The 69,987-nt window shown below is 55.1% G+C and overlaps 2 protein-coding genes across 2 annotated transcripts in view; both read left to right on the forward strand.

Annotated features, from left to right (window-relative positions):
• Positions 1-27,450: 27,450 nt before the first annotated feature.
• PADI1 (peptidyl arginine deiminase 1) lies at positions 27,451-59,755 on the forward strand. The gene is made up of 16 exons (XM_040987977.1): positions 27,451-27,542; positions 42,156-42,336; positions 42,876-42,948; positions 43,947-44,008; positions 45,278-45,395; positions 45,513-45,638; positions 46,955-47,127; positions 47,244-47,347; positions 48,246-48,369; positions 48,779-48,886; positions 50,807-50,958; positions 54,872-55,016; positions 55,557-55,650; positions 56,547-56,626; positions 57,380-57,505; positions 59,522-59,755. The coding sequence occupies exons 1-16, from the start codon at positions 27,451-27,453 to the stop codon at positions 59,753-59,755; spliced, it is 1,992 nt and encodes a 663-aa protein (XP_040843911.1).
• Positions 59,756-62,930: 3,175 nt separating this feature from the next.
• Positions 62,931-69,987, forward strand: part of PADI3 (peptidyl arginine deiminase 3) — a 23,259-nt gene continuing 16,202 nt past the window's right edge. The window contains exon 1 of the mRNA XM_040987974.1: positions 62,931-63,022. Coding sequence (XP_040843908.1) covers positions 62,931-63,022 — 92 coding nt within the window. The remainder of the gene's footprint in view (positions 63,023-69,987) is intronic.

The raw sequence follows: 69,987 nt of genomic DNA on the forward strand, positions 1-69,987 counted from the left end.
CTGCCTGGCAGACAGTAGGCACCTCCATACTCCAAAGGGGCAGACATTTGGCCTGGTTAGGATGCCCATGTCCTGTCCTGCATTGGGGGGCCTGGACTTGATTTCTGGGTCCTGAGTCCAGCTCCCTGCTCGTGTGGACCCCACAAGGAGGCAGCAGGGAATGCCCAAGCTGTCAGGTCCCTGCCGTGTACCTGCGAAACCTGGATCGTATTCCAGATACCCGCCTTTGGCCTTGGCTGAGCCCCAGCCATCATGGGCATTTGGGCGATTAACAAGTGAACCAAAACCCTGGGTCTCTTTGTCTCTCAAATAACTTCCTCTAAAGTTGAGAAAAAAATGAATGAATAAAATGAGTGAACCAGCAATGACAAGTGGAGTAAATCATCTAGTTATAAGACTTAAATTGTCAAAATGAGTGAGAGAGCAAAGTTTGTGGTAAAGACACTCCTCAGAAAATTCCAGGAAGTATGAGACGTGGAAGGAGACATACCAGAAGAAACAGCAACTGAAAAGGAGCCAGGTGGCTTTGACAAAACACGGATAAAACAGACTTTAAAGAGAAGTGTTATGAGGAAACAAGAGAGTCACCGTGTAATGTTGACGGATTCAATTCGCTGGAATGCCTGAACAATTATGAACTTGCACGATCTAATAATTTACGTTCTGGACTTGTAAAGCTGGCCTTCCTGGGCTTTTTTTTTTTTTTTTTCCCTCTCCTTGTGTCTCTCAGCCTGGGTGCTGGAGAAGCAGCTACTCAGAAACACCCATGGGTGTCTCAGACAGAGAAGCCCCAGAAGGTAGCTGGCACCTGCCAGTCTGTGGATGAGGAGCGGGCAGCCGAGCAGGCCTGAAGCTTGTAAATGACACCTGCTCCGCGCTCAAGCCCCACGGTCAGCGGGAAGCTGGGACTTCTTCCACTGCATGTCCCAACTCCTCAGCAGTGGTGGTGCCCCAAGAGATCGGGGGAGAGGGGCCACCAGGCCTGCTGAGTGCAGGTGTCTCTGTGACCCTGTGTCATTAGGGGAGACATGAGGTGGTGGAGGGGTGGGGGTGGAAAGGCTTTGTATCCCTGCCCTGCAGGAACAGTGACTCCCCAGGGAAAGGTCGGCATTCCCCGTGGGCTGACGGCAGCCCCCGGTCCCCTGGTGCTGGTGGAGGCCACACGCAGAGCAGCACAAGGCCTTCCCTTCCAGCTTAGTGGGCAGGCTGCCTTCCCTCTCCTACCCTGCTATTAAGTCAGATTTAGGTAAGGCCCAGGGTTTCATACCATTACACAAATGCCTACATTTCAATAGAAAAATCGTTTGTCATATCAGGAAGTAGGAAAATCTCAACCTGAACGGACAAAAAACAATCAGCTGACACCAGCACTGAAATGACACAAATGTGAGCGTTAGCAGGCCAAGATTCCAAAGCTGCCGTCATACAACTGCCTGCACGAGCGACTGCAAAAACTCTTGCAGTAAATGGGAAAAGATGGAGAGACTCAGCGAACAGAAGAGAAAAAAAGGCGCCAAGCAGAATTTTGGAGCTGAAGGCAGAATAAATGCACCCGGCGGACGGCAGAGTGGGGAAAATGTGGCGTAAACAGTGAACTCAGGCAGAACCTTACGAATGGCCCGATCAGAACCACAGAGAGAATGTAGACTGCGAAAAGGGAACACAGCTTCAGAAACGGGGGGCTATCGACAGATCCTTATATTCACTGCAGTCCAAGGAAGGGAGAAGAAAGAGTGAGGTTGAAAGTACTCCAAGAAACTCGGGAAAAAGTTCCCAGATTTGGCAAAAGGCACGAGCTTGTGGATTTAAGAGCCATGTGGAATCCAAGCAGGATAAACTCAGAGATGTCCACTCCAAGACATGTCATAGTTAGTCTTCTGGAACATAAAGACAGGAAAAAAAGTTTCCTAAATAGTCAGAGGGAGATGACATCTCACTTCTTAGATGACATCTTATTTAGAAAGAGTGTGGGGCCCAGTGCGGCAACCTAGTGGCTAAATCCTCAACTTGCAACTGCCGGGATCCCATATGGATGACAATTCATGTCCCAGTTGCTCCAGTTCCTATCTAGCTCCCTGCTTGTGGCCTGGGAAAGCAGTTAAGGACAGCCCAAAGTCTTGGGACCCTGTGCCCGCATGGGAGACTCGGGGGAGGTTCCTGGCCCCGTCTTGGGATCGGCTCAGCTCCAGCCATTGTGATCACTTGGGAGTGAACCAGCAGATAAAAGATCCTTTTCTCTGTCTCTCCTTCTCTCTGTAAATTTCCAATAAAAATAAATAAATCTTAAAAAAAAGAAACTGAAGAATAGCAGATTTGTTACCTGACATCTGGAGACTGGAAGGATGTGGCGTACTTTCCAAGGGTACCAGGACAAGAACTGTTAAGTCAGAGGTCTATGCCTGGAAAACAAATCCCAGGAGCAAAGAGAAGTCAACACGTTGTCTAAGGAGAGGGGATAACGAGTTGGTCAGTAGTAGACATTTGCTAAATAGAAGTGACAGAAGAAGAAGTTTTGAAACACCCGGAGAGAAGGAATGAGGGAAGGGAGTTGGGAAGAAAGGAAGGCAGGGAGGGAGGGAGAATTATAACCAAGGACAACATTGCGGCAAATGCCTTTTTCCTCCTCTTCAGTTTTCCAAACTCTGCTTGGTGGCCGAAGCAAAAATGTTAACGTGATTCTATGTGAACGCGGATGAAACAGTTAAGACAATGACGTCACCAGTGAGGAGGACAGAGATGTAGATGTTTCTCTTCCTCATTTGAACTGGTAAAATCATGATGCCGCTCAGCTGTGATTGGCTCACACATTTCATAAAAAGAAAAGGGATGCATTCCAAAGCACTATGAAGAAAGCAAAATAAAATAAAATAAAATAAAATAAAATAAAATGTTCAAGTGCCCAGAGGCAGGCAGAAGAGGACTGGAGGAACAAAGCAAACTGGCAGGCCTGAGCCTTAACCCAGCAGCAGTCTGATTCAGTGCCCTGTGAGGATACCCAAAAACTTCATGGAAAACCAGAATGAAAGGTAACTTTATTTTGGTGCCAAAAAAAAAAAGTGATGTCCATGCATAAGAGGAAACTCATAAAGTTCATGAAAAATATTTACTGAGGGAAATTATACATGGATCTTGAAAGCTTTGTGCATTGAAATGAGTTATCTTTTTAAGAAAAATATTTGTTTATGGGTGCTTATAGCGCTGCTTCCTGTATAGGCTCTACTGCTGATCCAGCTTCCTGCTTATGGATTGGGAAAGCTATAGAGTATGGCCCAAGTCCTTGGGCTGCTGCACCCACGTGGGAGACCTGAAGGAAGCTCCTGGCTCCTGGCTTCAGATCAGCTCCGTTCTGGCCATTGTAGTCATTGCGCAGTGAACCAGTGGATGGAAGATCCTCTCTCTTTCTCTCTGTGTCTCCTTCTCTCTGTAACTCTGCCTTTATTTTGGTAATCTTTACATAGTTGATTAGGGCACAAATGGTCAAGGGCTACAGGAAAGTGGGTAAGACTATTGTTTCCATATTAATGTATTTTTTTTTTCTGTATCGGGGTAAGGGAAGAGATAAAGGGAAAAGCCCACCCAGCCTCCCACCCATCATCCCAGGTCCCCGACATGGGGCATGCTCCGAGGGCTCATGCAGTTTTGATAGTTCAACAGGTCTGAATTGCTGCCAATCTCGCAATGAAATCTTTTCAGAATCCACTGGCTGACAGTCTCTTGATGGTTGGGGTTCTGAGAGCAGCAGTTCAGTTGTAGAGATCCCCAGAGAAACTTCATCTGAGGTGATCCCAGACCTGATTCTTGTGTGTGCTTGCCAGTAGAGGATCTGGCACAGTCCGTCGCCCCAATCAGCTTATGCTCATGCTCATGCTGGTCATTGCAATTGCTGGGTCAGTTCTGTTTCCAGCCTGTCTTCCGTTGGAACCAATGGGTGTTGCAGTCCAGCCCAATCTTGCCCACTTCATACTTGACCCTCATGCAAACCAGTGGGAGCTGCAGCCTAATCAAGGTGACTCCCCATAACCCTCACCAGACCTGCCCCCTACCCTGGTTCCTGTGCATGCCAGTATGTACCGCAGACTTGTTCAGTCTGTCCCACATCCCGTTTAGCTCTCGTACATGTCAATGGGCATTGAATCCTAGTGCAACACAACCTGCCCTATTTTTTAAAAAAATTTATTTTTATTATGTTTTTATTGGAAAGGCAGATATACAGAGAGGAGAGACAGAGAGGAAGATCTTCCATTCAATGATTCACTCCCCAAGTGAGTGCAACGGCCGATACTATGCTGATCCGAAGCCAGGAGCCTCTTCCGGGTCTCCCACACGGGCGCAGGGACCCAAAGCCTTGGGCCATCCTCGACTGCTTTCCCGGGCCACAGGCAGGGAGCTGGAAGGGAAGCAGGGCTGCCGGGATAGAACCAGCGCCCATAAGGGATCCTGGGCGTGCAAGACAAGGACCTTAACCACTGCACCACTGCGCCAGGCCCCCAACCTGGCCTATTATCCAGTCCACACACATACTGGCGGGTGCTGTTCCGTCTAGCCACCCTTACCCAATCCTGGTTTTCATGCTCTCCAGTGGGAGTGGTAACCCAAGAGGGAGGTGCTCACTATTTTCCTCCTATGCCACTCCCAATCCTGGATTATGTACTCTCCAGGTGGTTCTGCAGTTTAACTTGACAGAATTAGCCCCCAGTGCCAGCCTCTGCCAGCTGATGTTGTGACTAAGCCCAACCAACCATCACCCACTCTAATTTATGCTTGTACCAGTAGGAACTATCAGCCCAGCCTGGCTTTTCCCTGATTAGCTCACGAGGCCCACAGGTGTTGTAGCCCTATGTGGTCTGGTCTGCCCGCATCCCAGCTCATGCTTTCCAGTGGGAGTGGCTGTCCAGCAGGGGATCCTTCCACATTCCCCCTACTGGCTTTGCCCCCTCCCTCCCAGGTTCTCACACTTGCTAGTTGTACACTGAGGCCCAGTCTGGAACGGCCCACCTCACCTTGGCATTTGCCAGTGGGTGTTAAAGCCTGGCATCACCCACCCCCAATTCCAGCTGATGCTGGCGAGAGTTATAGCCTTGCTCAGCCCAGCAGGCATCCAATCTTAGCTGTAATGTGCACTGGTATGTGTTGCAACCATACCTGGCCTGATCTACACTCTGTTCTGGTGCTCAGATTTGCCAGAGGTTGATGCGAACTGATTTGGCCTGGTCTGCTCCTGAGCTATGCCAAATGTATGCTATTGGGTACCTTTCCCTGACCTGGTCTGGGCTGCTCCCTATCATGGTTCTTGCACTCATCTACAGGGACTTTATCCTGCCAGAGGAGTTCCCCAGGCTCCTCCATCAGAGTCTCTCTCATTGCCAGATCTCACGTATACTGGTGGGTCCATGAGCCAGCCCTGCTTAGTCCACCTCCTGTCCTGGTAGGAACAGTGGCTTTTCCTGATTGGCCTTCAACCCATTCCGGTTCTTACTGTTGGATGTTTCAGCCCAGCCAAGGCTCATCCATACCTAAACATGGCTCAGTAGGGACAGAGACCTAGCTTACTCCATCCCACATCTACCCTGGTCCTGCAGAGCACCAGATGGTGCTGGAGCCTCGCCCGGTTAGATGTGTCCAGTCCCAGTTCACACTTGTGCCAAGAGAGATTGCAGCCATGTCGTACCAGCATGTAGGACTCACCAGTGGGAACCCCAACCCAGTTAGGGTGTCTTCTTAGCTCCCCAGTCAGGCCTGTTCCTAACCATAGATCATGGGCATGCCAGTGGTTGCTCTGACCCAGCTTGGCATAGCCCCTCACCTGTTTTGGCCTTTGCCTTTGATGCTGTGGCCTAGTATCCCTGGCTCATGCAGATCAGTCGGTGTAAGAGCCTAGTTCAGCATGACCTGTGCTCCATCCTGAGTTCTGTTCTTCCTTGTGAGCTAAGGTTTGCTTAGCCCTGCCCAGTCTGCCCTCTTCCAGTTGCAGCTCAGCCCATCCCACATCCTGTTTTAGGATGCACATTCGGGTGCTGTTGCCTTGACCTGCCCAGACTGTTGTCAGTTCCTTTGCTTGTAAATGATGGCAGGTTCCACAGTCACACCTAGCTCAGCCCATCACCACCCCAACTCGCAAACTAACCAGCAGGACTTGTATTTCCACATCGTTGGACCCACATTTCCCCCAGAGAATCTATCCCCAGATCTGGTTCTCTTACGTGTTGGTTAGTGTCTTGACTCTGCCAAGTGTGACCCATCCACTGTCCTGCCACTCAGTCAGGTACTGGTACCTAGCTCTGCCAGACAGGCCCTCAGCCATAGCTTTCGTGTGGACTGGTGTGTGGCAGTCAGTGATGCTCTACGCTAACAGCACAGGATTCCCATGTGGGTTGGTGTATCTGTCTGGCCCAAATAGAACTTATGAAATCTCCCCTCCAAAACCCTCAGATCTCAGTTCCCATGCTTGGAGGCAAGTTCCATGACCCCACCGCTAGGAATCACACCGAATTCATCCCTACACTCACACTAGCCTTATCCCTGGGTGTCCCTAGGCAGCAATTACATACCCTAAAGACCCTAGAGAGCACTGCTAGGTGGCCAGCAGCAAAGCCTGGTGCCAAACAGGCGCGTTGGTCACCAAAGCCTAGGACTCAGTCACCGTGTGGCGACGGTGCCCATGGGCCGAGTCCCGGGCATTGGGTCTGACCTGGCTAGGGTACTCTCTGCAAGCGGGTTGCAACCACTGAGGAGGGCAACTATTATCTGAGCTGCAAAGTTTAAACTCCCAACTCTGCCTTTCTAATAAGAATGAATAAATCTTTAGGAGATATTTACTTGGCAGGCAAAGAACAAGACAGAGTGATTAAGGGATATTCTCACCCCACTGGGTCACTCCCCAGAGGTCCGGAATGGTTGGAGCTATGCTGGAGCAAAGCCAGGAGCTGGGAATTCTATCCAAGCCTTCCACGTGGTGGCGGGAGTCCAGTTCTTTGAGCTGTCATAGTTGCCTCTCAGATCAACATTAGCAGGAAGCTGGAGTTGTAAGCTGGAGTCTGGAATCAAACCCAGGTTCCCTGATACAGGATGTGGGCATCTTTTTAAAATATATATATATTTATTTTTAGTGGAAAGTCAGATTTACAGAGAGAATGAGGAACAGGGAGTAAGATCTTCCATCCACTGGTTCACCCTTTAAGTGGCTGCAACGGCCAGAGCTGAGCTGATCTGAAGCCAGGAGCTTCTTTGGGGTCTTCTACATGGATTCAGGGTCCCAAGGCTTTGGGTAATCCTCTATTGCTTTCCCAGGCCACAGGCAGGGAGCTAGTTGGTATGAATGGGTGCCCACATGGTATCCCTGCGCTTGCAAGGTGAGGGCTTTAACTACTGAGCTATCATGCTGGGCCCCAGGATATGGGCATCTTAACCACTATGCTGAATACCTTCTTCTGAATTTTATTTTTGTTAAAGATTTATTTTTATTATTTTTTCATTGGAAAGGCGGATATACAGAGAGGAGAGTCAGAGAGGAAGATCTTCCATCCGATGATTCACTCCCCAAGTGAGCGCAACGGGTCGATGCTATGCTGATCCGAAGCCAGGAGCCTCTTCCGGGTCTCCCACGCGGGTGCAGGTTCCCAAAGCCTTGGGCTGTCCTCGACTGCTTTCCCAGGCCACAGGCAGGGAGCTGGAAGGGAAGCGGGGCTGCCGGGATTAGAACCGGCGCCCATATGGGATCCCGGGCGTGCAAGGTGAGGACCTTTAACCACTTGCGCCACCGCGCCGGGCCCTGAATTTTATTTTTGATTCTATTTCTCTGATCTTTTTTTTGATTCCCTTTTATATAAACCAACCCGAAGATATAAATTGGCTATATGGATAAAAAATGACTCACCCATGTTCTCTCTAGAAGAAACTCACTTCAAATATAGTGATGTAGGTAAGTTGAAAAAAAAAAAAAGGATAGAAAAAGACCCGCCACGTCAATCTTAATCAGAAAAAAAAATGGGAGTGGCTATATGATTATCAGATAATGTAGACTTCAGAGCAAAGAAATGACTAGGGCCACTGGGTAATTACATAATGATAAGAACAGCCTCACCAGGGAGACATGGAAATCCTAAATGTGGGAGCGAGTGTTGTGGCTTGGTAGGTTAAGCTGCAGCACGCATGGGATGCCTGTATTCCATATTGGAGTGCTGATTTGGGTACGAAATACTCTGTTTCCACTCCAGCTGCCTGCTGACATGCCTGGGAAGCAGTGGGTAATGGTTCAAGCAACTGCATTTCTGCCATCCTAGTCAGTGACACAGATGGATGTCTTGGTTCTTGCTGTATTTTTGGGGAGTGAACCAGTGGGTGGACGATCTCTCTCTCTATCTGCCTTCCAAGTAAATCAACCTTAAGCAAAAAACAAACAAACAAACAAACAAAAACCAAAAATAAAAACAAAAAAACCCACTAAATATTTATGCACAAAACAATATTACTACAAAGCGTATGAAGCAAAACCTGATAAAACCGAAACGAGAAATACAGACAAACCCACATTACAGTCAGAGACTTTAGCACTTGCTCAACCTCTGATAGGGCAAGCAGACACTGGCCAAGCTACGGAAACACCATCAACCGACAGCACCGAGTCATCCGTGGTAGACCCAGCCACAGCAGGACATGCATTTTTTTTTCCTAAAGCGCCTGAGGCTGCACATCAAGACAGACCAGATCCTGGATCATAAAACAAACCCCAAAGACTATAAAAGTTGACCTCATGCAGAGTGTACTCTGACTGCAATGGAATTAAAACAAAAATCCATCATGGAAAGAGAATGGGGATGTCTCCAAATGCTTGGAAACAAAGCACAACTTCTAAGTAACATATGGGACAAACATGAAGTCTCAAACGAAATTTTAAAGTAAAAGACATTGAGCTAAATAAGATTTAAAAAAAAGATTATTTGAAAGTCAGAGATTCAGACATAGATAGACAAACATACACAGACACCCACACGCAGAGAGAAGGAAAGAGCGTTCTTCACTCCCCAAGGAGTCAGGGCTGGGTCAGCCTACGGCCAGGAGCCAAGAGCCAGGAACTCCATCCACAGCTCCCACATGCATGCCAAGGGCCCAAACATTTGGGCCATCTTCAATTGCCTTCCCAGGCACGTGAGCAGAGAGCTGGATTGGAAGTGGAGCAGCTGGGACTTGAACGGGTGCTCCAACATGGGACACTAGTGTCTTGTCATGGGTGGTGGCTTAACTTGCAGCATCACAATGCTGGCCCTGGTAAGTGAAAACTTAGAGACAATACAACAGAACTTACGGGGCACAGGAAAGCAGCACTGAGAGGGAAATTTGTCACACAAAATGCTTCTGTTGGAGAAGAGGGAAGCTTTATGCTAATAATGTAAGTTTCCATCTTGGACAAAAGAAAAAGTAACCAAAAGGAAGGAAATAATAATAAAGGTAAGAACAGAAATCAAAGAGATTGAATGCAGAAAATCAATGGAACAAAAAGCCCTTGTGAAGATGAATAAGGTTGACAAACATCCAGCAAGACTGGCAGACAAGACATAAGTTACCATGCTGGGACCAAAGCGAAAATGTCGGCACTGACCCTGAAGGTCTCAGGAGAAGGAGGGAAATCTGCAAACGCCTGGTAACTTCGACGAAACAGACACGCAGCTGAAGTTCAGCTCTATGAAACAGTCCTTGGGAAGGCTCTAGCACCATTAAAGGAACTGACCTGGTTTAAAAACTCAAAGAAAGCTTTGGGTGGAGAATCTTACCATATGTGTATAAAACCAGTTCTGTATACTTTCTTTCAGAAAACAGAAGGGGTCATTTTTTCCCCCTTTAAAAAAAACTTAATTATTTATTTGGAAGGCAGGGTGACAGAGGAATCTTCTACTCTATAAATGTCCACAGTGGTTCCGGGGCTGGTCGAGGCTGAAGCTTCAGTGCTGTCTCCCGCGTGGGTGCAGGGGCCCAGGCACTTGGGCCGACTTGTACTACCTTCTCGGGTGCATTAGCAGGGAGCTGGATTGAGGAGAAAAGTAGCTGGGATTAGAATCAGCGCTCCTATGGGTTTTTAGCGATGTAAGTGGAGGTTTAGCTGTTTGTACCACAACACCAGCCCCAAGAGGTTACTTTCAATTCCTTTTATGAAAGCAGTGTGATTCCAGTGTGAAAATTTTTTCAGGAACTAAAATTGATTGATAACTGGACCAATGTACTAGTATAGTGGAAGATTTTTCCATATCTCAGTAACAGAGAAATAAAAACAGACAAAAGTGTGTCAGCTGTCGGCAGCAGACCTGATGGCCACACATGATACCCTGCAAGTCATCAGTAAATCGGTGACCCCGTGTCCTCCAGGGCTGAGTGGACGTCTTCCACAGGCATGTCAAACACATTGAAAGACTAACTTAGCTGAGAACTGGCAGGAGCAAGTCTCAACAAAATTGAAATAAATTGTCTCATCCAGACCACATCCTCTGACTCCAATGCAATTAACTCAACATTCAGCCAGGGCAAGAAGAAGAAGAAGAGGAAGAAGAAAAAAAAAACCCCTCCTCCATTTATTTGGAAATTTAAATAACAGTCTTTTAAATAACCCATTGATCAAAGGAGACCTTGTGATGAAAATTAGGAACTGAGCAACAGGTAAGAGACAACCTGGGCAGAAAGTGGTCAGCTGGGAATGTTCATGGTGGACAAGAAGACAGGAAACTGACACATCAAGCACTGCGCCTCAGAAGTCGGGAAAATGTCCAGGGACAAATAAAAGTCTAAGTGGGAGTTGGTAGGAAAGTGTTAAAATTTTTAAACCTGGAAACTGGTGTTTGGGAAAGATGGAATCAATGGACTTCTGACAAAAATCGTTGGCTAAAAGGGAGCAGGTATTGATAAAGAAAGCTTAGGAGAGAAGACTCCGGGAGACATGTCAGGGAATCCCCGTGGCATTTGGGGGAGCCCCAGGTGAGGGACCACCCACCCATGCACATCTTGGGGCGTCCTTTGTGCCTCTCGTGGCTTTGCCATGCCACCTGCAAACCCTCAGGGAACAGGACCCCCAAAAGGTTTGACCCCTTACCAGGAGGAGCAGGAGGAGCCTGCAGGGCAGAGCCCGTTCCAGGAGAGAGAGCTGTCAGTCCACAAGGCAGTTGCTCTTCAGGTCCCAGGGTGGCTGCACCCCCTTGCCTTCCAGCAGCCTCGGCTGGGGGCTCCCACCTGCCCACACTGTTGCCATCTGTCATGTTCGGCTGTCTTCTTGGTCGTGGCCATGCTGGTGGGGTTGAGGTGATCTCTCACTATGGCTTTGGCCTGCATATCCTTACTGGCTAGGGACGGACACGCCATGTGGGTCACTGGTGCATCTTCCTGGGAGAACTGTCGAGTTTCCTTGGCCACTGTGTACTTGGGCTGTGCTTTTACCATTGAGTGGTTGGATTTCTTGACGCACTCTGACCCTCAGACCCTCAGCAGACATCCATTCCTCAAGCCTTTTTCCTCCCTTCTTGGGGCCGCCCTCTCGATTTTCTTGGCTTTGTCTTTTGAAGCCCCCAAAATTCTGATTTTGACAAAGTCCAGTATATGTTATGCTTTTCTTCATTTGCTGTAGGTAAATTGAAATGGAAAGAAAACATGAGAGTACATTAAGAAGTTATTGATGAAATGCAATTAAGAACAAAATTTATTCTGGTGCAAAAAAACACACAAATAATACACATAAATGTGTAATTGTAAAAAAAAAAAGCATGCACGGATTTCAGAAACATTTTGGGGGCCACTATACACTTGTACACATTTCAACTTTAAAAAGATTTGTTGATTTAATTTGAAAGGCAGAGGGACACAGACACACATACACACAGAAAGAAACAGAAAGATCTCCCATCTGCTGGTTTACTTCTTAAATGCCAATAACAGCCAGCGCTGGGCCAGACCAGGGCTGCCAGGCACTCTGTCCAGGACGGCAGGGACCAACTGCTGCAGCCATTGCTGCTGCCGCCCGGGGTGTATGTTAGCAAGAACCTGGGATGGAGAATGACTCTGGGGCTCAAATCCTGGCACCTTCATATGGGATGTGGGCATCTCAACCAGTAGCTTGCCCACCACACACCGAGGCTTGCACTTTTGTTTTTCTACAAAGCTCTGAAATACCTTCAACATATGGCAACAACTGGGAAAACTTGGATCACACAGGCACGTTATTGGACAAACAGAGCACAGCATCTCCACACCAGCCAGGATGCTTTGCTCAACGTCGGACAAAGGACAGCCACACACACATCCCCTCCGCACAGCATTGACTGCTCTCTGTGGTGGACATGGTCCCACCAACGCCAGTGTTGCACTGTCTGTGACCTTGCTGGGGTGCCACTGGGAGACTGTGGCTCCCCAGGGCCAGAGTCCGGAGACCTGGAGGAGCCCAGGATTCCTCCAGTGTCAGGGGAGTCCTAACCCTCCGATCCTGCACCTTCAGTCTTTCCACGGAAGAGGACCCACAGCCTCTTCCCCTGGGAGTGTGGCAGATGCTGCCGCCCATTATTGATGCTGTGAGTAGGTACCCCCAGCCCCACGGAGCCAAGGCTCTGGGTGAGCCTTCTAAAGCTATCAGGCTGCTGGAGACCCACACAGGACCTAATGTCTGTGACCAGCTCCTGAAAGCCGAGACTCAGAGAGAGCCAGCAACCTGTATAAGGGCACAAAGCAGAACATGGCAGAGTTTAGCTGTGCCGTGAGGGTGTGGCCCCTGGGCTCCTCCTGCAGCTATCAAGTGGGCATCTTCCAGCCATACCCCGAGGCCAGCTGGGCCTCTGCCTGTCCCATTGCTTCTTCTCAAGGAACATTAGGGGCAAGGCCAGCTGGGAACTTGTAGGATCAGGTCAGGAGTGGAGGCCACAGATGTTCTGGAAGCTCCCCAGAGGAGGCTGGGCACAAAGAGGGTAATCAGACACAGACTATGCTGGCTGGATGCTGTGAGACCTTGGGCGTGTCCCAAGGTCTCTGAAAGTCTGTGTCCTCTCCTGGAAGGGTATGGTCCCACCTCGGTCGTGAGCACCAGACAAGGTACTATGACATCTAAGTGCTCAGCCCCGTTTAAAGCATGCTAGTGGCAGGTGACCAGTGTGGGGAGGGGAGATGGGATCCTTTGTGTCTCCCAAACCCCATCTTGGTCAGGCCAAGGGGCAGTGACTACAGGGATGCTCCAGGGTCAGATGTTGAGCCAGAGAACAGCCCTGCTGGTGCGCTATGTGACATTGAGCAAGTCTCTGCCTTTCTCTCATCTTCACTGTTCCCATCTGTAAAAGACAGAGATCAGCCAATACATCCCAAGCGTCCCTTTCGGCCTTGATCCTGGGTGTTTTCTAGTCCCCTTGCAGCCTTGACTTTCAGAAGGGAAGCTGTAGCCTGGCTCAGCCAGAAACTGTGCCCCAGGCTCCCTGGACCAGACCCATAAACCAGGCTCGTAAACCCTGGCGGGCCACGGGCCTCCCGCATATAAAAGCATTTTCCAAGAAGGATCCAGAAAGGCCAGCTCTGAGCAGCCCTGGGCTAGGGCATCTGCAGGGCACTGGGGCAGAGGGCAGCTGACTGCTTGAGTCTTCTTGAGCTAAGGGCATGTGGAACCAGCTTGCTTAGTCACCGGCAGCTCTGTTCTGCCGCCCCCCTTGCCCTGCAGGCAGAGCTGCATTGCTGCCCTGCCTTGGTGGGTGGCCTCAGCCCTGGTACTTCTCTTTCTGGGCCCCAGTTCCTCTGGCTGTCCAACAGGGAGGCTAACCCTCAGGTAGCCCTGCTCCGGGACTGTGATGAGGCTCGAAGGTGACAGCGTGAGGACTTCTTTGTCAGAAGTGGGTAGTATCCAGCTGACAAGTGACCCTCAGCTCCTGGGTGACCCCTCTTATGGTCATCCCCTCTCCTCCCCTCCTAGCTAACTCATCTCAGCTCTGGCCCAGAACCATCTGCAAGAGGGAGTCCTGCTCCTGTGGACGGGGGATGCCAGGGCACCTGCTTGCTGTGTTGCCTTTCCTGTCGGACAAGGAGAGGGGCCAGGTCCCGAAACTGGAAGGAGCCTTTCTGAGGACCGGAGTTGTACTTCAATCCTTGGACTAGGAGCCCTGAGGGCCCCAGGGACTTTGTCTCTATCATCGGAGCGGTTTATTTTCACATTCAGCCTTGGGGTCCCCCATCAGACTGCCCCATCATAAGACTGTCCCCGATCCTCCATCCGAGCTACACCCAGTAGGTCTGGGCAGTAGATGGCTACTGGACATGGGGCTGGCCCTTGGGGTCCAGTGCTGGGTGTCTGGGAAAAAGGCAACCATGTGGAGCCAAGAAAAGTGGAGCAGGAAGCAGGTACTAAGGCAGAGTAGTGGCTGAGAACAAGGAGCCTGCCCTGCCTGGCTGTGCCACCAACTCCCAGGACACAGGGGGTCAGTGGCAGGCCAATAATTCAGGCCTGGGCCAGGGCTGGTTGACTCAGATTCAATCTAATCCCAGCTGGAGGGAACTGAGGGCACTGAGGCTGAGGGCCCTGGGATGATTCTACTGGAAATGTGGGCCTTGCCTGCTCTCACTGGGTCTGAGCAAGACAGCACCTGCCAGGGCCTTCCTAGAAGACGTGTAAAGCTCAAGGCCAGGACGAGGACCCCCATATTCCTGTAGCCAGTCTGCAGGGTAGAGACCCGGGCCCGCGCTCCTGACTCCTGACCCGGTGTTCCTTCCACTGGGCCTGGCTGCCTCTGGAGGGACCCAGCTTTGCTCTCCCCCAGTCTTCAGCACAGAGCCCACCCTTGCCTCTGCTCACCCTGGTGTCAGTTCTCCCTTCCTCTCTGGCTTTACAAGCCCACCCATCTTAGCAAAGACAATCTTTATACATGAGACTTTGCAAACATTTACTCCCTGCTGCCCCTCACTCCAGGAAGGTCACAGGTGGATACATAGCCCAGCGCAGGGGCAGGGCTGGTGACCAGGAGCCAGCTGTGGGCACAGATCTCCCTGAGGGCTCCCACAGTGAATCACACCCTGCTGGGAATGGCTGAGCACATGCACATCCGGGGAGGGGTGGTAGCCGCTTCCTGTCTGAGTCCATCTTGTTTGATGCGGGAGCTGTGCCTGTCTGCACCAAGGTTTTTCTTTCCCAAGTTGCACAAATGTACGTCATGGGCTCACCTTGTCACGGCCATGCGTGTTTATACACTGTCATGGGCATGTTCTCTTCCCAGTGGCGGAGGACCCTCGTGCTGCTGCAGGAAGCTAGGTCACACATCTTGGGGGTGTTTTGTGGGTCAACACCCAGCTCTCAGCTGCAGAAACTCAGATGGACCGCACCCCACAGGCGCCTGTCCAGGCAGTGACCACAGTGGGTTGTCTTTGACCATGCATTCGAATCTGGAATTTGAAATCCCTTGTAGTGAATGCTGCTTCTAGAATCTTCTTTGACTCAAAGCCCTGCCAGCTATACATGTGCAAATGTGGAAATATGCTCTGGTTTGGGATTTGTTTTCACCCCAACAAGGAGAGAAAAAATTTTAAAATTGTTTATTGGATTGTCATATCCCCCAGCAAAAAAAAGTCTGTGTCATTCAATAAGTATACATGTGATCACAGTGGTGGAGTCCATGTGGCCATCACCAAATTCAAAATAGAGAAGGCTGGGTGAGGGGGGCATCCAACCTAGCTGTCAGGACGCCCCCACATCGAATGCATCCGTTTTGTACCCAGCTCTGGCTCCTGACTCCAGCTGCCTGCTAATGTGGACCCTGGGAGGCCATGGTGATGTCTCAGGTATTAGGTTCCTGCTGTCCAGTGGGAAAGCTGGGTTGAGTTCCTGGCTGCTGGCTTTGGTTCCACCCAGCCCCAGCCTTGGCCGGCATCTGGGGAGTGAATCAGCAGACAGATGATCTCTGTGTGTGACTCTGTCCATTTCCCCATCTTTCAAATCAACGTTAAAATTCAGAAACACGAAATGTTTGCAACACACTGAAGGCCCTGCATGCCTGCTGCCAATCGATACTCTCCCTGAAGGTAATTTCTTTTCTGACCTCTGACACCGCAGCTCAGGTTTGAACTTCATACGTACAGGATCACTAGTAATTAGTGTCGTAGGTCTGGGTCCTTTCAGTTATGTCTGGGAGATTTGTCCCTGCTGCTGCACAGAGCTGGAGTGAGTTCTTTCTCTTTGCCAGGTGATATTTCATTGCACAACTGTATTACATTGTATAACTGTATTGCGTGATATGACTGTGTTATGCTGTATATTATAGTGTATGCTGTATTGTATGATTGTATTACAATGCATGCTATATTATGTGGAATGACTGTATGAAATTACACAACTATATTATGTTACTGTGTTACATTGTATGGCTATATCACATTATGTGACTGCCTTATGTAGTACAACTGTATTATGTATGTACAACACAATATATATTATATATATGTACTATATGTATATATAGTACAACATAGCATGACTGTATTATATTTTATGGCTGTACTATGATCCACTTTGCTACTAAAGGACATTTGGGTTGTTTCCTTTGGAATTACATGGGTGTTTCTATAGATACGTTGTAGTGGGAATAGTCCATTGTTCTGGAATGTTCAGGAGCAGGACTGCAGCTGAGGCAGGATAGAAATGACGCCGGATGCCAAGCCCCACCCCTGACCCATGTCCATGTCCAACCTGACTATGCACCTATCTTCAACTTCTTACCAATCAGAAGCAAGGAGCTGCTGCCCTTCAGCCACAGAAGGCCCCTCATGTCTGGCTAGGGACCTTCTGACCTACATATCTGCCCAGAACAGCCCAGTAGGTTGCTATGAGACCTACCTGGGGTGGTGACAATGAGCAACACTGCCATTTTGAGTGTGTCATGTGAAAATAGGTTAGTGATACCCACACACAGACACTGAGCTGAGTGCGAACTGGTGCATTGTGTACAGGGGGCTGAACCTGAGCTCCAGGAGCTGAGTGCCGAGGACGAAGCACCATACTTCCCCATCTCAATACCCATCGGGGACAGGCGGGGGAGCCCCCTTCTGCCACACCATCTCCTTTGTGCCGAGCCCCAGCTCCCAGGAAGCCCTGTCTGGGCTGCACCTGGCCTCCTGTCCCCTTCTCTTTGTAAGTGAGCCAAAGAGCCTGGCTGGACGGCTCTTGGCCCTGGGTCCTGTTCCTGTTGGTTTTGCTCCGAGAGCTCCTGCTGTGCCATCTTCCCAGCGGTCCTACTGATCATGCCATCATGAGCACCAGCTGAGCTTTCTAGTCGCCCCACAGCCTTGTCAACGCTGGATGCCGTCAGACTTTGCTGCAGCCATTCTGGTGAGAATGGCATTCCTCCTGCAACCAAGGACGTTGAGCATCTTCCTCCTGGCTGATTGGGTATCTTCCTGTCTCTCTTTCTTTTAAATATAGTATCTGTTTATTTTTAAGCTCGTTAAGACAAAAAAACAAAAACAGGTGCAAGCATTTGCCACTTACTCTGCCACTTGGGGCTACTGAATTCTATGTCCAAGTCTTGGCTCTGCTCCTGCTGGTACCCTTGGGAAGCAACAGTGATGTTTTGAAAGAGCTCCAGCCACCTGTGTGGGAGACCCACACTGAATTAGTCCAGCCCTGGCTGTTGCAAGATGTGAGTCCTCTATCTCTGTCTCTTGCAAATGAAGTTTAAACATTTACATTTTTAAAAATAACTAAAACAAGGTTAGTAAGAATCCAACCTCATAGTGTTGTAAGAATTAAATGAGGTGATATGGTGTTGCGGCATTGCAGGTTAAGCCACAGCCTAAAGTCCTAGCATCCTGTATGGTTGATGGTTTGAGTCCTGGCTACTCTACTTCCAATCCAGCTCGCTGCTAATGCATCTGGGAAAGCAGTGGAAGATGGCACAGCTGCTTGAGCTCCTGTTCTCACATGGACAACCTGGAAGAAACTCCTGACTTCAGACATGCCCAGATCTGGCTGGTGTGGCCATTTGTGGTGGGAACTAGTGAATGGAAGCTGTCTCTCCCTCTCTCAGTAACTCTGCCTTTCAAATAAATGAATACATATTTTAAAAAATGTACCTGTTTTTTGTTCGTTGATATACCTCTAGTACCTTCAAGAGTGCCTGGCATAGAACAAATAGTAGTTTTAAACAATTTAATTAAAATTCAAACCGCTCCAACATCTGAAACATTTTGAGTGTGTTGGCATGGGCTTCAGGGTGCCACTGAGATACTTGGGAGGCCCTGAGTTGAGATATTAGCTCCACTTCCCATCCAGCTTCCTGCAAACGTGCCCTGGGAGGCAGCAGGTGCCTGGGGTGCCCGTGTCATTGCCACACAGGTGGAAGAGTCGGAGAGCTTGAACCTGGCCTGCCTCTTCCTAGCCCTGGCACTGGGGGAGTCCACCAGTACACAGGACATCTCTCGCTCTGTCTCTCTGCCCTTCAAATAAAGAAAGAAAATCTTTGCACATCACGGATACTGGAATGCATGCAATCCTGCCCTCACAAGAGAGCTGGCCTCTGTTGGAGGAGGCTTCCCCGCTCATCTCCCATGATTTAACTTCAGAGCCCAGCTAAGGGGACAAGCTGGCGCTGCCTCTGTTTGCCTTCTGGGCTGGGTCTTTAAGGCCCTCACAGGGAGTGCTGCTTTGTGGGTTGGCCCAGACTCCCTAACCTGTGCTTACCTGCTGAGTGCCCCCCACCCTTCCACTGGCTTTGGGGAATCTTAAGCCTGGCCTACCTGGTGGGTCTAATTTACCCAGGACATGCATGGCTGAGTTTTTGGCCCTGGGACCCAGTTCCTGGTGCTCAGCAGGGGGCGTTCAGGTGGCACCAGTGAGGATGAAGGTTTGGGGAGGAGGGAGTGAGGTTATCCAAGGGTAACTGACTGTGTCAGTCAATAGATGTCCCTTCCCACCCCCTCAGCAGTCAGTCCTGCAGGGCACTCCGGATGGGGGCCTGGAACCAGCAGGTTGGCGTTCTGGGGACATGCTGAGGCCAGATAGGATGGGTGGATGAGAAAGCTAGGCCAGGTAACTGAGGCCTTGGGGGAGCCGTGCCTGGATGATGGGTACTGTGTCAGGCTTGGGAATCTGTAGGGAGACACTTGACCCAGGGCCTGCCGCCCAGTGCTGTAGCTGCCCTGTGCCTCCTCTTCCAGGAGGGCTCTGGGCTGGGCCTGGAATCTGTATTATTTGGAGTCCATCTCTGTTTATCTGGGATGGGCTGTTATGTAATGGCTGCCTCTGCATCAGAGCCCCCAGCCTTGGGTCAGGAGGTCAGCCACATGGGGTGTGGGTATAGCCCCAGACAGATTCTATGCCTGCCTCTGAGCTCCTGCTGTCTGCTCTTTGGGCTCAGGAGACTGGACCCTGGACGCTGGGCGGACCCCAGGACCTGTGTCTGGATGCCTTGGCCCTCAAGTGCTATGGATGCTGTCTCCCAGCAGCTCTGGGAGCCCAGGATCAGCCCATACAGCATCTCAGCGCCAGGGAGGGAGCGAGGAGGACCCTGGGCTCATGTGAGCAAGGTGAAGTTCAGGACAGGCGAACCCCAGACCTCCAGAGGTCACCAGGCTAGCCCTCTCTCTACAGACAGAAGCTGTTGCCTGAGCCGCCTGAAGCCAGGGACGGAGCATGTCAGGGACTATGTGCGGAGGGCTGGGTGAGGCCACGCCTGGGGTCAGCCCTGGGACAGGAGCTGAGCACATGAGTGTGGCACCTGGGGAACACGGGGCTGGGGCTGGGTGACTGTGGAGGGTGACCCGTGTGACCTGGGGTGGATGCCTTGTGGCTTCTCTCTGAGCTGAGCTTTTATCCACTTGCTCCACTTGCGGGCGGCTGAAGACCACGGGAGCCAGGGCGGTGCCAGGAGCTGCCACTCAATGTGAGGCCATGTGGGTCCTCCCTTCCTCCAGGGGTGAGGGCTTTGGGGGCAGCCTGACGACTCGCTCTGGCAAGGTCATGGTTGGGCATGCAAACGGCTGTCTGCTTCTTGCCAGTCCTGTGTACAGTGGTCCAGGGTGGGCTGGGCTCCTAGCAGAAAGGGCAAGTCGCAGCAGTTCTAGAGCTACCTTTTAGGGAAAAAGAGAGCTGGAGGAGTAAGGCAGGCAAGGCGTGCTCAGCGGGAAGTGTCGACAGCTACTAGGGCCTTGGCCCATCTGATAAGACCTAAGCAGCCTGCTTGCTAAAGACTTCATTAGGCTTCTCTTTGTTTTCTTTGGAGCTGGGCAAGGAGCCAAGTGCACCGGCTTGCAGCCGACTGCTGTGTGACCCAGAAATAGTCACCACCCATCTCTGAGTCTCCTTCTCCCTTTCCACATCCTTTCTACCTGCAGCCTGGCAGCGATGCACCCGGTTTCACGGGCTGAGTCACCTGATGGCTCCCAGCCTCAATGTCTGCATCGCCAGAGCAGGGATAAGCACCTATGGCAGGTGATGGTAAGGGGGAGTGGTCCCGGCGCCCAGGCCAGGTGCAAAGTGCTGTTGGCCCTTCCCTTCCCTAGTCCTGCTTGAGTGCTGGGATTTGGGGGAAGGGGACATGGGGCACAGGAAATTCAGGGTACCCTGTGTTCTGCTCAGCCTTGCCTAGCGACTCTCTCCTGCCCTCCTCGCACAGTGCCTGCCGCCCCTCTGTCTTCCAGTCCACTCCATCTCTGGTTGTCTCCACTTGGCTGTTCCTGTCTCCTGCTTTCACCCTTTCTCCTGCTTTCTCTCTGTCCTCAGCTTGGAACTTCCTTTGTTTCTGTTCTATACGGTTATTCCATCTGTTTCCATCCCTCTTGTTCTGTATGGGTTTTGCTGTCTCTCCGGCCCCTTCTCTCCGTCTTTCCCCTCTGGTGACCACTTTGGTTTTCTGAGTCCCAGGAACAGGCTGGGGTGTGACAGATGGGAGAGCTGGGGGTGGGGTGCTGGAGCCTCTGTCTGGGAAATGTGGGGTGGCGTTGCTGTAGAGAGGGGGTGCTGCTATTGAGGAGTGGTACTGAGAACTCATCACAGTCCCCTGAGTCTCTGGGGTGTGCAATCCTGCAAGAGTGACAAGGGGCATGGGGTTGAAGCAGGTGGCTTCCTGTGGCTGAGTCTGTGAGTACTGCTTAGAGTTTGGGAGGGTTTCCTGGAGGAGGTGACCCCTGAGGGATTAGGAGCGGTGCTAATGCACGTTAACAGCCCTCCAAGGCCTGGGTGTTCAACAGACACCTGCAGAGTGGGGCTCTGCCTGGCTGCCTCCCTGGAGGTGTTGGGGGCGTGGTGCAAAGCTGCAGGCCCCGGACCACGTGTGTAGCAGGTGTTCATTACAAGTTTCACGTGCAGGTGAGTCCAAAGCTGCCCCCAAGGGGCCAAGGGGCTGCCTGTGCTCACTCAGCTGAGATCTGGGGACAGGACTGGCCCTCTGACCCCTGCTGTGTCCGCTGCACACTCTGGGGTGTAGGGAAGGAGAATGGGCTGTGCAGCCTTGGATCAGCTTCTCTCCCTCTCTGGGCTTCCTTAGCCACAGGCTCCTGTGGAAGGACTCCAGGGACTGCTGGGAGCAAGGGGTGAAGGGGGTTATGAACCCCGACTCTGCTCTGTCTCCTCCTCACTCACCTGTGCCTGAAGCCCCTGGACTTCCGCAGTCTTCTCTTCTGGACTTCTGGGAGCACGTGTGCCGGCTGGCTGGCATGGGAAGGAGCCACGGAGGCTTCTAAGTGGCATCTTCCCCAGGATGGTCCCTGCACCCATGTCCTGGAGGGCTATAGGGTCCTAAGGGGGCAGTAGTGATAGAGTTGGGTCATTGTACCCACGGATCTCAATGAGATTTGGATGTTTCTTTCTCTTTCTTTTTAAAGATTTATTTATTTTTTATTGGAAAGGCAGATATACATCAAGAAGGAGAGACAGAGAGGAAGATCTTCCATCCTATGATTCACTTCCTAAGTGGCTGCAATGGCTGAAACTGAGCCGATCTGAAGCCAGGAGCCAGACAACTTCCTGTGGGTCTCCCATGCAGGTGCAGGGTCCCAAGGCTTTGGACCATCCTCTACTGATTTCCCAAGCCACAAGCAGGGAGCTGGATGGGAAGCAGAGCAGCTGGAACATGAACTGGCATGTATATGGGATCCTGGCACATGCAAGGCGAACACTTTAGCCACTAGGCTATTGTATCAGGCCTCATCTCTCTTTTTTAACAAATAGGTATTTATTTGAAAAGCAGAGTTGCAGAAACAGAGATTTTTCCATTTGCTGGTTCATTGACCAAATGGATGCAATGGCCAGGGCTGGGCCATACTGCAGTCAGAAGCCTGGAGCTACTTCTAGGTCTCCTATGTGAGTGCAGAAGCCCAAGAACTTGAGTCATCCTCCTCTGCTTTCCTAGGTATATTAGCAGGGAGCTGGATCAGAAGTGGAGCAGCTGGGACTTGGCTAGATAAAGGGATTAGCAGGAGCCAGGGTGGCAGAGGTGGGGGCCAGAGGAACAGAAGGAGTCAGATATGGGCAAGATGAGGGTAGCTGCCTGATCCTGGGGTCAAATACCATGGAGGCTGTCTGGGTCTCTGGCATGAGTGACTCAGGGGTTGGTGGAGAGGGCACCAATGCTGGCAGAGTTAGGAATGTGGGCTGGTCAGGTGGTCTCAGGGGTCCTCCCAGCTTGACTTGAAAGTTCTGCCCTTAGGAGACCTAGGACTGTAGGCAGAGGTACAAAGCACAGGGCGGGGGTCCAGAGAGGCGTGCTCCGCTGGTCCCCTTCTGTCCACCGTGGCTGACTCAGTGAACTCAGACACAGTTGGGCCAGGGCTCAGGGTATTAGGGAAGGGACCCCCCAGACTGGAAGAGCCTGAAGCTGGCGTCAGGCAACATGGGAGCAGTTTAGGTCCTGCCTCATTTGGTCACATGCCCTGGTGGGGCCCAGTAGCTTGTCCTCAGGGTATCCAATGGCTTCTGCAACCACAGTGACCCTGCAGCCACTGTCCTCACCTGCCCACTGTAAGAGTGCATGCTGGGCACCCTAACTGCCAACCCCCCACCCCGGGGAGTCCATCTGGCTGGCACACTGGTTTAGCGTGACGTAAGGTGCTCTGTTGCTAGGATCCTGTCCCCTTCACTGCAGCTGCTATCCCATCTAATGGTCTTGGCCTGGCAGTTTCAGGGTTAATGCTGTCTGCCTGACCCCATAGACATCAGAGTTTGGAAACTTTGGTCAAGTTCAGGACCTCCTGAAGAGGGAGACGGAGGACCCCTAGGTTCATGGAATTGGTTAATTTATTAATCAGTTGGATTGTCAAGGTCTCCTGTTCAGATCTCTGCTACAGCATCATTCCTTCCCCTGGGCCCCCAGTCCTCCCTGCTCAGAACAGCCAGCCCCACAACACTGAAGGGCAGCCCAAGGTCTGCCAGATTCACGGCTGTATCTGGTGCATAGCAGGTGCTCAAAAAAAAAGTTGAAGTGAAGAGGAAGCCTGGCCCCGGACACTGCAGCCCCAGCATCAGATATCCTCCAGCTGTAGCTCCCTTGTCCTGTCCCAGGGACGCCCTAGGGTCTTCTGAGAGCCCTTGGTCACCAGGCCATGGGTGGCCCTGTCCTCTCAGGAGAGCCGGGGCAGGCCTTCCCAGCTGTGTGCAGTCCCAGCAGGGAGTACAATGATATCATACCATCTCCCATCCCCACCCCCCCACCCCCGATCCCACCACGGCAGCCTGGCATCCAAGTTCAAAGATACCACAGCCTGGGGGTGTAGGATCAGCCTGTCACGGGTCGTGGTTAGGACAGGGGCCTGGATGGGTCATGCTGTCCTCAAAGGAATGTTCTCAGTGCAAGGGGGAGAGCGAGCAGGGAGGTGGGGCATGGAAGAGCAAGGCAAGGGGAGGAAGCTCTTCATGTTCCTCAAAGAGAGGATGATGAGGGTGGCTTTCTTCTTTCCAAAACTGAAACTGTTGTTGGCGTGTGCCAACTATTCAAATAATCCCCACAGACATGAGGAAGAGGGCACAAAGCACGTGACCATCCACCTCCCAGGAATCAAATCCACCCCAGTCAGATTGCAGTCCCCATGGACAGCCAGGACCCACGGGCACGTCCCGTTGTTTCTCTGTGCCTCAGTTTCTTCACCTGTCAAGTAGAGAGGGACAGGCCCTTTTCCTCTGCGCTCCATCCTGCCTCCCCTCACCTCTCCTCCAGCTGGGAGAAGATTCCTTTGAAGACGCCGTGACCTGCCTGGGCCACCGCCTTGACCACAACTGGCACATTCTGCACACCCGTCCTGCGGTTTGTTTGAACTTGGGATTCCAGGCTCAACAGGTATCTGCCACCTAGGATTGCTACGAGGGTTAGATGAGTGATTAAGTGGAAGGGCTTACAACAGTGCCTGGTGCACAGGGAGGACTACATGCATCCTTGTAAGCTTCATTGTCACCATTGTCCCATCATCATCACCACTATCCTCACCTTCATAGACAGCTCTCTAGGGACCAAAGTATCTTTCTCTTTCCCATGCATCCACTCCTCGACTCATCCATCCATCTACCCATCCATGTACCCATCCATCCATCCTTCTACCCACCCACCCACCCATCCATCCATCCACCCATCCATCCGCCCACCCATCCATCCACCCACCCATCTATCCACCCAGCCATCCATCCATCCACCCATCCATCCATCTACCCATCCATCCATCCATCCATCCACCCATCCATCCATCCACCCATCCATCCATCCACCCACCCATCCATCCACCCACCCATCCATCCACCCAGCCACCCATCCATCTACCCACCCATCCATCCACCCAGCCATCCACCTCCACCCATCCATCCACCTATCTAATGCCCCTCATTCATCCATCCAACCACCCTCTCACTCATCTACCCATCCACCTTCCCGCTCATCCATCCACCTCCACTCATACATCATCCACTCATCCACCCCCCTACTCTCCACCCATCCACCCACTCAACGCCCACTTATCCACCCATCCACTCCCCTCACTCATCTGTCCATCCACTTATCTCTTCACATACTCATCTATGCGTCTGTTCATCCACCCATATGGCCACCAGTTGCATCCTCCTTAATGGAAACATCCTGATGTGCTCTCTGGGAGCCCATTTTTCCACATTAAACATTTCACTATATATGAAATAGGTATGTTTTTAATTAACAAATGTTATTTCTTTTAAAAAGGTACATGTAGGGCCTGGCACAGTAGCCTAGAGGCTAAAGTCCTCAACTTGCAAGTGCCAAGATCTCACATGAGTGCCGGTTCAAATCCTGGTAGCCCCATTTCCCATCCAGCTCCCTGCTTGTGGCCTGGGAAAACAGTTGAGGAAGGCCCAAAGCCTTGGGACCCTACACCTGCATGGGAGACCCGGAAGCAGCTTCTGGCTCCTGGCTTCAGATTGGCTCAGCTCTGGCCATTGTGGCCACTTAGGGAGTGAATCATAGGACGGAGGATCTTCCTCTCTGTATATTTGGCTTTTCAATAAAAAAGTAAAATATATCTTTTTTTAAAAAAAAGAAAGGCATGTGTCCTGGCTAATGAGGTAGGAGCGGCGATGGTGGAAGACCATCCCTGAAGTATGGTTTGTGGGTTCTGCACTGATGGAGTAAGCTTAGTCTTGGCCTTGCCATGCCAGCTATGATGAGCTTTGGAGCTTGGTGGAGTGGGCATGAGAAAGACCATTCTGGGAGCGGGCATCTGCTGTAGTGTTGAAGTTGCTTGAGGCATCTACATCCCCTGGTAGAGTGCCTGGTTCACATCACCGTTCCTCCACCTCCAAATCAGCTCTCTGCTAATGTGCACCCTGTGAGGCAACAAGCGATGCTGTACCTGCCTGGGTCCTGGCCACCAAGATGGGACACCTGGACAGAACTCCAGGTCCCAGGATCTGGCCTGACATTTGGGAAATGAACCAGTAGATGATTAATCTCTTGCTATCATTCTGTCTTTGAAATAAGGCGAGAATTGATTGATTGATTGATTGATCAATTGAAAAAGATTGTTCCAGAAAGATTCCCCAAATCAAAAGTAATCATTAGATGCTTATGTATTTTTTTGTACTTCCTGTTTTCCTGATGAGGCTGGAGGTCCCTGGGTTGGGGGCAGAGACTGTGTGCCTCCACCATCAGACTGGCTATGTTCTGCCATCACATTAGCTGTGTTCCACCATCAGACTGGTTGTGTTCCACCATCAGACTGGCTGTCCTGCACAAAATGTTCTTCTTCTTTCTCTGTCTTTGCTGCAACCCCCACCCCGGGTCATGGACAGGAGGCTTCAGTTTGTGTACTCTTTGTCCTACTCTGTGCAGGGGGTGGCCGGGCTGAGGAAGTGTGTCCTGTGAATCCAGAAGGGTCGCCTTTTTGTGACCCTTTTATGCAGGGAATCTGTCACTGCAAATTTGCTATCTCCACTCAGGTCTAGTGGACATCCTGTGTGTGCAAACTCCCACCTCCGCTGCTCACACTGGCCTTCTGCGCCCTCTGCTAAGCTCTCCATTCTTCTATAAACTTGGATGCTCCATCGTCCCTGCTTCCTCCTATGCCCACATATAATCCAGTGGCAAACATCATCTCCAGCTGCATTCAAAAGCGTACCCACTCTCACCACCCGTGCTGTCGCTGGGGTCCTCGCGCCATCGTCCTCGCACACCTCTGCTCGACTTAACCTTGCCCTGGATTATCAAGGTCGCCAGAGCCTGTTCCGTTTATGGCTAACTCTCCACCATCCAGGGAGTGCTGAACACAGGAGATGTTTCACCAACCCGCTCATGTGGGCGAGTGAAGTTCTGTGCATGTAGCACAGATTCAACTTGGAACCCTGAGCTGAAAGAAGAGGGGCTTCAGAACTGGGTTGCTATCCCACTACCCCAAGCCAGAGCTCTAAGCCTCCCTGACCAGCCTGGGATGGCTGTCACTGAACCGCATCATCCCATGCAGCTGCCATGTCACACCTGGGAAAGTTGAGTTCCCGGAGATTCAGTACCTGGGTGCAGACCCCAGGCTGTCCCCCCTCCCCGATGCTGTTCATGCCAGCAGATCTTTGAGTTCGTGGGATAAGATCTGCTCAGCCACGCCTGGCACACAGTCAGGCCTCAGAAAATGCTGACGCCACGACGGTGGGGAGGCAGGCACACACAGTCCGAGCGTGGAGGAAAAGCTTGAGGAGGGAGGTTCCTTCTCCACGTGGGGTTCCTCCCCCAGCTGAAGCCCCCACTTCCCACCTCCCAGGGCAGCCTCAGGCGCCTCCTCCTCCAGCCTCCTGAATTGACAGCCGCATGTGAGGAGGACCGGGCACGGAGCCAGGAGGTGGGGACCAGACTCAGGCTGGCTAATCAGGTCAGAGGGTGAAATTAAAAGGGAGGAAGAGAGCCCCAGCCCATCAGACCTCACGCTCCTTCCTGGCGGTGCCCAGGTGCCCAGGAGAGGAGCCGGGGAGTCGGCTCGTGTGGCCGCCAGGGTGCCTGAGCCCATCGGGAAGGCTGGGAGCCAGGGGCCAGGATGGCCCCGCAGAGAGCTGTGCGGCTGTCCCTGGACAAGCCCTCCTACGCTGTGTGTGTGGTAGGAGAGGAGACACGCGTGGATGTTCACAGGTGAGACCTGGGAAGTGCCTGCTGGGTCCCTGGGGCCCCAGGTGGGTGCCCGGGGGATGGCTCAGGCATGCTGGCAGATGCTCGCGGCAGGCTGTTTTGAGAGCAGAGGAGGTGGAGTTGGCTGTGAGGCCTGGAAAGCTGCCCAAGGCTTAGGTCAGGCTCAGCCCGGGACACCAGGACACCAGGGTCGGGCCGGCGTTCTCCGGCTTCTGGAAGAGGTCTGGCCTTTTGACTTTGCCTCCGAGCCCTAGGGCCAGGCTCCAGGGCCTGGGCACTGGGTTGGGGTGTCCAAGTGGCACCTGGGTGACACGTCACAACCAACTGTTGCCCAAGACAAGGTTGAGGATGGGGCCTCCCCTTGCTTCCCTCAGTTCCATGGCAACCTGTCTCTGGGCTGGAAGATGGTGTGTGGCAGCTCCATCCTTGGATGCCAGCCAGGGGCAGCCGAGGTGACGAGGTGACAGGAGGGTGTGGCCAGGGGACAGCTCAATGACTAACTGTGACAGGAGAACCTGGAGCAAGGCCTGGGACTTGTACTTGCCGGCAGAGTATGGTGGTGGAGGTGAGGAGGAGGAAGATGATGGTGACAGTCAGTGGCGAGGGTGACACCTGAGGGGGTGGCAGCAGCAACTTCTCCCATTTGCCTGGAACCTGCTCTGTTCGGGCTCTGCCTGGTAGGAAGCCCAGAATCCTGCTCAGCTGAAGTCATACCTCACCCCGCCCCAGGGCACTGGACCCCCTTGCAGGTGGCATTGTAGAGCCAGGGTCTCCCTTGGAGAGGAGCTGCGGCTATAGGATCTCAGCCCCTGGGGATTGCCCAGGCTGGTCTGTGCATGCCAGGCCCAACTACCCAACTGGCTTCCACTGAGTCTGCCCAGCAGTCCTCTGCAGCCCTCTCTCTGACAGAGGCCTGGGAGCCCAGGAGGACAGACCTTGACCCCCTGTTGCTACTGGGTTCCCCCTTTGGGTTCTCTCCGATGTGGGCAACTGAGAGGGAACTCACCCAGTTTCTCCTCCCTTTTTTTACTAGGATTGCTCCATTTAGCAAATTAAAAACAACAATATCTCTGTTTACACTTGAATTTCATATAAACAATAAATCACTGGTTGAATATGCTCCCAGGGCCATACCCCAAAACTCCTCTGTTTAGTGAATCTCAAATGAAGTCAGACTTGCCATATTTTACCCTGCAAGCCTGCTTTAACAGCAAGAGTAGCGAGAGGTTCCCTAGCAGGCCCTGCCTTCCCAATTCCAGGCCCAGTTGTCACCCAAGGGCATGGATTGATTCTAGAAGGTACGTCCAGGACCTCAGGCTCTACACTGCGCTGCTTACAAGGACAGATACCTTTGACAGGGAGCCAGGAGAGCTGGGTTCTGACTGTCTTTCTGCCGTTGACGTGCTGTGTGATGCGGGCCAAGTTCATGGCTGTCTCTGGGCTTCGTTCCCAGACAGGAGCCCCTGTGGAATGAATGAGGTCTTTCCCAGGGGCTGGAGTTATGACAGACTTGAGTCCTCATCATGGTTGCGTTGATGAGCTGTGAGACCTCGTGGGACAGGGTGCTGAGCCTGACAAAGGGGGAGAACAGTAGCACTGACCTTAACAGCTTGGGGACAGGACCAATGGGACACTGCAGATGGAGGGTCACTGGTACAGTGGCTGCCCCGGTTGCAGGAGCTGCTGGAGCTCACACGACTCGGGTTCTTTCCTTTCTCTTTCTGCTCCCGGAAGGGGGCGAGAGCTCTCAGGGCTGGCTGTCTGGGAAGTTCCCTTGGGAACGCTGTGTGTCTTAGCACCCTCCCGTGGCCCTGTCCAGTGAGGGGAGGGGGATGGTGAGTGGAAACAGTGATGGTTGTTGGGAGGTCACGCGCCAACTGAGGCTGCTTCCGGGTCCTGAGTGAGCATTCCAGAGGCCTCCACTAGTTACTGAGTCTCTAAGCCCACACTGAGATGCTTCAAATGCATCCCTAGGAAGCGCTTTCCGCCAGCCAGGTCTGCAACAGGTGCGCCTGGGTTTTTTTTTTTTAAGATTTATTTTATTCTACTTTCTTGTTGGAAAGTCAGATATACAGAGAGGAGGAGAGACAGAGAGAAAGATCTTCCATCTGTTGATTCACTTTCCAAATGGTTGCAATGACTGGAACTGAGCAGATCTGAAGCCAGGAATCAGAAGCCTCTTTTGGATCTCCCATGCAGCTGCAGGATCCCAAGGTTTTGGGTCATCCTTGACTGCTTTCCTAGGCCACAAGCAGGGAGCTGGATGGGAAGTAGGGCCACCAGGACAGGATCCGGCACCCATATGGGATCTTGGCACTTCCAAGTTGAGGACTTTAGCCTCTAGGCTACTGCGCTAGACCTACCTGGCAGGGTTTAAGAGAGGCCGGAAGCTCATTGCAGTGCTGAGCTGGGGGAAGAGCTGCACTTGACCCTAGGGCTCCTCTGCTGCTCCCACTGCCACCTGCCTGGCTCTGGCTGAGGCAGGCTTGGGTGTTCCTCCTTGGCCTTGCTGGTGGAAAGGGAAGTCCTGGTCACCTGGGCTGCTGGTCGTTGGAGCCCTCCAGGAGTTGGGCGTGGCGAGTGACATCATGGGAAGTGATGACTTGCCCCCAGGGCTGTGTGCACTGCCTATTTGGAGAAATATTTATGTTTGGGGTAATTGCGTGGCATGTGGGGCGCCAGCCAGAACCCCAATGAATCCCCTGACTCAGCAGCTGCTTTAGATCCCATCCCTACACCCCATGGGCTAGCTCACCACCCTGACACGCAGTCCAGTGGGACCCTCTCCACCCTCACTCCATGCCCCAGCAGGCTAGCTCACCATCCTCATGTCCACACCCTAGTGGGCTAGCTCACGACACTGGTCCTCCTATCCCAGGGGGCTAGCTCACCACCTTGACTCCTTGGATCTGGCCAGGCAGCCTTGGCCATCCCTGTCCTTGCCTGGAGGCTTCAGGTGGTTCCCACAGGGGAACCAATAGAAAAGTGGGTATCATAGGCAATCCACTGGGGGCCTAGCATGGCCAGGACGCATCTGTCTGGGGATGGTAAGTGCAGCCCTGCATGGAAGCCAGGGGGCACTAATTCTTCAGAATGGAGAAGGCAGGGGGTGGTTGGGGTGCTTCCCCCAGCCTTCCTCACCACTGCGAAAGCATCCAAGCTGAGTCGGAGACAGAAGTGGGAGTATGGGGAGAAGTGTCACCCTGAGGCCTCTCAGGAGACCTCCAACAGAGGCCCAGGCCAGTCACATTTCTTGAGGTTCCCCATACTTCAAATAAGAAAAATGCCAAAACCAAATTAGAAAGCCTCCGGCACAAGGACGGGTGTGGTGGTACTGTGGGTTACGTTGCTGCTTGGGAATCAGCATCTCATTTAGGAATGTGGGTTTATGTTCCAACTGCTCCACTTCCGATCCTGGTCCCTGCTACCTGGGAAAGTGCTTGGGCCCCTGTCATCCACGTGGGAGATCTGGATGGAATTCCTGGCTCCTGGTGGTGTTATGGGCCTTTGGGGAGTGAGCCAACAGATGGAAGATCTCTCTCTCTCTCTATCACTGCCTTCCAAGTCAATGAATGCATACATGTAATGTAAAAACAGGCTTCTGGTGTATACACACACACATACATACACACACACACACGTATACACAGGATGGGGGTGGGAGTGTCTTCCCAAAGTTCATGGACTGTGCATATCATTAAAACAACACACCCGGATATCAAGAACTTCTGTACTGAAATGAACCTTCCTCTTCATGCTATCTTTCTCCATGAACTCCACATATGCCGTCGTTAACTCCCCGGGTGGAAATGAACGCTTTCAGCTCGCGAGGAAGCCCGGGGAGCCTGGGTTGGGCGCCTCTCAGGGGTGATTACAGGGCGGAGGCCACACGAATCCGCAGCCACGGGCGGGCCGCAGGTGCCAGGCTGGCCGCCCACCCTGCTACATCATCTAAAAGGGAATGACATTTACAGCTGAAGTGTGAGGGTCCCTGGAGAGCATGAGGCTGGGGTAGGGGGTTCCCTAAGAGTCCCGCGGGGCATGGAGCAGCCTGGAAATTCCATGTTGGAACAGTGAGAAGTGGGCATTAGCTGAGACCCCGGGGGCCAGCCATCCCGTTGGCCTTAGACTCTTTCTGGATCCCAGTAGTGGACACTCCTTGGTCTCCATCCTTCGCCAGCCCCACCAGGCTACCCCGCCTGGTCCTCCCGCCTCCTTCCTGTCATTCCTGACTCCAGTCTTGAGTTCACCCTTCACGCCATACCTCTCCTCTTCCCTCCTCAGCTCCTGCCCTGCCACTCTCCACTTTTCTCCTCCTTGTCTGCCCACCTCTCTTTTCTCCATGGTGGACAAAGTGCTGGGAGGTCCAGAGGCAGGTCCTACTCTCTTGAGCTGGTGGGTCTAGATAGAAGATTCCAGAAGCAAGGAATCGTGGGGTGGCTGTTCGTGGTTGATGTTGATCTCTCCTGCGCCCTTCCTTTCCTACCCTGTCCTCTCTTTTCTCTTTTGCTGTCTGGAACAATGTCACTGTCCCCATCATCACCTTCTCCCTCTGTGGTTTCTGAGCACTGCCGGCTCTGTCAAGGTATGTGTATAGGAGGGGAGAGGCAGAGGGGCGAAAGGACGAAGCCAGGAGGGGTTGGCAAGTCCACAGGCAGCCGTGGCCGTTGGCCATCTGGGAAGGCATGAACGGGGAGTCCAGCTGCAAGTCTGGGGTTCCTCAGCCCTTGGGGCTGAAGCTGAGGGCACCAGGCCCTGCCTGGCCTTGTGAGACTCCCCTGTATGGAGGTGGGAGCTTGTCATAAGATTTCCCTGCGAAGATGTGGGCAGCAGGTGAGGTAACACCCCAGCATAGCTGTGGCCCTCATGGCAGCTGCTGAAAGGCATGGCCGAACGGGTGGACCTTGAGGGAATGGACACAAAGGCCTGTGGGGAAGAGGACTTGACCTGGCTGAGCTGACAGAGGAGTCAGATCAGGCATGCCACCACCCCTGACACCCACATCAGAGGAGGGGTGGGCCACATCCTCTGAGGGTCCCTGAGCTAGGCGGGGACCTGGCCTCCCAGGTGTCCCACCTGCTTCTGGGCCTCCAGTGCAGCCGGAGGCTGAGTCGCCTGCAATCAATGCTGTGGGGAACCCGGTCAAGAGTTCCCTTTCACACCTCCTTGCCACCCGGATGACTCCTCAGCTCCAGACCCCTGGGCCAGGGCACTGTGCTGGGAAAGGCAGACAGAGATCAGGTCAGCAAGTCGCAATGGGGAGATCTGGCTTGTGTGCCCAGCTCCTGGTTTCCGCCCCAGCCCAGTCACGGCCGTTGCGGGCGTCTGAGGGTGAAGCAGCAGTCTCTTTCTTATGAAATCAACAAAGTGAAACTCCATGGTAGGGTCCTGCGGACAGTGCACCTGCCATGGTCTGCTCCAGTTGAGGGTGGGGTCACAGGATTCCAAACATCAGTGAACAGGAAGGAAAACCATATCCTTCTCCTCATGACCCTGACATCCCCCTCCCCACCAAAGTCCCCAGGCACCTGATGGGGCTCCAAGCCACTGACGGCTGAGGGTGTGACCCCGGCTGGGCAGTCAGGCTGTGTGACCTTAGGCAGCAGCTCAGTCCCTCTGAGCCTGTCTTCTCCCAAGCTTGGTGGAACTGACACAGCTTGCCGCATGTACCCGTGAAGCCGGCACCTTTATTTTCCCCATTTTACAAATGCGAACTTTCACAATCCATGCTGCACTGGCAGCTCTGGGCAGAGGTGCGGTGACTCATGAAGCTGCCTCTCCCGTCCTGGCCATATCCCAAGGCACAGTGAGGTCCAGGCCTGTGACTGCCTCTGCAGGGCAGACCAGTGAGGAGCAACTGACCGTTTACCCTGCTCCAGCTGCCAGTCACACCGCCAGTCGTCCTGCAGGGACCCCCACTGGGAGAGGGTTTGACCCCACCACGGGGTCCTCCCCCTAGGCTCCCAGGCACAGCCCTCCCCGGGCAATGCCAGGGGGTGGGGCACCCACGAGTGATGGCTATCTCTGAGATGGAGGGGAAGGAGAGGACACAGCACGCTGTGTGAGAGCCTGGAATTCCAGGAGGACATGGGGTCACTGTCAGCCACAGCATCTTCCATCCCCTGTATCTCTGGCTGCAGCCAGCCCCAGGAGAGGAAGCAGGCAAAGTCAAAGCCAATATGGGGAAGTCTGGGGGGATGCTTGAGTTTTTCTCTTCCACTGCCAGGATCCCACACCTGCTCATGCCCTAGCCTGCCCCTCTCCCCTGGGGGGGTCTGCACCCCTTGGCAGCTATGGAACAAATGCTCTGTACTTGACTCTGGGGACTCTGGTGCACTGAGCAGGTGTACCCACGCCTACTGTGGGAAGCTGACTCCATAGTAGCCACAGGGCAGGCCCATTGCCAGTGACGGGGTGGAGGGTGGGGCTGGGGTCCTCCTATCTTCTATCCTAACTTCTCCAGGGTCTGCCCACTACTCCCTGTCTCCCAGGTGGCTAGAGGTGGTGACTGCCACATGTGAGGGCAGTGGCCGTGCTGGCTGCCTGGTCTTCTTAGATGTTCCCATCATTTCCATCAAATCAGACAGCTAGGTGCTACTGTGACCCCTACCTTGAATATGGGGAAAAGGCACAGAGAGATCAGGAGACTTTGCTGAAGCCACACATCCCACACATCCCACAGACACTGGACCTGGGGTTTGAACCCATCTTCACCCAGTTCTGAGAGCAAGCCTGTGGTCTGGACCTTCCTGGGTTATTGCATTGGTATGAGGGTGGGGTGGGGACAAGGCAGAGGACGAGCCTTGGAGCTGGACTCAGTAGGGTCAGATCCCATCTCTGTCACTGTCCCCTCCATATGGGTTTGAGTTCCTCCCTAGACTTGGGGAAGGGACTGTGTGCATGGGGCCAGACAATGGAGCAAAGGGCATGTTGTGTCCTGGGAGGTCCCTGCCCACTTTGAGCCCAGAGGGTTGGACTGGGGACACTTGGGTCCACTTTTCTGGGGCCCGGCAAGGTGCTGGTGCATTAGGGGAGCAGGAAAGTGTGTCATGGTAGAGCCCCAGGAGGCCCTAGTGGGAATCCTGTGTGCCCCGGGGGAGCCACTGACCCTTAGGATGGGAGCCCACGTTGGGAGGGCTCGAGGGATGGTTTGGCCTCCAGCCAGACCTGCAGCCCTGAGCCAGGATCATCCTTGAGCCAACAGCATAGAGGCAATGCCGGGTCCTGCTGGCTGGTCCTGGACACTGCTTCTGGTTTTGGCTCCCAAAACCCAGAGGCTGGCATCCCTGGGGCTCTAGGTAGGTGTGCAGGAAGCTGCCCACCGGTGCTTGGGCATGGCCATTCATCTGCTTTCCAAACTCCCACATTTTCTCTGTTACTCACCCCTCTTGTCCCTGCAAAGGACCCTGGGCTGCCCCCCAACACTGGCAAGGGCATCCCGATTCCCTGCTGAGCTACAGGGCAGGACTAACAGTTGACCTGGGAAGGATGCCTTGGACACTGCTGTGTGCCCCCTCTCACTCTAGAAAGCCTGAGAGGAGGCGTGGCCTTCACAACTCCAGTGGGTGGAGGCTTCTGGGAGGCTGATTGCAATCAAGCCCCAAAGAGAACACTTTCTATTGAATAGCTGTCACAGCAGAGGTATGAGAAGGTGGGTTCTGCATCCTGCGGCATGTTCAAGTTCAGGGTTCTGGTCCAGCAAGGGCATGGCCAGGATGACCTCCCAGGATGACCTACCCAGCCTCCTGGGGGCAGGGAGGAGCCATCATCCTCCCCACTGGCATCAACCTCACCCCTGCAGGGTTCTGCTGAACGGATGGGGAGGGAGAGGCATGGCTTCTCACCTGTTTACTCCATCCTGTCATGACTTCCGAGGTTCACCTGTGCGGAAGTAAATAAGCAGCTGGTGTGGCCAAATTTCAACACCTGCCTGTTTCCTTCACCCTTCCTTGCCGACTGCCTCTTCCCATCCCTGCCAGGGCACGCGCAGGGCACATGCACTTGTGCTAATGTTGGCCAGGCAGCTTGGGAGGGAAGACAAACCTGCTGCTTGCTCCTCCCCCCGCCAACTGTGTCCCCCCGAGCAAAGTTACTTCAGCTCTCAGAGGCTATTTCTCCATCTGTTAAATGGGCCAGGGACACCTGCCGAGAGGGCTGGAATGAAGGAGAGAGATCACCAGTGTTGGAAGCCCAGCACGGAGGAGGTATCTCAGTGTGTAGGCTCCTCCCTGTGCATGGCCATCGGGTGGCACACACCTTACCCCAGTGAGCAGGTATGGCTGGGGTCCCCAATCTGTACATCCCGTGTGCCCCGTTCCGTGAGATTCTCCACGGATCAGCTCTGCTGTCCTGGCTGCCTGTCTCTTGCTCAAGGCCGGGGATGGGGCACGGTGAGGGATCTGATGTGTCCCAGGAAGGTCTGTGTCGAGCTGAGGCTAGAGGAAGGATGGGGCCTGGCGGGAGCAGGCTGGGCTGTGGGGACTCAGCATGATCACACTGACAGCAGCAACAGCGTGAGGCTCTCACAAAGATTGTTTCCAAAGCGCCATCTCCCAGTATCTTGTGGTACCCTTGCCAGCTGGGTTTGAATTGCACCTATTTCACAGAAGGGGAAAATGGAGGCTGAGCACAGCTGAGGGGCGAGATCTGAGTTCACAGAACCATACTCTTCTCTTTACGGAACAGGAAAGGTGGTGTCCACGGTTATAAGGACACAGGTGGGTGGTGTCCGCAGTGGTGACGCTAATGGTCCCTGGTGTTTAAATCCATCATTAACTCACCGATGGTGAACTTGGAGCCTGGCCCAGACTACCCACCTGGCATGTTGTCAGGTCTAGGGGGCTGTCCCATGAGACATGAGATGTGGACTAGTTGGAGGGGCAGCCTGGACTCCCAGCCTACTTGCCACCATCCCTCCAGCCCCCCTGTAAGGCCACACCCTCAGACGGGGGACACAGAGGTGAGCGAGGGCAGAGCCTGCCACAGGGCAGGGCGAGGGCAGCATGCCAAGGGGATGAGACTCAGCCTGCCTGGGTCCAGCAAGCAGCAGCAGCAGCCCTTCCCTGCCCCCTTCCTGCTGTCATGTGCCGATGCCAAGTGGGCACACGACAGGTCCCCTTGAGGCTCCCAAGGGGTTGCCACCTTCCCCACAAGGTTCACCCTGGAGGCTGCTGTCAACTTACCTGGCTACTGACAGAGTGAAGGGAGGCAGGGAGAAGCTGAGGCCAGGATCCCAACACCCTCCAGAGGGGTGATTCAGGGAGGGGCAGCCTGGGCTGCTGGGCGGGGTTCTCTTTCAGGATCCTGCTGGAGCCAGGACTTGACCTAGGCACCCCGGGGTGAGACCCAGGCACCTGAATGTGGGCCTCAGGCATCCCAAGAGACACCCCAGCTGCTGTGCCCAATGCTTGCCCCAAATGAGATGTTTCAGCTGAATCTTCACTAAGTGCTGGACGCTGGGGGACCCCATGTCCCCGTGTGTAACTCATCATGCTCCTGAACTGTGTACCCCGATTAGCATGGATGATGACTGCCAGGCAGGTAGGCTCAGGAGGCTGGGGCAGAGGCTGGGGGAACACTGCTCAAGTCTCTTGTCTTCCCTCCCCTTGGCCTTACTGCTTTCCCACGGAGATGCCAGATAGAGTGGATGTGACCAGACCTGTGACCTGGAGAGGCTGACCACATAGGGCTGGGCAGATGGGGTCCAAATCCTGCTCGACCACCTCTCCCCTTGGCAGCCCTAAGAAAGTTGCTGCCTGGTTGTGGTGGCTGTGTCCTCACCCATGACCGCAGTGTCTGCAGTCCCCACTGGTCACAGAGTGGGACACTGGTATGCTCAGAGAATGAGACACAAACTGTCCCGGGGAGACGGCTGTGGCTGAGACCTTGCATGTCGGGGGCTCCCTGGGGTCCTGACGAAGGCGTTCCGGCTTCACAATGTTATTCACATCACCTTGTTTGTCAGAGGGTGATGGGAAAGACCCTTCTGAAAGGGAAATAGGAGGCTGGGCTTCAGCAGTGTTGTCCAGGCAGAGAGCCACAGCTGGGCATGCGTGAGAAAGAGTGACGGCAAGTGGGGAGGAGGCAGTCAGGGCAGAGGGGTGGCTCTCGCAGAACAGGCCAGCTCCAAGGGCGAGTTCTGAGAGTCCATAGGCTGCCAAGGTGCCTGCGGCTGTTGAGTTGGGGCCACATTGGGGCATAAGAGCTGAGGTTCTTGTCAAAACCCACGGAAAAGGAACAGGTGGGCTGGACCGGGCTGAGTCGCAGGGGCCATGAGAACTCATCAGTGGGCAGTCTTGGGTCGGTCACTTTCTGGAGCCGCTGAGAGTGCAGGAGTTGATGATGGGCCAATGTAGGTCTGGGGATGGAGGAGGGGAGGCGAGTTTGAGGACAGAGGCACCCCCAGCTGGCTGGGGAAGTCTGGGCAGGGCAATGGGAACAGAAGTGGGGCGGCAGGGCTGGGCTTGCAGGGGTGTGGGTTACAAGGCACGGTGGGCATACTTCATGGGCGGCTCACTGAGGAGTGAAGGGCTGAGGGCTCTATGCACACTGGACTGTCAGGTGGAGCTCACCAAGGGCATGGAGGGCAGGTGCGGGGAAGTGACCCCTTGAGACCCAGTGTGCCTGAGCCAGCAAGTGCTACTGTCAAGGTACCAGGCCAGGGCATCTGTGGTTCAGCTGCTGGATGTGTGTGTTGCAACTTCACTTCCTGCACATGTAGGGGTGTGTGTGTGTTTGTGTGTGTGTGTGTGTGTGTGTGTGTGTGTGTGTGTGTGTGTGTGTTGGGGGGAACCTCAAGATGGGTGCCGAGCTCTAGTAGTCCCCCTGTGAGATGGACCTGAGTTAGCATGCCATCCACCACCTGACTGGCACAGTTCCCTGCTCTGACTGGTGGGTCATAGTGATGGTCAGGGCCTCCCCGGACCAGGTCAGGCTCAGCATGAAGTAAAACTGGAAGAATCCACTTGTTATTTCCCCAGGACACAGTCACCTTGGGGAAAACCACAGGTCCTAGGAACAAAGGCCTGGTGCAGGGGCCTTCCTGAAGGAGGCCCAATTGTCCCTTTTTGTTTGTTTGTTTTAAGGAAATTTAAAACCCTGTGTTAAACCCAGTCATTGTCCAGCGTTACACTATATTTTCTTAGAATTGTAGTTACTCTCCTTGACTTTCAAGGGAGTTATGTCTCAATTAGCCTGTGGGAAGACAAAAGTGCATCCATTCACCGGCTGGCCTGCAGCTTCTCCTCCCTCCAGGCGTTCCACGACAGCGGGGCAAACCATCAGCCAAAGTCTATTTCATAATGACATGTTGCTGTCTCCTGCAACTTGTAGAACGCTGCTCTGAAAATGAACAATAGGGCTTCTGTATGAGTAGGCTTTCGTACGTATGTGTTTTTATTTGAAAGGCACAGTTACATGGAGAGAGAGAGAGCGAGCGAGTGAGCAAAAGAAAGATCTTCTTTCCACTTGGTTCATTCCCCAAATGACCACACAGTCGGAGCTTCTTTAGGGTCCCCCGCATGGGTGCAGGGGCCCAAGCACGCATTGGTGTGTTAGCAGGGAGCTGGATCTGAAGTGAAGCAGCCAAGTCTCACACTGGTGCCCACACAAAATGCCAGCACTGCAAGTGGCAGCTTTATATGCTCTGTCACCACACTGGCCCCTATCATGAAATTTCAATATTGTAAGAACCATAAATTGGGAGCCATCTGTATGTTATATAAACTGTATTGAACGAACGAAGTTGGGAACCAGTGTTGTGGTATAGTGAGTGGATCCAGACCCTCTTCAGAATGCCAGTCCAAGTGCCCACTGCTTCGCTTCGGGTTCAGCTTCCTACTGGTGCATCTTGAGTGGGTGATGGCTCAGTGGTCGGGCACCTGGAATCCACATGGGAGACCTTGGCGAAGTTGTGGGTTCCTGGCATTTGGCCTGGGATATTTGGAGTTTGTGGCTATTTGGAGTTTGGATGTAGATGGAAGATCAGTTTCTCTTTTAAGTAGATGAAAACAAACTTGTAAGCATTTATGCATTTTAAGCAGGCAGCAAATACTGAAAACTTGGCCCTTCCTGCTCATCTTCCCACCTTCTACCACATTCTATGCAGGCAGTTATGGCATGGAGAGCTTCTCTGAGTGCAGTGACCTTGGGCTGGTGACTTGAGAGGAGCAAAGACCCTGAATGAGGGCCCCGTCTATTGTTTTATGAACTGTCTACACTTAAGATTGAGTGACTGGGTTGGTAAACTGCATTATTTTAAGTAGAATGCTGCCTCCTCGGTTGTCATTTTGTACTTAGCGCAAACTATTGAGGGAGCAGCTGAGCCAACCAGCAGGTGGTTCACGTGCTCCATGTGAAGGCATGATGCCCACTGGGGGATTTAAACAGAGACATCAGCCAGCCTCTCACACACCAGGTTCAATGGCAGCTCCCTTCCTGGGGAGAGAGTCAGCAGAGATTGGGCTGGGAGAGGAGGCTGCCTTGAGCAATGCTGTAGGGCTGGAAGGGTTGTGAGGGTCCATGGGGGTCAACCTCTCTGAGGTCAGGAAGGTTGAGGTCAGCCAGGTGGTGCAGGGGAAGAGAGAGATGGGTTGACCGTGGCTTTGCTGTGGAAGGAGAATGAGCAGGGAGCTGAGTGTACAGGCAGGGAGAGAGAATACGAGGGCCAGCAGGACGCATGTACAGAGGTGTCACTGCGGCTCCCAGGGGAGCTGGCAAGGAGGCGAGGCAGGAGGTGACAGACATCAAGCCCAGCAATGACAGGTGACAAAGGATGGCAGGGGCCCACAGGGTCTGAAAATAGTGACAATGAGGGGGTTGCCTCTGCGGAGGATGGCACAGCGTGAAGATGCCAATTCACAAACAAGCACTTGTGAAGGCAGGAGGGAAGGGCCCGTGAGCAGCCAGGGTCCCCTGCTCCCCCTTGGGACTCAGTGGGGTGGGGGAATGGAGAAGTAACCACTGCTGTGCAGGTTGCAGGGGAGAGCCATGCGGAGCACACTTCTGTGGGCAGTGAAGGTCAAGGACTCCCTGGAGAGGAATGGAGGATGCTGAGCAGGTGGTGGTGCCTAGGGTGGACAGAGTTAGGAGGACTTGATATGGGGATGATGTCTGTGAAACCTGGGGTTCCTCATGGACAGGTGAGGAAGGGTGTGTCGGGGTGTTCAGCTGCCAAGAGGTCGATGGTGGTGGTGAGGATTCTGACAGCAGCTGCAGAGGTCTGGGGGCTCCTCTGCTTCCTGTGTGTCCGTGGGGATATGCGTTTGCTGGTAAGGGTGTGGTGGGTGTCCAAGAGCTCAAGCAGGACCTATGACTGTTGGAGCTGACCATCGTCACCATCGTCCATGGGGGCACTGGTTTGGGGTGGTGGGACACAGTGGCCAGGGCAGGGATTGAGGGAGGGTCTGGTGTCTCCAGTGGATTCACTGCATGGAGGCTCTTAGGGGACCAGGAAAGGACAAAGGCAGGGGGTATGTCAGAAGATCTGGGAAATCTTGGCGGTGCTGCAGACAGCTGGACATGGACTTGGCCTTGGGGTAGATGGTTCTGCCATGAAGCTTGATGATGGACAGCCCCGATGTACAAGGGATGAAAGAGCCCTGGCAGGTTGTGCCTTCACGTGCAGGGCCTGGCCCAGGGTGGCACACAGTTCAGGTTTATTCCGGGATGAAGTGTGAGATGCTGCCCCCATGGGCAGGGCGTCCTCTCTGAACCTGTGGCCCTGGAGGAGTAGTGTGGCATGGAGTGGCCAGAACTCCCAGCTTCCGAGCATCCAGGGCCTGTGGTGGGACATTGAATAATGTGGCCGTAAGGTGCCGCATCTCCACCAGGCAGCATCTGAGCCTGGGAATCCACTCACCCATGAACAGGTGTTTATTAAGCACCTATTTTGTGTCGGGCATTAGCCTGAGACCCGAGGATCCGGTAGCCCTCATGCACCGGCCTAGCAGGAGAGAAGGCCAACACACAGACTTGAGCAGCGGGGAGACGAGGTGGCCAAGGGGCTCACTGAGAAGAGGATATGTCAGTGGAGTCCTACAGCGGGTGAAGGGGCAGCCCAAAGGGGACAGTGGGTGCAAAGGCTGTGAGGTAGGACAGCCTCGCGTCTTCAGGGAACAGCACCGGAGGCCAGTGTAGTGGGCACAGCGTGTGTGCGGAGAGGGCATGGGGAGGTGGCCGGGCAGGCAGGAGAGGACTTGCAGCCGTTGTGAGAATTCTACCCGCTTTAACCTGGTTGGGTAAAGATTCCTAACATGATCCTACTCATGTGTGCAGAACAGAATGGAGTGGGTGTGGGTGGGTCTAGGCGAGCAGCACCAAGGCGTCCGGCCAGTAGGCTCATGGCAGCTTAAGCCACAGTGATAGCAACCAAAGAAGTGGGGATTGGTCAGACAATGGCCTCCCTGTGGGGCTGGAGGGCTTGGAAGTGGCCGACTTGGAGGAGACTTGAGGGTGCGTTGCCCAGGGTTTTCCCAACTGTGGCCCTGGCATGGGGGTGAGAGCTGGCAGGAGGTGCTGACAGGGCCAGCAGCCCTAGCCCACCACCCACTGTGGTCGTCCTCTGAGTACCACCCCCCACATCTGCCCCCATCTCTTCCTCTCTCCTCTCCCTGGCAGGGATGTACCTGAGGGTGCCAAGACCTTTGGGATCTCGGGGAGCTCAGGAGTGCAGGTCTTCGTGGTCTGTGACCCCAAGCGTGTGCCAGAGCCTGCAGGCAAGACCCACTGGCCGCTGGACAGCAACATGGATGTGATCTTATCCGTGGGCACAGCCAGCAAAGATTTAAATGACCTGCAGGTAAGAAGCCACTGCACCCGTGTGGGGCTGTCTCTCCCACCACCCCAGCTTCATCCAAGGTGGGAGCCTCCTGTACAGGGCAGGGGCTGGGGCTGTATGGCTGCAGGCAGAGCCCTGTGTTTGCGCCTGGTCTACTAGGCAGTCTGGGTAAAAAACCCAGTAAGGGTCCTGGATTGGAGAAAGAGCTCTGAGACCCTGACTGGGATGACAAGGGTGGGGACCATGTGTCCCATTCTGTAGATGGAGAGCTGATGGCAACTGTGACAGCTGGTTCTTTTCCCAACGTACCACCCTAATGTCAGTGGTTTATCCCGGGGCCAGCCTCCTCCACACCCCACCTTGTTCTCAGACCAAAACCTGGGAGGTAGGACAGCAGCCACAGCCTCCAGCTGGGAACCCACCCTGGTGCCCCTGTCTCAAGGGCCCCTGGAAGCCCTTGGGGCATCCACACCCCCTCTCCTCCCAGTGAGGCTATAGGCAGTGACCCCACATACTCCGCCACTGCCATGACTGACAGGGCAGCCTCTCTGTGTTCACAGGTGAAAGTCTCTTACTTCGGGCAGCAGGAGGCAGGTGCCCTGGCCCATGGGGTACTCTACCTTACTGGCGTGGGTAAGTACTGCCTCCTTGGGGGACCCTTCCACCTCTGGGCTGTGGAAGGTCCATGGCCAGTGTTCCCTTCCACCACGATGGGCACTTAAGCTAGAACATACATGATCAAGACCAGAAATGCTTAGGGAACCTGGGCAATACGTTCTTGTACAGATGGAGGCCAATGACAGACTAATATTTCAACTGTGAGCCTGCCCATGTCAGGAGCAAAGATGTCTTGTGGCCCAGAGCCGGGAGTGTGGCAGGTTGCATGGAGTTCACTCCTTGGAGAGTCATACATACTCATCAGAAGTCTTGGTGATGGGTGCACCTGCCCACCGCAAGGCATCATGCAGGTTACATGAGTTGTCTGGTGAGCTGAAGGTGGGGATAAGGTTTACGGAGAGGAGGTTGGGTTTTTGAGGTGATAAAGAAGGTAAGCGTTCCCAGCTTGTGTGCAGGCAGGCGCCTCAAAGCGCTGCCACTGGCAAGAATAGCTGTTGGCCTGTCTGCTACCCTGTGCCTGTCTGTAGGAACCTGGCTGCTCTACTTCAGGCCCAGCCAAACGTGGGGCATTTTCTGTGAGAGTATTCTGTAGGGCCATGAAGGATCTAGAAGGATCTAGAAACTTCACTGCCCACGACTGGACAGCTGGAGCCATGAGTCGCACATGTCCCTTCTGTGGACACCAGAACTGGGGTCCCTGTAGCCCAAGCCCAAGGCGCTGGCTCCAGGAACGACAGTGCCTAGAACCCAGGGCGAGTCCCCAGCTGCTTGATGGCTCAGTCACCAGCAGAGACTCCGGAAGGTCCAGCCCAGCAGAGCTAGCCACTCAGTACAGACACCAACAAGTGGCTTAAGAACCAGAGATGCAGGGCAGCTTGTCATCCACACCCAGGACTAGGGAAGAGGCCACCACGCCTCCCGTGGCTGGACATGGGCTCTTCCCAGGCTGGTTCCCCAGGCTTGGGTTGGCGGGCTGGGGGAGACCCTATCAGCCCCTCCCTGTCCCTTTCCAGATGTCTCCCTTGATGTGGACTCGGGCCGGACTGGCAGGATAAGGAGGAACCGCAGGGACAAGGTGAGAGCTTTGTGCTGACCCCAAGAAGCAGACTGAAGGACAAGTCTGCACTCACCCTCTGGGTCTCTCTGGGGTTAGGGTTTTTCTGGTTTTTGTTTTTTTTTTTTTTTTTTTTTTTACTCACTCCCTCTGCTGTTTGCTGGGCTGGTTTTAGACCCTGACACACAGTAGGGACTTTATAAAAAGCTGTCATGATGGTCAGTCCAAGCAGACCCTGAAGAGGAAGGAAGAAGAGGTGGGTTTACGGTCAAGGCAGGGCAGGATTGCTGTGGACTGTTGGGCAGGCTGCACAAGGACGCCTGGGCTCTGGTACAGGATGGCACCTACCCAAGGGCTGGGCTGAGCTCCATTTAGGCTGGCAGTGAGCTTAGAGAACTGGCGCTGAAGGCTGGCTGGGCAGGAGGCTCACCTGGCTGGGGTTCTCTTTCTTCCTGGGGGCCACGACACGAGCCCTGGCTCTTAGGTCTGGAGCAGAGAAAGTGGAGGTGGATGGGGCAGAGTGGCAGCTGCTGAGGTTGGTGGGGCCTGGCCGTCTTTCCCTCTGTGGCATGGATCTCGGCTTGTAGGGTCTGTGGAACAGAGAGACCCAGCCTCTCCCCTGCATTCAGGGCAGGAACGGAAAGTGAGCTCAGCTGAGTCTCCAAGGTCATTTCTGGGTGTGGAGACGTTGCCACTGCTCCTCCAGGGCCCCTGTGTGTGGTGCGTATGGTCGTACACGGTGCATTGTATGCAGTGTGTATAGTCCTGTTGGCATGCATCTTGCTCACTGCACGAGGCTGGGGTGACCCTGGCTCTAGAGTCCTGCCTGGAGCTCCAGGTCCCAAGTCTACCGTTCCTCTATAAATCTTTCAGCAAAGCCACAATTTCTGTCTCCAAGCCAATCAGGTGGGTCCGCTGACTCCCACATCTTTTTTTTTCTTTGTAAGATTTATTTATTTTTATTTGAAAGGTAGATTTACAGAAATAACGAGAGAGAGAGAGAGAGATCTCACCTGTTAGTTCACTCCCCAGATGCCTGCAATGGCTGGAGCTGAGCTGGTCCAAAGCCAGGATCCAGGAGCTTTTTCTGGGTTTCCCATATAGGTTCAGGAGCCCAAGGACTTGAGCCATTCTCTGCTGCTTTCCCAGGTCACAAGCAGGGAGTTGGATGGGAAGTGGAGCAGCCAGAGCACGAACCAGCACCTATATGACATTCAGTGCTTGCAGGTGGAGAATTAGCCTGTTGAGCCACCATGCAGGCCCCTCCTATGCCTTCTTATTTGACCATAGAGAAACTGGCGCTGGGGCCCTGAGGGCCATGGGGCTATCCTGCTGGTAAACTGCGACCGGGACACTAGCAGGTCCAAGGAGCCCGATCTCAATGACAGCCAGCTGACGTCAATGGCTGGTGAGTACAGAGGTGCAACAGAGGTGGCCAAGGGTGGGGGTTGGGGGGAGGAGGAAGGGCAGGAAGGAGGCCTGTTGGGGGACAGAGAGATTGTGTCAAGGGGGACCCTCTCCCCAGACCTCAAGGACATGTCCCCGATGGTGCTGAGCTGCGGTGGCCCCGATAACATCTTCGACAGCCACAAGCTGATCTTGAACGTGTCCTTGCCTGATGCCAAACGGCTCCGGGTCTTCTGTGCTCGGGGTAAGCGGCCTGGGATGGAGGATGGGCTCTGCCATGGTACTCCATTCATTTCCTCCCTCTCTGTCTTTCCTGCCCTCCCCTCACTGCTGCATCACACACCAGGGATCCCCAATAGCCACAGCCTCAGAGCACAGCCTGGTGCCCCAGAAGGAGGCACAACTAACCCCATTGTACAGGGAGAAAAATGGAGGCACAGATGCATGAATTCACAGTCACCAACCAACCGGAGCAGAGCAGGCATTTGAGCCCCAGGGCCTTGGGCACCAAAGCCCTTCTTTTCACTGCTCGGGATTGGTTTCCTTCTCTGCCTGCCAAGGACTGACCAGTGGGGCAGGAGGAGTGAAAAGCAGAGAGGCTGTAACCCAAGCTCTACCCATCCATCCTCACTGCCCTGCCAGAGTTCCTGTGCATCAAAGCCAGTGGCTTAAAAAATGCACTGATCCTCACTTATTTGATTTTAAAATAAAAATGTATTTTATTTATTTGAAAGAGTTGCATACACACACACATAAACACACGAGAGAGAAAGAGAGAAAGATCTGTCCGCTGGTTCACTCCCCAGATGGCTGCAATGGCTGAGGTTGGGCCAAGCCAAAGGCAGGATCCAGGAGCTTCTTCCAGGTCTCCCATGTGGGTGCAAGGTCCCAAGCACTTGAGCCATCCTCTACTGCCTTCCCAGGCGCATCAGCCAGGAGCTGGGTCGGAAGTGGAACAGCCAGGATTGGTGTGTGATGCCTGGGCAACACCAGCCCCATTTGATGCATTTTAAAGTGACCACTTCAGTAGCATTTGGCCAGTTGGCACTTCCTATCCCCTCCTCCGCCCTCAGCTGCTTCCTGTCCTGCTTGTCTCCTGTTCTGGATATTTCCGGTAACCTCAGTCAGACGTCACATGGCCTTTTGTGTCTGCCTCTGTTCACTCAGCATTGATGTCTCCGGGGCTCCTCCTGGCACAGTGGGAATGCATACACTGGGTAGAGAATTTTGTGTTTTGTGCCCTCAACTGGCGCCAGGCACTGCAGCCATTTCTGCCTTGTGTCAACGGTTTTTTCTCCACGTAGTTCAGAGTTCTCGCTGGCTTCCTGAGAAACGGGCTATGGCCCATTTCACAGATGAGGCACTGAGGCTCAGCGGGGTTGAGTTACAGAGTTACAGTCCCATGGCTTCTGTGGGGCGCAGTTGGAGAGCAGCCAGCAGCTGGAACTCCGAAGGCAGCTCTGCCCATGAGCTGCCACTCCTGGGCTCCTGTCCTGCTTTCCTGGAAACCCCACAGCTCTGCCCACCCTGGAACTGGCCCCTGACCTTGGCTCTCTGTAGGTGGGACGGCCCTCTCGGACTACAAGCAGGTGCTGGGGCCCTGGCACCTGTCCTATGAAGTGGAGCGGCAGCCTGGGGAGCAGGAAGTCCGGTTCCATGTGGAAGGGCTTGCCTTCCCTGATGCCGATTTCCCTGGCATGGTCTCCCTTAGCGTCAGCCTGCTGGATGCAAGGGTACGTGCAACCTTGGCTGGGGCTTGGGGTACCAGGTTGGAGGTAGCAGGGCTGGGCAGGCCAGGGCTCCCCGGAGGCCACTGAGTCCTCACTGCCCACCCCCCGCCCCTGCCCAGACCCTGCCCGAGGTGCCCCTCTTCACAGAGAGCGTGACCTTCCGCATGGCCCCTTGGATCATGACCCCCAACACCCAGCCCCCCCTGGAGCTGTATGTGTGCAGGTGAGGCTGCCCCCACCCCTTCCCCACACTCGTCCCTCCATCCCTGGACCTGGAGCGGTAGGGAAAGGATGCTGGCTGCTCCATAACTCAGACTGGCTAAGAGCTGGGCTGGGGACAGAAGCAGGTGGGCATGGCCACAGTCATTAGTTCCAGTCCCCACCTCCAGGCCACCGTGTAATCCCACAGCAGCAGCCCTGATGGGTTTCGCCTTGGCAGTAGGGCAGCCCCAGGGGACCTTGCCTCCCTCTCATGTGGACACTGAAGACACAGGGAACCAGCCTCCAGGGGCCACCCTGAGCCTGGCCCCAGCCCTGGACCTTCCGCATCTCTGAGAATCCTGGAGGAAGCTTGGTGACAAGGCCCCACCAGCAGTTAGAGCAGTGGCAGGGACCACAGCTGGTCTGCACTTAAGTCCAGGGCTGTGTGGCTGAACAGGTTTGCTCTGTCGACCTAGGTCCAGATGTATGCAGGTGCACCAAAGGAATTTGTTCTTCCTGTTTGCTCACTAGCAGCATGTGAAACCCTGGGCCTAGGCAAGCTGCAAGGTGCAGGAGCATCCGGGGCCACCGGCCTCCTTCCTATTACCTGCACCAGTAAGATTCAGCCCGGGTCGTGTCCAGGGCCACCCCTAGGATTGCCTGAGCCAGTTTAGGTGCCCTGCCTCTGGACCCCACAGCCTGTGTATAGCAGTCATGTCATGCCTGCTACATGATCTGAGGACATCTTCAGGGTGAACCCCAGGAGCCTGGAGCTTGTCAAGGGCAGGGACCGTATCTGTACCTCTGATTCCGGTGGGCCACACAGAGCTCAGTACAGGCGGACTCCAGACCCCGCCAGTTGTCCCTGCTTCAGCCACGGTCAGAGGCCACGGCCACGCTCCCGTCTCCCTGTCTTGCAGTGTAATGGACTCGCACGGCTCCAATGAGAAGTTCCTGGATGACATGGCCTCGCTGGCACGCCAAGCCGACTGCAAGCTGGTCATCTGCCCTCGCGCAGAAAACCGCAACGATCGCTGGATCCAGGTGACACGGGCACGGAGGCCAGCAGCCCGCACCTGCCACCTCCCCGCCATGGCCTTAGCTGGGCTTGGAGTAGGGGAGCCTGCACAGGGTCCTAACAGGCTTCGGGTTCCCTGGAGAAGCCTTGACACCCCTCCATGCCCCCTCTCTCATCCTCGGGGAGGATCTACTGAGTCAGCTCCTGCCCTCTAGTCCCAACCCCTGCAACTCCCTCCAAATGCCCTGGTCGCAAACCCAGACTTCTCCTGCCTGGGGCTGCTGGTGGCTTTGGCTTCTCTCTTCTGGCACACACCGCCCCCTGCCTGGGTGGGGTGAGGGGTCCTGCTGACTCAGCTCTGATAAAGCTGGGGGTCACCTGCTCCCACAAGCACCTGGGCAGGTTCCAGCAACCTTCTCTCCTTGCCCCTCCCAGGACGAGATGGAGTTTGGCTACACTGAGGCCCCCCACAAATCCTTCCCTGTGGTCTTCGACTCGCCCCGCGACAGAGGCCTGCGGGACTTTCCCTACAAGAGGATCCTGGTACATGACAAGGGGCAGTGTGGGGAGGCCAGTGGTCCCTCCTGCAGGAGCCCCCAGAGAGGCCTGCCCTGGGAGGAAGGGAGCGCTCAGACACAGGGAGTGGGTATTGGCCAACTGGACAGCCAGGGAGAGGTTGGGGCGGGGATGCAAATGATATGCAAACTGCACGCTAATAGTCGGCAGTCCTGGTTGTCTCCTTCCTGGGCCTCTAGAGCGGGCTATGTTGAGCTGCTGTTTTCCAAGTGAAATTTCATGCCTTGGGAGACCAAGCTGCCTTTAAGGGGAGTGCATCCCTAATGAGCCCTTAGGGCTCCCTTTTTTTTTTTAAGATTCATTTTTTATTTGAAAGGCTTACTTATGAAGAGAGAAGGAGAGATAGAGAGATCTTCCATCCATTGCTTCACTCCCCAAATGGCCACAATGGTCAGAGTTGAATCAGGTCAAGACCAGGAGCCACGAGCATCTTCCAGTTCTCTCACGTGGGTACAGTGTCCCAAGGCTTTGGGCCATCGTCTGCTGATTTCCCAGGCTCAAGCAGGGAGCTGGATCAGAGGTGAGGCAGCTGGGACTTAAACAGGTTCTTTATGGAAAACCAGGCACTACAGATAAAGGCTTAACCTACTGTGCCATGGTGCCAGCCCCAGGGTCCCTGTTTTTAAAAACCAGAGCCTCTCTCCTCCGGTGGCAGATGTCTTCTGAACACCTACTGTGTGTGAGGGACCGTGCTACCTCTTGTGCTCAGTTTGGCAACAGCTGTGCCTGCCATTGTGTCTAGAGTTCCTCGCACCAGCTCCCTTGGCATGCCACCGGCTACCTCAGTTAATCCACAGGCACTCCTTAAGAATGGAGAGGCTGAAGGTTAAGGAGGCGAAGTCACTTGACCAAGTTAGGGGTGACATCAAGATACAGCCGCAGAGGGGCCACCCCCACAGCCCCCAGCCCTTAAACAGCAGGCTGCACAGTCTATGTACCGCCCCCACCCACCCACCAGGGACAGTGCGGTCCAGGGGGCAGCTGTGACAGGGACGCCCACTGGAGACATTTCCCCGGCTTGGAGAGGTCAGGCGACAGTGACTCCTTCACAGTGAGTGCTTAGGCAGCGGGCAGCGGGCACCTGGCTCCAAGCCGCAGGCTCCACCTGTAGGTGCCATGGGTCTACCCGGATCTGACCTGCCACTTCTTTCGCTTCCTTTGCATTGAGTTTGCTGTTGTTTTCCAAGCTGGTGATGGAAGCTGACGTGATGTACAGGGTGCTTCAAAAAAAATTCATGGAAAACGGAATGAAAAGATAAGTTTGCTTTAGTGTAAAAAAAGATCTATGCATCCAAGGAGGCTGTCCAAAGGCTGATAGAAGAAGGGTGGGTGTTTTGCTGGCACCGCAGACACCTACATCTCACAGGAGTCTGATGCCCAGTGATGGCTGTGGGTATTGAGTCCTGCCCCCACGTGGGAGCCCAGCTGGCCTGAGCCCCTGGCACAGCACGAGCTGTTTCAGGCATCTGGGGAGCAGTGAACTCCCATGCAGGAGGTTGTCTCTTTGCCCATTAGTCTGTTTCTCAATCAAAACAAACACTCCTGGGTAAGGCCTGTGAGGTCTATGACAAGGTAGGTTTGCAGCAATTTCAACATCTTTTGTGCCAAAATCAACTTATCTTTTGGTGTCACCCCCCCCTTGAATTTTCTGATGTCCCTGGTTTATGCTGGGAGCTGTCTCACATGAAGATAGGGCGATTCAACATCAGGGGCCCTTGGACGTGGGAGTGTGGCCTCTGGCTGCAAAGCATTGCCATGCCACCACCTCAATAATCTCAGCGTGCAACTTCTGTACATGTGGAAACCTTGCAGACGGCCAAGCGTGGTCTCTTCCTGTCCTACCTGACCCCTCCTCCTGGGGGCTGGGTCTCGCTGGTCCTCCCCTAGGGTCCTGATTTTGGCTACGTGACCCGGGAGATCCTGCTTTCTGGCGCTTCCAGCCTCGACTCCTTTGGCAACCTGGACGTGAGCCCTCCTGTCACCGTGGGCAGTGTGGACTACCCCCTGGGCCGGATCCTCATCGGTGGCAGCTTTCCCAAGTGAGAGGCTGGGTGGGGCGAGGGTGGCACAGGGGCCCCAGGCGCCTGGTCGCCAACAGAGCAACCCCCTGCAACACCCTCAGGTCTGAGAACCCATCTTAGTTTCCTGCCAGGAATCACCAAGAGACCCTGGGCCTGGCATTCCGTAGAATCTTAGCTCAGGGTCCTGAGTAGGGGCAAAGCCAAGAGCCCCTGACTCTCCCCCGCAGAAGCCCTGGCAGCTCTGGGAAAGGGGCACACTATGTGGCACCCAGGCAGGGAAGTAGACTTGCTGAACTCTCCCATGAGGAAGCCCAGCCAGTTGTGACCTCGCGATGGCATGAAAGCGCCCAGAGGTCACTGGGTGCCCAAGTCAGGTGGCTCAGATGAGGCAGTGTTTGGCCAGGCTACCAGGGTGACAGAAACGACTTGGTGGGTCCCACCCTGGATGGCAGTGATGGGGCAGGAAGCAGGTATTCGGGGTTTAGTACTCCAACCGCTGACCGCCTCTGATGGAGTTGAACTTGTCCACACCCTCCTGGATAACCAAGGAATGGGGTGGGTACTTTGTTTCCTGCTTTGAGACTTACCCCAACCAGCGCCAGGTGCCATTCTCCTGATGGGGGTCGTGTGGAGCCTGGACATGACCCAATGGCCACCTCCTCCCACCCCCTCGGTTGGCCTGTGGTCTCAGGCTCAGAGAGGTCAGGCAGTGCTAAGAGGGTCACACAGCCTCAAGCCGGCAGGCTCAGGTCTATGGATTAGGTGAGGTGGGGTTGCCTGGTAACAACCCAGGCGGGGAGCAGGTGCACAGGCTGGTGCCTGGGGCTGAGGGTGTCCGGGGCGAGAGGAGCGGGCTTGACAGCCTGGTGACTCACACCTTGACACACACGGGGGCCGGATCCTGCGCACACCCCTGCATGGGGGCACCCAGGGAGCTCTCCTGCGACTTTTGGGAGGGGCTTGGAACCAGGCCGACCTGGGCTTAAGTCCTGGCCTTACTCTTTGTTAGCCAAGTGACGCTGGTGTTGCACATGTCACACACCAAGTGTGTGCCGAAGGGCCTGGCCCGTAGCAGGTTGGGTGACACAAAGATAGCAGGGATTTACTGGTGAACACACAGATGCACTTAAAGTGAATACTTTCTTTGATGCTGCTGTTCCATGCCTCAGTCTTCTTATCTACACAATGGGTCCATTTGCAATTCCCATCCTAGCTGTATGTGCAGCACCCATAGGGACAAAGAACCCACATCACCAGCATTTGAATGCCCAGCCGCTGCCCGCTGGACTGTGTATGTTGAGGTCCTCTGGGCAGTTGTGGCGCCCAGGCTGGCCATGCTGGCAGTAAAGGAGGGAGCCCAGGCCACAGGGGGCTGGCAAGCAGTTCCAGCCCCAGGTCATTGCTTAGAGGCACTTTCATGGGACTCAGCAGAAGCTTGGACCTGAGGCAGCAGAGCAGGGGCAGTGAAGAGCTGGGAAGGAGTTGGAGGGAGCAGGGCCATTCCCGGCAGCCTGGGAAGAGGTCTCCAGGGTGCTGAACTCAGGGGTCTCTGAGAGCTTTGCCCTTGCCCCTGGTCCAAGGCACCAGTAGGTAGACCGGGCAGCCAGGGGCGGGAGGGAGTGTGCAGCTAAGACCAGATAGGGTAGAAACTGACCTAGGACCACACAGTCAGGAGTCCTGGTCCTTTAATCCTCTGCCCGCAAACTAAACTTCAGCACGTGAACTGGCTTGGAACAAATACTGGATACTTTCCAGCAGAGGGCGGCAGCAGCAAACATGCGGGGACAAAGCCGGCCACTTCCCTGCTCTAAGCCTCATTTCCCTAATGTATAAAATAGGGCTGGTACTGGGCCTGGCCTCAAAGGTGACCCGGGCAAAGCGTGTTGGGCAAGTGCCTAGGAGGTGGTCAGGAAGCCTTGCCCACGCTCCATGCACTGGGCAGAATCTGACATACAAAACAAAGCCTTGACAGAGACAAGGGAGTTAAAGACGTGGCTCTTTCCGGGCAGGACGATGTTCTAGGGAGTGGAGTCTGCCTGTATCCCTGGCCTGCAGGTGATATCAGAGCAGCAGGAGGTGGGGAGGGGGCGAGGCTGGAGCTGGAGGGGCCAGGAGCGAGGTCAGTGCAGAGTGGACTTCACAGGACACTTGGCGTGGGGAACCTGAAACTCAGCACCTGTTCCTCTAGAAACGTTTTTTGCGCAACTCCTCCACCTAGCGGTGGCGTTGATAATGACTTCACCTTTAGGTTCTTGGGGCTAGAGTCGACCCGTCCATCTCTCTGCCCCCTCATGGACGGCTGAGGGACCCTTCTCCAGCCCCAGCATCACTTGTCTTGGGGCTCCTACTGCTTTTTTATAAACAACTTTCCAAGTCTTGTTCTCACACCTTCTCACCATTTTAGAAGAAATCCTGTGAAGTTCTCATGATTTAAAATAACAAATGCAAGGGAAAAAAAAAAGTCCCCCTAGCACCCCAACACAGGGTCCTCGTCCATCATTGCCTGGTGGGTCTCTGGCACACTCAAGTGCATGGGGGCCGGGGGCTGCGTGTTAAGGCAGTCAGAGGCTCTGATCCTGGGCAGCTCCTCCCCGGGAATGGCGGGGAGAAGGATCTGTCAGGTGTGTGGAGCTGTGGATGCGGCTGGGAACAGCCTAGGCAGAAATCCTTGCCTCCAGGAGCTCGCATTCCACAGGGTGGGAAGCAGGAATCTGGCGAGGATCAGCAAGGCCAGGTGGCCCCAGATGTCACCCCAGCAGCAAGGCTGGGGACGGTGTTAGAAGCTGGGAAGAGAGCGTGGGCAGGGCTGAGGAGTAGGGGGCTGAGCAGAGGGTTGGCAGGGGTTGCGGTGGGCATGCCGTTCAGGGCCGTGTGAGGCCTGGCAGGTACTGGGAGACGGCAGTGAGACTGAGGCTTCGGCCGGGTGTCCACGTGATCTGACCACATGGAGAAGAGCTTAAAATGTGTAATTAGAAAGGCAGAGAGGGGCTGGTGACCTCCCATCTCCCAGTTCACTCCCCAGGGGACCACGACCTCCAGGTTTAAGCCAGACTGAACAAGGATTTCAACCGGGTTTCCCAGGGGCGCAAGGACCTGGGCCGTCTTCTGTGGCTTTTCCAGGAGCATTAGCAGGGTGCAGAATCAGAAGCGGAATGGCCAGGACTCGAACCAACACTCCTGCATGGGGAGCTGATGTAGCAAGCAGCGCCTTAGCCTATGGCACCATGATCCAGCCCCAGCATCCTGACCTGTGTGTCACCCCCTTAGACCTAGCCTCCGCTGTCTGACCTGTGAAATGGGCACAATGGCTGCTTAAGGCACAGGTGGTGCCAGTCATGTCTTCTCCCAGAGACTCCAGTTCTGCCCTCTCCCCACTCCCTCTCCACAGTGGGAAGGGGGTCTGAGAGGCGCCCGTCCCCATGCAGCAGCTCCTGGGGGCGACAGGGACAGCATTCCCAGACCTCAGCATGAGAGGGACCGAGCTACTCCTCACAATGCAGATTCAGAATGTCTTGCCCTCCCTGTGTCCCATGGAACCCTGTCCTGGGACTCCTTCGGGCCCCATGGTGGGGGTCTGGGACAGGGGGCAGGCAGTCTGGACAGATAGCAGGTTCCTTGGGCAGTGCTAGGTCCGCTGGCACAGTGAGTAGGAGGCTGGAGCTGGCACAGGCCCGTCCTCCCCCGCATGCCCCCTGCAGTGTCCCCCATCACATTCCGCTGGTCCTGCCTGGAGCTTGGAGTCAAGAGTTTGTGCCCCATCATGCCTCAGCGACTTCAGCTGGCTCTGTGACTTTAGCTCAATCTCGCTGTTTGAGGGAGAGGGTGATGAGGTTATAGAGGGGAGGTTGGGTTGGAATTGTATACATGAAGTGCCCACTAGATGGCAGCACACAGCGGGTCCTGGGTGACTGCCCGCTCTGTCCATGGCCAGGTCCGGAGGGCGGCGGATGGCCAAGGTGGTGCGGGACTTCCTGAAAGCCCAGCAGGTGCAGCCGCCCGTGGAGCTCTACTCAAGCTGGCTGTCTGTGGGCCACGTGGACGAATTCCTGACCTTTGTGCCCACCTCCGACCCAAAGGTGCGTCACCACTTTCCTGGCCCTGCCTGGCTTGGTGCCTGCTCTATCTCATGGTCAGAGGGAGCTCTGAGTCTGGCCTGTTAATCAGGAGTGGCTTCTTGGAGGAAGGAGGTCATGTTTTTCTCACTCTTCCTGGAGTGTACTTGGATTCCCTGATTGAGACAGCCACTCAGCACCTGCTGTGTGCCAAGCACCCAGGGGAGGACCAGGTGCACCTGGCACACTCACCAGGGAGCCCTGCCTTGGCCCTCAGAGCTGGAGACATGCGTGGGTGCTGAGAGAGAGCTGGCGCTCCCTGGTGGGCTGTGTGGGGAGGGTCCTTCAGGCTGGGGGGCACCGGCTGGGAGGACGGATGTGGGGGTTGGCAGGGAGGATTTAAATGATTCCTTGGGGCTGGTGGATCGGATGGTGGGGAGGAGGGGGTGAGAGGACACCCCATGCCCATGCCCATGCCCAGCCTTGCTCCTGAGCGTGACCCCTCCCGGCTGAGTTTGGGGTGTCCTGAGAGCAGTCACTGAGCCATTCCGTCCCTCTCTGCAGGGCTTCCGGCTGCTCCTGGCCAGCCCCAGTGCGTGCCTCCAGCTATTCCGTGAGAAGAGAGAGGAGGGCCATGGGAAGGCACTCCAGTTTGAGGGTGAGCGACAGCTGCCTGGTACCCTGTGGGATCCAGCCCGCTCAGCATCACGAGGCCCCCATGGCAGTGCCCTCCGGGACAGTCCCTTCACCTGCAGGCCTCTAGCCTGGCTCAACACCCCACACCCCTGCTTCTGTGGACCTGGGCTCGCTCTTTCTCAGGTCCGGGTAGCCTGGATGTCCCAGGCGCTACCACCCTGCCGCCGATGGGTGGGTCACACCCCAGGAGAGGAAAGCAAACCAGAGTGCCCCTGGTGCCAGTCTGTGCCAGGCATCTCTTCGCTTCTCCCCCCCTTGGAGGCACTTGCACTGCCTGGGACTGCAGAGCAGGGGCGTGGAGAGGGACAAGATTTGGGGGTGCAGAGGAGGGGCCAGGCTGCAGGATCTGAGCCCCCTTCCTACCCTCCCAGCACCCCTCACAGCCTCAGTGCTACCACTGGGAGCATCGAGCCTCAGCCTTTTGCAGACTGGACCAGCCTGGGTTCAAAGCCAGGGCTGACCACTGGCTGGCCGTGGGAGGGGTCAGGCTTCCCGGCGCCTGCACTTCCTCCTCTCTCAATCGAAGGTCATAATTAACTCCTCTGAGGATTAATTGATTAAAGATTAAATGATAAGTTCAGTGGGGATCTGGGGGCACGGTGGGTGGTCAGCAATAGAGGCTATGCAATAACTATTAGGCTCTGAATACTGAAGTCCATGCCCTAGATGTAGCAATAGGTTTTACCTGCAGCCAGAGCCTGGTCCCTTCAGGGTCTTCACCTCTGGCTGGGTCCATCCCGGTTGCCCGGACCCTGACCCTGAGGTGGGAGAGAAATCCTGGCCTGGATTCCACAGCCCACGCCTGAGGAGGCCCCCACACAGTCCTCTCTGAACCTGAGCCCAGCCTTGGTCTTGCAGGATTAAAGCACAAAGCAAAGAGAAGCATTAATGAGATGCTGGAGGACAGACGTCTCCAGAGCGACAATCTCCATGCACAGGTGAGCCCAGTCTGGCATGCCAGCAGGGCTGCTTGCTGCTCTAAGGGGTTCCCAAGCCTCCAAGAAGGAGCTCCCCCAGGTTCTAGGAGGTGAGGTGGTTGGAGGGTTTGGCTCAGGATGTCTCATTGTCCTGGGAGCTGCTGGGATTTGTGGGTGGCATGGTCTCTACTCTCAGAAGCCCACAGTCTGATGGAAGAGCCAGGACCATGTTCTCAGGGGGCTCTCAATCTGATGGGGAGGTCTGCTCTGCTCCTGGGAAATGACCCATCCCTACAGGAGCAAACCTGGGAAGCAGGGGAGGTCGGAGGCTCCCAGTCGGGGGGGCACTGTGAGGGGGAAGGGGAAGGAGGACTCAGGAAGCGGCATGGCACCCCCAAGGATGCTGCCTCCTGCATGCAGAGCTCAGGGCCTGGCGCACGGTCCATGCGCAGTAAATGGGAAGAGGCCACCTGCCCCTTGCCTGGGAGGCCATGCCCTTGCTCCACAGCTGCCCATGTGAGCAGTGGCATGCATGAGCAGTGCCATGGCTGTGACTGGGACCCAGAACCTGCCCCTTCCCCCACTCCAGCTTTTATGCTTGCTCAACGCCCACCCATGCTCAGGTCCCTGTCTGAGATGGCAGTGGCTGCTGCCCCAATCAGGCTCCCTGGGGCTAAGGGATGCTTAGGCCAGGCACATAGCAGGTGTCTGGCACTAGAGCCTCCCTCATCCCCCTGGGTGCCTGGCTGCCTGCCCCGCCCCTCCCACCTCCAGAAATGCATCGACTGGAACCGCGAGGTGCTGAAGCGGGAGCTGGGCCTGGCCGAGGCGGACATTGTGGATGTACCCCAGCTCTTCACCCTGAAGGGCTCCTACGCAGAAGCCTTCTTCCCTGACATGGTGAGCTCTTGGATCTCGTGGGGGCTCCACCAGGACCGAGGGCACGTGGGCCCTGCCATGGGCATCATGCATGTATCTGTGTGCATGTGTTGTGTGTGTGTGTGTGCATGAGTGTGTGCCACTGTCGTGTGTGTGTACAGAGATCACTGCCACCGACAGTCCTCAAGCAGGGCTGATTGTGCCCCTGCTGGTTCACTTCCCACATGCCCACCATGGCTGGGACAGGGCGAAGCTGAAGCCAGGAGCCTAGCACCTGTTCCAGACCTTCCATGTGAGTGCCCGAAACCTGATTAGTGGAGCCGTTGTGGCTGCTTTCCAATGTCCCAGTAATAGAAAACTCAAAGAAGTGGTGGTCCCAAGCAGACAGGTGCTCCTGGCATCAGGTGGGCAGAGGCCAGCACTGCCATGAGCGCCCCTGCTGCACAGGACGGTGCCAGAGCAAGGGATTTCCCTGCCCACATAGCTGGAGAGCTGGGGGCAGAGAGATCCTGCCTCGGGGTCCCTGCCAGCACCTGGACGTTGGGATGGCTCAGCAAGTGCTGCTGTGGGAGAACTTGAACCCAGGCATACCTGTACAATATGGAGCATCTTAACTGCCAGGTCAAACACCTGCTCCCATTTGGCGTCTTTGGGTCCAAAGGAGAATGGGACAGCTGCTGCCCCGTCCCCAAGTCTCTCTTTTTCCAAAATCTCCCGTTGGTTCCCAGTGGCTCAGCCTTTGGTCCTTGGGTCCTGACTGCCCTTCCGCCACCCTGCTGGGGCTCTCCAGGGCAGCCCCGGAGTTGAGCAGCGGCACTGGTGGCAGCGGAGGTGGTGGCCTTTTTACTCTCATTAACCGGACAGCTGACAAGCAGATGGGCAGGAATGATCTCACTTGCTTGTCCCCTGGGAGGGGCCTGGGTGATGCTATCATTATCCCCCCGGGAAAGGAAGCCAGCTGCTGACAGCTGCGAGGGAGGCCCCTCTGCAGGTGACATCCCTGTGGTCAGACAAGTCACATGTTGGAGGTGAACCTGGGTCAAGATACAGCCTGGCGTACCAGGGGTGTCTATGGTAGAGCCGAGGGCCAAGGGCCAGGGCGCGGAGAGTTTGAGAGCCAGGCAGCCCAGCCTGACCATGTGGGTCCAGAGCCTTGTTTGACCTCTGGCCGTCAGTCTGGGGCAAAGATGCTGATGCAGAAATCCCCACAGTCCTGCCCTGGAGAGACGCCCCTGGCGAGCATCAGGCCCTAAGCCAGGTCCACACTGCAGGAAGTGGGGTGGGGATGGGGGAGCCATCAAGATGAACTCAGGTGGCTTCTTTTCGCTTTCCCCACTTCCTCATTCCCACAGGTGGCCACCCCTGGACAAGGTGCAAAGAGCAAGAGTCGGATCCAAATTCAAATTTTCATCTCATCCATCTTTGGCTATATGGCCTTGAGGGCGGGATTGTTTCACACTGTCCATGCCACAGCCACAGCGGGAGGCTGTGTGTGTGTGTGAGAGAGAGAGAGAGAGAGAGAGAGAGAGATTGAAGGTGCTCGATAAATTATTACAATAATCAGGGCTGCCAAGGGCAGTTAAGCAAGGTGTGTCGTGCAGCAGCGTACCACAGCTGTGAGGACATCCACTCAGGCCTTGTCGAAGCGTGCAGTTCTGGCCTAAGGTTCTAGCAGGTGGCGGTGGGAACGCTTGCTCTCACACAGGCCTTATAAACTCGTGATGTCCCTAGTAGGTGACAGAAAGCACTGGAGGAAGAAGTGGCTTTGATTTATACCAAGTGACTGTGTAGGTTGGCAGCCCTGGCCTGGATTGCTTCTCCCTTCCAGCCACACGTCGTTTTTTGTTTTTGTTTTTTTTTTTTTTTTTTCCTCAGCTTCCCAGACTCCTGATTCTGGGCTCCAGTCCTGCAGGCCCAGGAGTGCTGGCAGGGCTGGGACTGGCCCTGGGTGAGGGGTCAAGGGTGGGGGTGGCAGTAGGGTCCTCATGCACGCTTGAGTGGAGCCCCCACAGCTGGCAGCCTCCGTGTCTGTTACAGGTCAACATGGTGGTGCTGGGCAAGCACCTGGGCATCCCCAAGCCCTACGGGCCCATCATCAACGGCCGCTGCTGCCTGGAGGAGAAGGTGCGGGCGCTGCTGGAGCCGCTGGGCCTGCACTGTGTCTTCATCGACGACTTCCTCTCCTACCACGAGCTCCTCGGGGAGATCCACTGTGGCACCAACGTGCGTCGGAAGCCCTTCGCCTTCAAGTGGTGGCACATGAAGCCCTGAGCCCTGGCTCCTCACTGCGGGAGGGGTGGGGAAGCGCACACCTCCCCAGGGAGCTGGCGAGGGACCTTCCTTTCCATTGCTCCCCTTACCAGCCCAGTGCCTGCAACTGTGCTGGCCACTATAGGCACCAGGGCTGCAGCACGGACACCTCCACCCCCACCCTCACCCCCAGCCTGGACTCTGGAACCTGCTCCTCCCCACTCCTCCTCCCACACACCTCCTCCTCTCTACTGTGCCGCCCAGAGGTTCTGGGCAAAGGCCAACAGCCTCCCAGCATGTTTAAGAACGGCCAAGGGGCCTTGGCAGGTAGACCCCACCTGCCATACTCCCTGTCTGTTCTGATGTTCACCTGGGCATAAGGGGGAATGACTGTGGACTTGGCCAGGAGCAGGGCGCACGATGCCTGGGCTGTCTGCTCCCAAGCTGCTCTGGTTCTTGGACCGTTGCTGGGGAGATACAAGAGGTCCTCTTGGCTTGGTGGACTATGTTCTCTCGGGTCTTGCCTGCCCCTGAGGCTGTGACCCCAGCATCCTCCGGCTGTGTGTAAGCAAACAGGCACAGGACAGCTGATCCCAAACAGGAGTACAAGAGGCAACACAAACCCTTTAATCCCTGAGTCTGTCCTTAGCAGGTGCTTGTTACCGTTGGGTGAGCCTTTAATTAGAAGAGTCGGCTGTTTCTTCCGGTTCAAAACTGCTGAGAGGCAAAGCAAGGAAGAGGCCAGGGCAGGATTGGGGAGCAGGCAGCAGCCCCCTCCCTGCCCCCCAGAGATCTCGGGGCCCTAGCTCTGCTCTGAATGGAGCTGGCTATCTTGAGGTGGCAGGGGAAGGGCCCAGATGTTCAGGGCAGGTGGAGGTATTAGCATATCTTGAAGGCAGAGCTAATGTCCTCTCATGCTCTTTACATACCTCCCTTCCTTCTGCGGGCACTGGGAGGGGAGGAATTGCCAGGTCTCTCCCAGCACACTGAGGACCCTGCACGTTGCTTGGGTTCAGCTGTGACCCCTGGCAATGCTATGTCCCCTCCCACAGGGGAAGACACAGCTGTCCCAGAGGTTAACAGCCCCGGGTGAGGTCACCCAGATGTGCACAGGCAGGCTTAGCTGAGCAGGGACAGGAGGGAGCCAGCCTACTCCTGTCCCCCACCGGTTGGGTAGGGGCTACCTCTGCCCCTCTGTGTGGGCTTTTGGTGGTCCCTGGTGAGACCCCAGACCCCAGACTGAGCCGTGGAATGCATCGCACAGGCCTATATGGGACTGCAAGTGGGCAGGAAGCTGAGTCCCATCTGGAACCCCGTTGGCATCCCTGCACCTTCCACTTGGGATCAGGATCCAACCCAGGCTGAACCAAAGCTGAAGAAGCTTTTGCGAGGAGCTGGGGGCCAGGGTTGGAACTCCCCCAGAAAAAGGGCTGGGGCTGAGGAGGGCCAGGGAGAGGGGAGCCATGGAGTCCCCCTGAGGGGGTCACCCTGGGATCACTGCTCTGGCTGTTCTCTGTGTTGCAAATGCTCTGGATGATCAGCTGTCTCCTTCCGCATCAATAAAGACGTCCACCTATGTTTCTCGAATTTTTGCCTGTGCAGCCTCTATTTCCTGGGCTCCAGGGAGAAGAGGAGTGTGAGGGGTCTTGCGGGCCTCAGGCAGCCCCAACCCGGGTGCGAGAGAGTCCCCGGTGCCAAGTCTGAGGCCTGTGGTGGAGGGCAGGCTGACTCAGCAACATGACTGACACACACCTGTCACCCCTGGGGCCACCTGCTCTGCTGAGATGGCTATGGGGGTGGGCTGGGCCCTGCCGCTTCCTCCCTTCTGCCTTCTCTGGGCCACTTCCTCCTTCTGCAAGGGAAGCCGGGGGTGGGGCAGGGAAGGGGGACAATCAGTGTCAGCAGAGGTGGCAGATCGCCCAGGGCACAAGCCACTATAGTTCCTTTCATCTATGCCCCTGCTGCTGCTTTCCTGTGCAGCCTTGGTGGCCTGGTTTCTGTGAAAGCATCTCTTCTCCCACATCCTTACCACTGCCTCCAGCGACACCCTCGACACTTGCTCTCTTGATCGCTCTTTGTTTCAGCTTTTGTTGTGGACCAAGGGACCAAGCATTGCTGTCCGTCAGTTATGAACACTACTCTGAATGAGCCACAGACCTGTCTCTAAAAGCTGCTGTTACAAGGGGAGAAGCAAGGGCAGGGAGACACGGGGCTCTGAGATGGAGGCTGGCTCTGCCGGTGCACCCCCCACCCCCGACACACACACACACACACACACACACATTCCCCATGCACTCCCCAGAAGTGTTCCCTTGCCTGGGGCTCCCTCCACAGGCCAGCTGACAATGGCTGCCCTCTCCGGGAACAGGGACACACCATAGGCCCTGCCTGGGACCCTCAATGCCACCAGCCAGGAGAGCAGACCTCTATCTGGCACCTTTGGAGCCTCCGCCATTATCTTGGCCTGGGCCAGCAATGAGCCACATTTTCTGCAGATGAGGAACCGAGGCTCTGAGACAGGTGCATGGGGAAGCCTGGAGTGGCTTCCGAGACTCCTCTCCCCGGAGCTTTTCCTCCCTCCCTGCCAGTGCCTGAATCTCCCCTACCAAGCAACAGACCGAGGTGCCCCCTGGGCATCCGGCCAGGAAAGAGCTGAGGTAGGGTCCAGTTCTGCCTCTAAAATCCCTGGCACTCAGAAGGAGCTGGTGTTTCTTAAAGGGCATGAAACATGTTTTGGATGCTGGCAAAAAAAAAAAAAAATTTTTAATCCAGATGTTGGGCTACACTCCTAACCTCTGCCTTGGAGGTGGGGCCTGGAAATATGCATTCTCACCAGTTTCCCACAACAAGGTGGAAAGAGATTCCCAGTAAACCACCTTGTCTCTGAACTGGCAGAAAGGGATGCCCTGCCACCTTCACCAGTCCCCAGTGCCCTGGCCAGTACCTGTTCCAACTTGTTCTTGCAACAACAAATTAACTCCTTGGGTGCTGGGGCGGGGGGTAGGGAGGGGCAGGTAAAGGTTTAGATGCAAATCTGGGATCCCTTCCAGCCAATCCAGAACTCTCAGCTAGACTGGAGCCAATAGGCTCATCCCCTGGGCTGGAGGGGGCGGGGCTAAGGACTTTTAAAGCATCCCAAGGGGCACCTGGGGCAGTGCTGGGTCTGGTGGCCAAAGCCCAGCGCAGAGCAACCAGCATGTCACTACAGAGAATCGTGCGTGTGTCCCTGGAGCATCCCACCAGCGCCGTCTGCGTGGCCGGCGTGGAGACACTTGTGGACATCTATGGGTAAGAGCCTTCTTCTGGATTCAGGGTGGCCTTGGTCCAGCTGGACTTCTAGACCCCAGCAAGTAGACTTTGGGAATGGGGAGGCTTCAGGACAGAAGGGCCTACGGTGCCTGGTACTAGGCCATGGAGAGGAGGACAGCCTTCTCCATGCCTGGGGCACAGAAGAACACAAAAAGGGGTTTACGCAGCCTTGGTTCAAGACCCACAACAGAGTGTCAACCCTTTTATGAAAAGTCAGTTTTACTTATTGCAGCCCTCGGGCTGTGTCAGGCGCTGTGCTGAGTCCCTTGAACCTAGCCCAGGGAACCACTGTAGGAGCTGGGTGTCCGTCTGACAACCGCGCACTGAGAAGCCATGCCGAGAGCTAAGCTCGCCCCTGCCTGCTCGGAGTACGGGGCTGGTGACAGTGCTACCACCCCAGAAGGGGCAATTTCCTGTCTGGGTTCCATGGCCTTGCAGCATCCACACATTACTCCCCCTACATGGAGGTGGTGCCTGAAGTAAGTCCCTCCCCTACTCTTTCTCCCAGGCAGAAAAGGCAGGTTTGGGGAGGGGCTTCGGACCTAGCTTGGAAGGCGTTCTGAGAGTCTTGGGAGTTTCAGCTCCAGTGCCAGGATGGTGGGTGGTGGCGGCTGGACAGAGTGACCACTTCCACCCCTCCAGCTTTCTTCCCGCACATTCCCCTCCCGTTTTCCCCATGTTTGCCTTTTGGCTGTGGGCATCATCACGTGCGTGGCGAGGTGGTGGGTAGTGTCCCTAGGCCACCATCTCCTGGACATTGTCACGTGTGCACTGAGGAGTGGGAGGGGCAAAGTCACCTGCCCATGGAGAATGTGTCCTAGGTTAAGACGTGGAACTTGGGAATGAACTTGAGTCAAAAGCAGCAGAGAGGCTGGTCTGTGAGTATGGCACGGGAGGGGGTGAGGAGCTGGGCAAGGGAGGGAATGGGGTGTGGGGCAGACCCAACCCATGGGGTCCAGGAACTCCAGCCTGGCTGAGGGTGGGCGGGCAGAGAGGGATGGGAAGGGGCTTTAGCGGCTCCCACAGGAGGGGCCTCCACAGAGACCACACCAGGAGCGGAGATGGGAGGAGAGGTACCTTGCTGCCTGGCGCCGCCTGCTCCAGGGCTGCGTGCCATGGCATGACTCACTTGGCCCAGCTGCTTTGTGCCCGTTGGGCAGATGTGTCTCCAGTTTGACCTGCCCAGGAGGTCTGGGGCTGGCCCCGCCCCCGCACAGCTTTCTTCCTGGGCGGAGGAAGCACTGGAGAGAAGAGGTGCCAGGGCCGCTGCATCCTAGGGAGGCCTGAGCAAGAGGGACCATGTTGCAAATGAAGGTCATGTGGGGCATCTCCATGGGGTGTGGGGCAGGGGCTCTAGCATTTTCTCCCGAGGGACTCGAGGTCCAGCGGTGGTAGTGAGTCCCCAAGTCATACGTTCCTATGGGCATTGGGATTCCTTCAGGGTTTGGTGTGCACAGCAGAACAGTCTGAGGCCCACGCCTTTGGGGTGCCAGTGGGGGCGTCAGGGAGCTGCAGGAGGAGGGGCGGGAGTAGGCGAGGCCACAGCCCCTTCCGGCCTGATGAGTGCCAGTGGGAGCTAGGGCAGCAGGTGTACAAGTTCCCCCAGCCAACATGGTCTCTGTCTCTGCGGTATGGAGGCCGTGATAACTCCAGTGATGGCGCTTGGAGCCTGTGCACGGTGCTCGCTCTCCTGAGCACCCAGCGTAAATGATTGAATTCTCACAATGATACTGTGAAATGGGTACCATCATCAACCCCGTTTTATAGATGTGAAAACTAAGGTCCAGAAAGGCTAAATAAGTCACCATAGGTCACTCAGACACTAAATAGCAGAGCCGGGATGCAAGCCGACCAGGTTGTCCCTGACTTCCCAGGGCTGTCTGTGAATGACCATGTGGCCAGCACCTGCTGGGATGGGCACTCAGGATGGCGACTGTCCATTATCAACATCTTTGTCAGAAGTGTTTAATTATAAAGCAGGGGTGGGGAAGGGGATGGTCCATCTGCTGGCTCATCCTCCAAATGTCTGCAGCGGCAGGGATGGCCAGGCCGAAGCCAGGAGCCAGGAACTCCAGCTGTGTCTCCCATGTGGGTGGCAAGGACCCAGGTACTCGAGCCATCACCTGCTGCCTCCCAGTGCGTACGTTAGCAGGAAGGTAGGACTCAAACCCAGGTACTCCAATATGGAGTGCTACATGCCTGCTGCCCCCATCCTGTCATTACTGCTATACCCAAGCCCTGTGGAGAGCCTCAAGGGTTCTCAGCTCTGCCAAATATGTGATGGCTGGGATGGCCACTGAGCCAGCCCAGGAGAAAGAGAGGTGGAGAAAAGAAAAATTAGTGTGGGTGGAGCATTCAGGGTGGGCTTCCTAGAGGGGGAGCACCAAACCAGAGCCTTGAAGAACAAGCCTTGCCCAGACAGATGGCCTCGCATGGCAGAGGATCAACCCTGCCTTTATGACTACTGATGAGCTGGGGGTGGCCCAGGCTTGCTGTGGGGGCAAAGATGGGGGAAAGAAGAAGGAGGAAGAGGAGGGCATGGAGGTGCCCTGAGCCTGCACAGCATTGCGTGTCTTGTTTAGTCCTCATCTCAACTGGAAGCTTTCTTCAGTTTCTATCCAACAGATGCAAAAGGAGTTCTCAGAGGGTGGAGCCTGATAAGTCTTGTCTGTGAGACACATCTGGACTTGAACCCAACTCTTGTCTAGTTCACAGCCCAGGTTGTTCCCTGCATTCTGCATAACCCTTTCTTCTGTATTTTCTAAAGATTTGTTTTATTTATTTGAAAGGCAGAGTGACAGAGAGACAAAGATTTTTTCCATCGGTTGATTCACTCCCCGAATGGGGCTGAACTCCACCCGGTTTTCCCATGTGGATACAGGGGCTCAAGCCCTTGGGCTTCCTTTGCTGTTTTCTCAGGTGCGTTAGTAGAGAACTGGATGGGAAATGGAGCTACCAAGACTCCAGCTGATGAGCCTGTGCAGGATGCTGGCAGCTGGTCAACCTGCTGCTCTTTCTTGAACTTTGAACATTCAGCATTGAGACAAGCTTCTCAGACTTGGGCTCAGAGTTGGTCCTTGCTGTGCCCCATCAGACTGCAGGCTGTCCCCTGGCAGTGGGCCACAGTGTTGGGCATGGACACTGGCTAGAGCTACTTCAACTGGGCATGCCCATGCATCCTTGGGGCTCATGGGGCTATGACTGCTCAGGCAGCTGAGGGGCCCTCAAAGCCATTCCCTTTGTGACTTGTTGCAGACTCAGATAGCAATCCTTAGGCAGGGACAGACGGTTCAATAGAACAACCTATGGGGTCTCAGACACTAACAGTAGAGCTTGGCCACCCTGCATTTTCCGGAAGGGGACATAGGGGCGCAGACTTCCCCAGGATTGAGCTCCACGACAGGGACAGAGCAAAAGTCTTCCAGCTTGAACCAGCGACCTGTGACTATTTTTGGAAGGGAAATTTAATCACAAGGGTGTAAAGCCTCCCTTGGAAGGGGGGCTCCTGGATAGGAAGACCCCAGAAGTGCCTGCTGTGAGCTGGATGCTTTCAAAGGGGCCAGGCACACGGCAGCCCAGAGGGTCAACCTTGACTTTGGAGGTGTCCATCTCACCCATCAGAGATGGACCCCAGGGAGCAGCACCTGGAAGAGCTGGAAGGCAGGGAGGCACCCCTAAGGTGCTCTGGGCGGGTGTGAAATGGGAGCTGCTGCCACTTCCTGGCCTGGTGCTCCCTTCCTCCCTCTGTTAGCAGCTGTTGCTCACCTGGCAGGGAGCTGGCAGCCTCCTGCTTTGCTCCAGTCTTGACGGTCTCCTGCCAGGCTGCACCTCTGAATTGCCCCAGAGGACTTGGGCAACAGCCTTGGTGCCAGGGGGCTACACCTCAGAATGCTTGATTCGTGAGGAACCTCTGCAGCATGAGATTCCCAGAGACTGCCATGACGCAGCAGGGGTGGCATTGCTACCTTTGGGAGAGCCAATGGCTCCTGTCACCTCTTGCCTGGCAGAGCCTGCGCCGTGGAGCCCTGAGCTTCGATCCTGCACCAGTCACCTGCCCCTGCCTGAGCCACTTTCTGTGCCTCCTCCAGCCTCAGTTTCCCCATTTGTACCCTGAGGGGATTGGCACCTATGCCTTCCTCTCCCTGATTGGAAACTGGGTGCAGGAGCTTCTAATGCCTGTGCAGAGAGCCAGGCCTGCTGTGCCTCCCACTTTCTCTCCACGGCGTGGTCTTTCATCAGGACATCTGCACAGCTGTCACTCCCTTGGCCGGGTGAGGGCAGGCACGGCGTGGGGGCAGGACAGTGGTTTCCTGGACCTGGTTGTAGGGATGGGGACAGCAGAGGCAGGGAATCTGTGGGCCATGTGGGTGAGGCTGGGGCAGCTGGAGTGCCACTCAGAGCCTCTGAATTGGGTCTCTGCCTCCTACGATCCTCACAGGCCAGCTCACTGTGGCCCTTGTGGATCATCCTGTTTCCAGCAATTTCTCAGCTCAGGAGTCTGGTCTTGTCCTCCCAGAGGCTGAGTCCCTGAGCCTGTGATGAGCAAGGATGGGCTTAGGTTTCAGGGAGCATGGGACGGGGCTGGCTGTGAGTCCCGGATCTGTCCCCTGCCCGGAGCCTCAGTCTTAGCATCTGTAAAGTAGGAGATACAGCACAGTTGCAGCATCCCTAATCTGGCAGGCTTGGCACCAGTAGGGGTTCACATGTAAAATTGGGAGGGAGGGTATTTGCATATCCTTAATGAGATATCTTGAAGGTGCATGCCTCATAGATGCCACGTACGCATGGACTGAGGGCAATGTTATGTGGCATTCTGACTGTGACCAATCTCACAAGGTCAGCTGTGGAACCTCACACTTGTGCATCTTGTCAGCGTCAAAATGTTCAGGATTTTCAACCTGCCCACATGTCAGTCAGCTGTGGGAACCACCTGTATCTCCACTGTCCTCATTGTCACAAGAACACAGGGAGAGCAAATGGGGCTGGTGTGTGGGGTGGGAGTGTCACCCAGAGTCATCCCTAGAGCCTTGGGGACCACGGCCAGCATCACTGAACAGCAGCATGCTGGTACAAAGGCTGGGCTGCCGCCGGGTCAGGGACCCCAACCTTAGTAGAGTGGGGCTAAGGTTGCCTGCTTTCAGGTGTTCTGCCGTTCCCACTGGCCTGGGACCTTCCAGGTTGTGCATTGCAGGAACCCAGGCCCCTCTCCACTCTGAAGTTGACCTGGCCAGGGGAGCAGCAGGGCTCTCAGCTGCCTGTGGAGGGACCTGGAAGGACAGCTGGGGGAGGGGCAGCTGAGCAGCCTAACTGGCTGGGGGATAGGGTGGGGCTCAGCCATGCAGGCAGCTGGAGCAAGCACACGGTGCTGGAGAGGTTCCAGATTCTTCCTTCCCCCTCTGTGAGGTCTGGATCTTCCTGTACCTGATGCAGGCTCTCTTCCTGGCTTCTCTTCTCACCCGTTCCACCTTCCTGGGACACAGCCTCCCTGGCTGGGGAGGCTGGACTCTCACCTTCTGCTGCCTCGGTTTCCCCTACAGAGAAATGAGGCACGACTTCCCGGGTGCCTGGTGCGCACACCCACTGTTGAATACAGGCGGATGTAGACAGGCTGGGGTTGCTGAGTCAGGCCCTCGAGGCCTCACACCTACAGAGTTGGGGGGCAGGGCTGCAGGTTGGGCTCAGACTGTCTGCCCCCAGGGCCCTCAGGCGTGTCTACCTTGTTCTTGTTGTATCACATTGCTGTCCCTGATCAAGAACCATTGCTGGCTGCCCATGAACTTGAGAGGAAACAAAAATAAACTCATTACAGCCCAAGTCTGAGCTCAGTCCCCTGAGGTGACACGAGAATACCTTCCCACAATTGTGCCTCCTCCAGGAAGCCTGCCCTGGTTTCCCTGGCCCCCTCTCTTGTCCCACCTCTGTCCTCCTGTTTCTGTCACCCTAATTGACTATAATAACTGCTTCCCCATCCTGGGCCTCTCCTATCTGCCATCGCATTTGAGCCTGGTGATCACTGTGAGGTTGGCCAGGGGAGTATCATTAGCCCATTTCATAGATGGGATGACTGGGCCCGACAAGGCTGAGTGAGTTAGTCAAGATCAACCAGCAGACACATGAGCCAGCCTGGTCTGGAACCTGACTCCACAAGCCCTGGGCTTCCATGGCCTCTGCTGTAGCTTGTTTACCTGACTCTGTAGCCTCGCTTGGCACCGGCCCGGGGTGAGGAGGGTGTGGGTCCATCCGCATCAGGGAGCCTGGCATGGGCTGGACACCCCCAAACCCAGAGAGGGTCTGGGTGGTGTGTGAGTGTGGCTGCAGGAGCCAGAGGTCCTGGATTGGCTCCTGACCTTGCTGCTTGCAAGCTTTACCACCTTGGAGGTTACTTAACCTCAGTTTCCCCATGTGTGAAATGGGTGACAATGCCAGTGCCTTTCTCTGATGCTTACCGAGGGCATTGCATGCTACACTTTATGTCAAGGGACTGAAACAAGGCTGGGCCATGGCAAGAACCACCCCCCCCCCCCGCAATGTTGGCTTCTGTAATGCCCCAGGGCAGGGGGAGCAGCTTCTTCCAGGAAGACTTCTGGGCTGCTTCCCACCTGGGAATCCACCAACCTGAGGCCAACGCCCAGAACCTGGCAAGTGGCACTAGTCAGTGTCAAGTTCCCTGTGGAAGTGAAGAGTCCTGGACAGGGGCAGTGGGAGGTGCACCTGTCCCAGCCCACCGGCAGACTGGGACTCCCAGGCAGGAACGGGTACGGCAGGGCCAGGCCCCAGTGATGTCATGAATCTGGCCACATTCCCCTGGCGATGGAGCAGGCATCAGGAAGACCTGAGTAAGCCTGGCTCTGTAGCTGGAAGCTGTGTGGCTTGACACTTGTGGCTACACCTCTCTGAGCCTTAGCGCCTCAGCTGCCACACAGGGACGATGGGCTTGGCTCCTG

Source organism: Ochotona curzoniae, unplaced genomic scaffold (assembly GCF_017591425.1).
Source record: "Ochotona curzoniae isolate NIBS_2020 unplaced genomic scaffold, NIBS_Ocur_1.0 contig_4792, whole genome shotgun sequence".
Taxonomy (NCBI): domain Eukaryota; kingdom Metazoa; phylum Chordata; class Mammalia; order Lagomorpha; family Ochotonidae; genus Ochotona; species Ochotona curzoniae.

Excerpts from the sequence above, each read along its gene's own strand:
- PADI1 (XM_040987977.1), top strand. The coding sequence starts at position 27,451 with ATGGCCCCGCAGAGAGCTGTGCGGCTGTCCCTGGACAAGCCCTCCTAC. Across the intron at positions 27,543-42,155 it reads ACACGCGTGGATGTTCACAG|GGATGTACCTGAGGGTGCCA; the intron begins GTGAGACCTGGG and ends TCTCCCTGGCAG. Across the intron at positions 44,009-45,277 it reads GGAGGAACCGCAGGGACAAG|AGAAACTGGCGCTGGGGCCC; the intron begins GTGAGAGCTTTG and ends ATTTGACCATAG.